Source organism: Momordica charantia (assembly GCF_013281855.1).
Source record: "Momordica charantia cultivar OHB3-1 chromosome 9 unlocalized genomic scaffold, Mcharantia_2.0 BLBB01000009.1, whole genome shotgun sequence".
Classification (NCBI taxonomy): Eukaryota; Viridiplantae; Streptophyta; class Magnoliopsida; order Cucurbitales; family Cucurbitaceae; genus Momordica; species Momordica charantia.
Window position 1 is genome coordinate 21,774,987 of NW_028275167.1, and position 72,089 is coordinate 21,847,075.

The following is a 72,089-nucleotide window of genomic DNA, read 5'->3' on the forward strand; positions in this document are numbered from 1 at the left end:
ATTTGTATAGAATCCAAATGAAAGAGACTTGAGTGGTTGTGGGCAGTGTTGAAAAGGATTATGTATACAGTGGGTTTAGTGAGTGTTTTTCATTCCTGTACCTAAGTATAGTGTGTTATAATACTTAGAAGCTAGAGAGCTTTTGTTGGGACCTCTAGGGGATATTTTTTGGGAGAGTTTTGTATCTAATCCTTAAACAGTTATTAGTGAATTACCCACATTTGAGTGGAAGACTGGACGTAGCCCTTAGTGGTGAACCAGTATAATTTGTTGTGTCGTTATTCTTGTGCTTTTACAGTTTTCTTCCTATTTTCATATATTTTAGTTGTGTTTGGATATTTCTGTGAAAGGGAAATTATTCAGGGTCTTCAATTTTCCAACAAGTGGTATCAGAGCTGTAGGGTTGCAGCATCATGGGTGACAGATATCAAGCACACCATTATTATGAAGGAGTCCTGAAGTTCAATGGGGAGAATTTCAGTTTTTGGAAGATGCAGGTAAATGATCTTCTTACGTGCAAGAAGATACACAAGACTTTAAGGGAGAGACCAGCAGGGATGGTAGACAAGGATTGGAATGAGATGGATGAACAGGCCGTTGCGAACATCCGAATGGCGTTATTAATGAATGTTTGTAGTCTGGTGGCGAAAGAGACTACAACGAAAGATTTGTTGAAGGCCTTGCAAGACAGGTATCAAAAATCTTCTGTCAATACAAAAATACTTCTATGGACGAGGTATTTTAATATCCACATGGAGGAGGGAACCTCGGTGAATTCCCACATTAATGAACTCACCGATATCTTGAACAAGTTAGAAAGGATGGGTGTCAAGATTGACGAGAAAGTGAAAGCTATGAGGTTGTTGACGTCTTTGCCTGACAGTTGGGAGACTATGAAGACCGCAGTGCCAAATTCGCTAGGGGAAAATAGCTTGAAATTTACAGCTATTTGTGATGCCGCCTTATCTGAGGAAGCCCGGAGAAAATTGGGGAAAATGTCTGCATCTACTCCAGGGGCAGAAAATGAGGGTGAATCAGCTTTGGTAGCTCAGAACAAAGGGAAGACAAATATGAGTTACAATGGGAAGCAGCAGTAGAGATATAGCAGGGGTAGTGGGAGTTCCAGTGGAGAAGTAGAGTGTTATTACTGCCACAAGAAGGGACATATTAAACACTTTTGCACGAAGTTTAAAGAAGATCTTGAGAAGGGGAACACTACTACAAATATTGTAATAGAAGAAGAACGGATTGAAGAGTTATGGCTTGTGTTCAGCGGAACATATTTGTAGACCAGTGGGTGGTTGACACTGCAGCATCAGTACACGTTGCTTCAGACAAACGTTGGTTCTCATCTCTTACTGTAGGTGATTATGGCTCAGTGATGATCGGGAATGAGAGTATCTCCAAGGTGAGAGGAATTGGAGATGTTTGTTTGAAGACAGGCGAAGGGGCCGAGTTGGTGCTACAAGGTGTCAGGTATATTCCTAGCTTCAGATTTAATTTGTTATCCGCAGGGAAGCTAAATGACGATGGCTACAGTAGTGAGTTTAGTGGGGGTTGCTGGAAGGTCAAGAGGGAATCCAGGGTGGTGGCAACAAGCCACAAGAGATCTTCTGTTTATGTGTCAGAATTTGGGGTTGCCAAAGGTTCACTGAGACAGACTATGCACATAGTAGCTGCAGATGGTTCAGGGCGAGACCTTAGAGGACCAGTAACATTGATGGCTAAAACAGATCAGAAGAACCTGCCATCAGCTCAAGTAAAACAGTTGAGAAGTACAGAAAAGGGAAACCAAAATTTGATAGGCCATCGAGTTCATACCTCAGTTGTCAGACGTTCAGGCGAGCTGATGAAGTCGCATAGGCAAATTAGTGCATTGAAGGGTACAGGTTATGTTCCTAGTGTGGTGACAGACTTGAGTAGGAGTGCCAAGTCATCAGGGAAATCTTCCTTCAGAGGTCGTTGGGTTCGATCGAGAAAGGAAGCGACGGGGACCAATTAGATCAAGTGGGAGTACGTGGCTATGTCTCTAAGTCTGGAGGACAGGACCACGTAGAGCTGCCCAGTCTCGGGGCAGAGTCAGACGATGCTTGGGTAGGGCCAAACAGTATTGATCAGTTTATTGATGGAGGAGTCAGAACTGTGCCTTGATAGAGGGTGTCAAGATGATGGAACACTGTTGATGCAGTGGGAGGTAGAGACTTGTCGCTTTGTCTCCAAGTGGGAGATTGTTGGGATTATAGAGCCAAAACAGGAAACAGACGTCCTATGAAGAAAAGGATTTTTCAACACTATTATAAATTTCTACCGAGAGTAGGATATTGTTGTCTTATAAGGATTACAATATTGTTTTCCTATAAGAATTAGAATATTTGGCCTCTTATAAATAGAGCGCTTATGTTAAGGTTTCATTTGTACAGAATCCAAATGAAAGAGACTTGAGTGGTTCTGAGCAGTGTTGAAAAGGATTATGTATCCAGTGGATTAGTGAGTGTTTTTAATTCCTGTACCTAAATATAGTGTGTTATAATACTAAGCTAGAGGGCTTTTGTTGGGACCTCTAGGGGATATTTTTTGGGAGAGTTTTGTATTCTAATCCTTAAACAGTTATTAGTGAATTACCCACATCTGAGTGAAAGACTACTTAGTGGTGAACCAGTATAATTTGCTGTGTCGTTATTCTTGTACTTTTACAGTTTTCTTCCTATTTTCTTATATTTTGGTTGTGTTTGGATATTTCTGTGGAAGGGGAAATTATTCAGGGTCTTCAATTTCCCAACATGGTTACCTAATAAAGACTTTCGGCAAGTGAGCACCTTTCTTATTTATTTTTTTTAAGAAATTAAGAATAAATGACCATATAATTAGGTTGGTGACCATTGTTTTAACTGGATCAATGACCAAAAGTTCTACGTATTTAAAAAATGATCCTTAAAAATTCTCAAGGTATTTGATTTTGTAAATACTACATAAATCCCTCAACTAGACCTAAGAAACACGTTGTTTTAAAATTTAAATTCAAAGGTACTACATAAATTGAATCTACTCTCCTGATACATTTAAACTACGCGTTTTTAAACTGAGAATTATATTTAAATTCATATACATAATTTAGGGAATTTACAATATCCAACATTAAAATAAAATTAAAACAAAAGAAACACAAAAAAAAAAAGGAAAAAAAAGAAAAGAAAAGGAAGAACAAGAATTAGAAACAACATCTACCTTTTTCTTTAGCTTTCGTGGTAAGTTTACATTGAAAATTTTGACGAGGGCAATAAAAGAAGGAATTAATACAATTGTTATGGATAGATTAAGTCAAATTTGATGAAGCTACAAAAGAGATCTAAAATAAGCCTAAGATGGGAGAAACCCAAGCTTAAAAGCCCAATCGGAGTGCAAAGACCTGACCCATGGAGGGCAGGCCACCCGAACAATCAAAGCCACCAGAGGTTAGCGCCAACCAGCTCTCGGCCGTTGGCCAAGATCTATGACGACGGTTGTCCGACGCTCTTCAGAAATATGCCCAAACTTATGGTGGCTTGATAAAACTTCGTAACAGGCCAACAACCCTTCTTTGTGATACTCGACCCACAACAAGGTATTGAAGTCCAAAGAGTTAGGTTTCCTAGGAAGGAGTACAGGGATTCAACCACTATAAAGAGGAGGAGAGGCTGAACCCTAAATATATGTACAATAACCTTACTCTTAACTATACAACTTTCAATATCTGATTCTAACCTAAGCATCGAAAAGTGTGTGACTAGCATCACATTGGTGTTCATTGTTCTTTGTTTTGTAGGTCAACATTGAGTCGCTATGGTGCAATATTTGGTCTGCAGGTCAAAAAAAATTTCTACATTAACAATTGACACCATTTGTAAAGAATGACTAAGATCGAAATCCAAAACGATCGACATGAACTCCGGAGAGAGCCATCAATAGGAAGACATTGAAGACTCCAACGATGACTGTCATCCGAGGAGGAAGGTGAACCGATAACTGGTCTTACCAAAAGAAGTTCTGGTGAAACAAGCCAACGAGTTTTAGGACAGGAAGAACACCATGCTGAGAACCAAGGGCAACAAAGAGGCAAATTAGCCGCTTTGGAAAAGAAAGTTGAAGGAATGCATCAAAACTTATTTCTTCTCCTAAACAGACAAGAACAGTAGGATTTGAGACAACTCACACTGGTCCAAGATCCACGAAAAGGTAAAGCCTCGGTGATCGAAGATGTTGTGGAGTCGACGACTAACCCGTCAAATCAAACTAAGTTAAAGATAGGTAGGAATGACAAACCGCAAGATGGATCTTCAGTCGATTAGATCTGAGAAGTATGCACCAACTAAGGTCTGTGGCTCACAACAAAAGCAAAAGCGATAGATATAGCTAATAAGATCTCAGGGAGACCCTTAAAGGCATTAAGTCGAGCATAAAAGTATATGAGTGTAGGAGAACTGCTCCAGTCAGAACAAGATTCTGACAAAAGGTGCAACCAAACGGAGCACAACGAAAAGAGAGAAAAGTCTGGAGAGAAACAATCCGAATCAAGGTGGGGAAAGGCAAACAGTACAGGAGATCATTCAAGACAACGAAATCCCCCAAAGAGGTTTGAAAAATGTACCCTGAGAATTGTGCTGCTTGAGCAAGTCCTAATGGAGATAACAGATAAACAAAACTACTCAAATGTCCTAAGCAGATGAAGACACCCTCTTACAAAAGGAGTAAAGGTAGGTATTCTCTCTTTCACCAAGATCATGGTCATTAAACGTAAGATTGCTATGACCACAAGGAGGAAGTAGAAGATCTCATTTGGAGGGGTCAACTCAAAGAGTTTGTGGATGAATCCAAGGCAACTCCAAGTAGTGATTCAGACGACAAGTCTCTTACTGGCTAGGAAAATAAAAACAATATTTGAAGGACCCGCATAAGGAGAATCCGATAAGAAAGAAAAGCATTTGTAAGGGAAGCTAGGGCTGATCCAAGAGCCTATGAGGTCTACCAAATCCGTCTGGCTGAGCAATAACCTAAGACCGAGTTTGTAAAAGGTGAAGTAACCAACTTGCATCACCCCCATGACGACACTTTGGTCATCACTCTAAAGATACCCAATGTCAAAGTTCATCGAATTCTAGTAGACGGAGGCAGTTCGATAGATCAAGCTGGATAGTAAAGTAGATGACGACAAAAGATAACAAATTTGAAACTACTCATCTCCGGTTAAAACCATTATACAATACATGCACAAAGAAAGACCGAGCCTAGATCATTAGTTATACAAAATGGATCTAGATGAAGGGTACTAGGAAAATAAACAACATTTAATAATTGCTCATACTCATCATCGTTATCATCCATACCATCGGTTGCATTACATTCGACCTTAAAACGTTCGTGGAGGAAAGAATAGTTTACCCTAGGACGTTCATTTGAAAGATGATGGAGCAACCAAGAAACATCGCAGTTCATGGCACCATTATGTAGGTTGACATATTCTACAATTTTCTTGAACTTTTCCACCAAGAATTCATAGTTGGAAAGTTGAGCCTTCGTCTCATCGAGCCTCATTTGCAGATTAGCTATTTTAGCCTGACCTCAAGTTCTAACCATGTAACTTCTAGTAAACCATTTGCTTGGTCTAGGGAGAATAAGGCTTGGCTGGGCTCATCCCTAGGGGCATAGTTCTGACGAAGGTGCTCTATCTCGTCAGCAATCTGATCGGAAGAAACTATTAGGCGAGTAAACACCTTAGAGCAAAAAGGAAGACGGGTCACAACACAAAGAAAGCAAAAACCACGTAATAGAAAGAAAATCGAGCTAACCTAATGGAGGTAAGTAAGGCATGAGTTAACACCCTTACGTGGGTTAGAGTACCTAGAGTCCGATTCTAGAGGCATTTATGCAACTCTTTGCTACAAATTGAATCTCGCTCAAAGGTAGGTAACTTTACCAATGTCAAAAGAATACAGTCTCTGAAAGGAAAAAACAGAGAGATTAGGTGTGGAGTCTAGGTTGGTGTTATAGGTGTGGCAGTAAAACCCCCCATGAAGTTGGGTCGAACGGCGAGGAACGACTGGGGGCGCAGAAAGAGCGGATGCAGTATTGATGAAAATGAGGCTTGTTGTTAGTCAAATCTGTGATATCAATTTCTAAAGCCCGATTTGACCTGGCCCCCGCATTTCTGTTTCATCTATGTTCTTGCTCAAGCTATGACGTTAGACGCCTCGACATCTCTAAGAACAGTAAGGTTAAAAAGAGAAGGTTAAGGATCACCTCAACCAGGAAACCAGCAAAAAGTGTAAACAAAACTAGTAGTAACCTCGATGTTTACCTGAAAATTTTGGGGAAGTTACAAGATGAAAATCACTGAATTTTGCTCCCTCACCAACATCGGTCTCCTCCGTTGAGTTAAATAGCCGCTTTATGGAAGGCCAAAGCGGTAGAGGTAAAGATCAAATGACAATGAACTGCAAAGGAGTAGAAAAGCAAGATCACCAAACGAATAGGGAGGATGACAGTCCAAAAGAGTAAGGAAAGATACTGACCCAAATCCCTAAACTCAGTCCGAACTAGGAAGTGCAACCTGTTCTCATCACAGGGAGCTAGTCACCACCAACAAAAAACCATTGATCTTTCCAATTCTTTATAGAACTTGGACCAATATTCAGAGATTGCCTCCGGGAGCTGACTTCATAGTGAAGATTGTCCTTGAGGCTATGCTTCAGATAATAAAGCGACATGAAAATGGCAACAATCAAATGAGAGTCATCAACAATAATGACCACAAAATATAGAAGCTTATTAAACTGCACATGTTTGGGGGTGAAAATCATTATGCCACGTGGAGGATGGCATACGCCCACATCGACATATTTCAATAAGGTCCACCTCGAATCTGTCTGAGGTGGCGTACTTGGCCAAGTTTTTATCTCAATAATCATTAAACGATACGATCTACTTTAAGGGCCGACATGTCGAGGCAAACATGTCAGCCTGACATCCGACATGAGTAATTGCCAGTCGGATGACCTGTCAGATCCTCGACCTATAAATAAAGGGCGCCATTTGTTGGGTTTTATTCCTTTAGCTCGTGTATTTGTAATTTATAAACAAAATATTCAATAATGAGTTATTTTATTATTTCTTTGCATTACTTGTATTCCAATAAACTAAGTTCCAAGGTTATTTAATATAACTGGAAAAATATATATTTTATATACGATATATATTTAATATACAGTATATATATTTGATATACAGTATATTCGATATATAACTGAATAATGTTTTAGTAATAACTTAAATGGTCTAGAATAGATGAATAAGGTTGGGTACCTTACCCTGGTAACACTATGGATACGACCCGCTTTGTAATAGTTACAAACTACTCTATCTAGGTCGTTCATGCAGAGACATGGGAGTGAGGTATCCTATACAATGAGTTTGTATAAGACCAGACCGCGAAATAATTAATCTTTAGTTTAACACCGTAAACTAACTAAATTAATATTTCATAGGATGACCAGGTAACTCGATCTTAATTCTAACCGAGTTATGGACTCCTGCCTATAAGGGATCGTCTTTTGATTTGTATGGGTGAGAGTTGTCTGGGTTGTCGACTCAATAATCCTACCATTTTGGGGGACGAGAACGAGTTGGGAGCTGGGAACATAACCTCACAAGATGAAATTCACTCCTCCCCAACTTTAGGGGAGTAGATGAGGGCCTTAAAGGAACTTCTGGTTATTGGTCGGACCATAATCGGGTTGTTCATTAGAGGATCAGCGGTACTTAAGATACAAGATGTAACATAGAGGTAAAACGATAATTTAACCTAGTTGTGGTTACGAATACTCGTGAATGATTGACTTGCCATTAATGGTCGATATCCATGGACACAGAAATATTCAATAGTGAGAAAAGTGCAGCTGCGATTTTTTAGTGGAGTAATCCATAGTTAACGTATTTTGATTAAGGTGGTTAATGAGTTTAACCAATTAATCTCGTAACGTTGGAGTTTCTGATCTATAGGCCCATTAGGTCTCCTTGTTAGCTCGTAAAGGGTAATTAAGAACGTTAAATCTTGGAAAGAATTTGAATTGTTCAAATTTAGTTAAAGAGAATTTGAGTTAATTGTGTATTACACAATTAATATAATGTATGATGATGCATTATAAAGCTACATATTATGAGAAAATAATGTGAATTGGATTCATATTAAAACCATAGATTATGAGAGAAATGTATATTTGAAAATGATTTCAATATTAATTGATTTAATTAAATGTGATTTAATTAAATTATGTTTATTTAATTAATTAATTAACTATGATTTAATTAATTAATAATTAAATTAAAATAGTTTTAATTTAACTAATTTATTAAATTAAATTAAATATAATTAAATATATATATATTAAATTAATTAACTAACTAACCAACCCCAGTAGTTTTGTTAGAAAGTGGTGAGGTGGAGAGAGAGGGGAGGTTACTCCAATTTCTCTGTCTTCCCTCCTTCGTTAAAAAAACACAGAAAGGTCTATGAATTTTTTTTCTCACTCTGGCTTCTTGAAAGAAGAGTTATAGAAAGAAAAAGAACTCTTCAAATTCCATGTGTTTCTCTTTCCAAGTAGAAGGATCCCACCATCCGGGTTCTTAGCAACCAGAGGATAGCAAATGAAGACTTGTGGTAGTGTTGGTTAGATTGACAGATAAGAAAAGCTTCAAAGGTAAAAGTTTTCTCCCCTACTTTTTGCTTTACTGTGTCTCAAATTTCAAAAGGAAAATTCATTAACTCGTTCTATCGCTTCCGATCGGGATTAAAATCCCATCACCATTTCCACACCAGTATCGTATTTTCTCCTCGAACTTTATATTAAGTCCGAGTTTGACTTGAGCGTCGGAGAGAGAGATTGCCCCTTTTGTGCAGGTCATCCCTCGGTGTGTCCAGTCAACACCTCCACGAGTAAAATATGAGATCCTGAGTTCCACCACACAAAGGAAATCTAATTCCAAGATGTCTAAAACAAGAGGGAAGCAAGCCTACTTATAGGTTAAGACCAATGACCTTTACAAGGAAATTGTAAAATAAAAATAAAACAAATAAATGAAAAGATATTTCCCGTAAATTGCCAACTTGCTAATCAAGTAAGACAATATTTTCTTTAAACTAATTTTGATAAAAAAATAAACTAAGAAAAATCAAAATAAACATCTTTCCTAAAATTCAAAATACTTGCTAAATTTAAAAAACAAATAAAATAAATCTTACAATTGTTTTGAAACAAATGAGGAATAAAGAGATTCCTAAAATGCCATGGAATAGGCGACAAGTCACTTGTTTTGGCGTCAAGGATGGGACGACCATAGGGGGTGGGGGGTGACGGCATCACATGGTGGGGCGTCAATGAGGGCTGGCGGCATGGCGCGCGCATGACAACAGGTGGGTGCACACACGTTGGGCGTAGGCGGGGCGTGCACGTGCACATGCATTCCTATGCAATGCGCAGGCGTGCGCGCGCTGGTCGTCTTCTTGCTTGTTTGGCGCCTAGCCTTGGTTCTTTCTCGATCTTCCTCTTCTTCTTGACCCTTGATGGTTGCTTTTGGTTCTCCAAGATTGTCAAAATTAGGTGATCGGTGCAACATACCTTCCTCTTTTTAGGGGTGTATCCCTTTGATCCTCCTCCTTATTGATGTAGTTTGATTCTTTGAGTTCTTGGCCAATTATGCACATAATCTCCTCATTTTTGAATAGGATTCATCGTTGAATGAAGCATGTTACCTACATTCAAACACATCAAGTTAGTCAAATAATAAGCCTTACAAAGTGTACTCTTACCTTGTGCGTTCTCTTTGCACTGTTGAAGGCTTATGATCCCTATCCATGAGTATTGCAATTGCAATTGTCTCTCCTTGAGGATTTCTAGGCCACTTTCTTTTCGGTCTCTCGAGTGCCCATAGCTCCTAGGATTCATGGTAGAGCAATCTTGAAGTCTAGTGATATTGATGTTCTCATCGGCCTTCCTTTAAATGTTTCTTTAATGTATCTTCGTTCTTTCCAAAAGTACTTCCAAACCCATTCACTTGGTTTGCTGACATTATGCTCGGTCATGGTATTGTTTAGAGGACTTTTTGAAAAAGTATTTCTCCATGATTCTTGGTCATAACTCTACTTGCTCATGATCACCTACACAAAAGAATCAAGTTAGTATCTTCAAATTTATAATCTTATACTTACCTTGTAGGGTGATCTCAAAATCATGTGAAGATGGTAAGATGAGTCTTTTTGGCTCCATCTTGTAATCCCTCTCTACAGCTTTCAAGACTACTTGGTTCCCACCATGATTTTAGTTAAGAGTTGAAATCTCCTGCAAAATTCTCAAAACAATACAAGCACTAGGATAAAACATAATAGCTTGAAAGTAAGGATCCTTATCCAACAATTCCTCGAGATTTGATTTGTATAGTAAAATAGTGCACCATTCTCTTTTCCTCTTCTTTCCTTCTATAGCTACTTCCTTTCAACTCATCTTTTCCTCCTCTCATACTTTCCAACTCACATTCAACTTGTTGATCTTCATGAATTCGTTGATCAATCTTGGATACTTCATAATTACAAAAATTTTCAGTAGGTAAAGGACCATGTGGCAAAACGTCATGCATTTTATTGTTGGCAATTGGAATAGTAAATTCATTCATGGTTTTACAATTTTCAAGTTCACTACTTTCCTTTTCAACCATAAGCATAGGATCATGTAAGTAGGGATGGCAACGGGGCAGGGTGGGGCTAGGGGGCCATCCCCATCCCCACCCCGTTGGGGATTTTTTCCCCCTCCCCCCCGGGGAACCCGTCCCCGTTATAAATATATATATTTTTTAATTTTTAGTTTTAATTTATTTTTTTAATTAATTTTTGTTATGACTAGTATAAAAAGTGGAAAAAAGTAGCTAAATAGAATATTAGTTTGAGTTTTTTTTTAAAAAAATAAAAAGTATTTATAAAATTAATAATATTATTATATAAAAAAAATAGAAAAGTAATAAAATATTAAATGAGGGGGGGGGGGGGGACGGGCACGGGGCGGGAAATCCTCCCCCGTCCCTGCCGGGGACCCTAATTGGGATCTCCGGTTTGACCCCGTCCCCGGTCAAACCGGGGATTCCCCGACCTGATCGGGTAAGATACCCGCGGGGATCGGGTCCCGCGGGTTTTGTTGCCATCCCTACATGTAAGTCATTGCAATCAAATATAATAGAATCATCATGAATATAATCACAAGACATTTTATTCTCAAGCTCATTAAAACTTATCGTGAGGCTTTCAGTCTTCTCACCTTGGTTGGGGAACTCACATTTTCTTCTTGCAATTTGGTTGCCTCCTTGGTTGCGGCTTCTCTTCTTATTTCCTCAAACTTTCTTGGGTCAATTTGTACTTCGTTTGGAGGTAAGGGAAGTAATGTGGTTTTCTTGTCATTGTTATCAAATGAGTACTTGTTGTGAAAACCATCATACTTTACCTTTTGTCATATTACCACGGTCTTCCAAATAAAAGGTCACAAGTATGCATAGGTATAACATCACAAATAATTTCATCTTTATACCTACCTATTGCAAAAGAAACTCTAACTTGACTTTGGACATTTGTATCACCATTACTAGTTAAACCTTGCAAATTATATGGACATGGATGTGGTGTGGAAGTTCAATCTATCCACTATATAGGTGCTAATTACATTAGTGCAACTACCACTATCGATACGAACACTACAAGGTGTGATATTTATTATGTATCTAGTGTAAAAAAGATTATCTCTATGTTCCTCCAAGGATTCTTCCCTAGATTGTACATTGAGAGATCTCCTAGCATCTAATGAATACTTACAATGTGGACTTACTCCTTCTTGGAAGTTGGTGGTGGCTCCTTGTGAACTCTCCCTTCTTGGTTCCATATCTACACACAAGCAAAGGTTAGTAATAACAAATAAGTTTCTCTCACTCACTACCTCACTTGATCTTTCGACTTACTCTCAATGTTGGTGTGGTGTAGATACCCTTTCCTTGAGATGCTTACTTGGTTGCTTGTGGCAAATAGACACTTGAACAAAGCAAGCAAAGGCCTACGAGTAACTATGCAAAGATTTCTCCTTTTTTTTTTTAAATGGGGTCAATGATATACATGATACCAATGACAACTAAGAAACAAATGATATGAAAGATACCAAATGATATTACAAAGGAAAGAATGAAACAACTGAATGTTAAGGACAAATGAATGATGACAAAAGATACTTAAGAAAACAAGATGCAAAGACCTTGAGCCTAATGCTTTTGGTGACTAAGACTTGACCACAATATGCAAAATTGAAGTCAAAGCACAACAATGAAAAGACTATGCAATAAAAATTTAAGAAAACAAAAATTAACTTAAAAAGATGTACAAAATTCAATTCGTAGTCAAGCACACACAAAAAGTAACTTACCAACAAAAACAGTGGACTTTGCGACAAGAGAAGGTGATTTTGGGTGAGGGGTGCATGTTGTATTCGGCTCAGATGAGATTCAAACTAATGGAAAAGGAAAGTACAATGAGTGTACTTAACGTATGTGGGTTGCCGAATGGGTTTGAAGACGTTTAGAGGGGCTACTCTCTCAAAAAAAATCTGGGGCTGCACTATTTACTTTCTCTGGTGGCCCAGGGGATGTTAGCGGCTGTCCTCATTCTTTAGGGTTGTTCTATGTTGACAAAATAATCCCAAAATAATTTTAATGTAAAGATTTAACAGTAATAGGATTACTTGCAAAAAATAAATTGATTTGGACGAGATTTGATTGCCCAAAGAAATTTTTCGAAATCGTCCAGCTCCAAATATAGAAAGTTTTTGTCTGGACACGTTCTCTTCAATCGCCGATAACTTTTTTTTGCAGACCTTGAATGACTACAATATTTATGTCTATGGAAAGCTCTTTCAAATACCTTTAGTTTGGCATCTAATTTGACTATAATCAATAAAAAGGTCAGTGAGATATAAATCGTCAAAATTGGTACATGGGACTCTTGGCTGCTGCTGGATTTTTCCAGAAACAGTGCTCACTAAAAATTTGATAACTTTCAGACTTATATTCAAAATTATCGATTCCGATCTCTCTGGAAAGTTAACTCAGAGGTCTTTCATATGACACCAATTTTACTTAATTTGGACTTTGAAGCAAAAAGTTATGGTGGTTTAAAGTCGGCTATCAGATTTTTGCTCTCTATAGGTTTCTCTCAAATTCTACGGTTTGAAGAAAATTTGATAACTTTTGGCTTCAGGACTTGGATTAAAGTTAAACTTGATTTGTTGGCATGCTTTTTGAATGCTGAACACAAACAAACAAGATTTATGCACTTTAAAGTAATTTTCGAAATAAAAAATTCTTATGCAAGAATGATAGATCAAAAGTAGCACGAGGAAGAACAAGAACAAGGATGATCTTTTTATGGTTTTCGAATAAGAGGAAAGTAAAGACAAAGACTGAAATTTAAAGACAAGAAAATAACATACATACCAATCTAAAGTCTCAACTCTGATACCAAATGATACGCGATAACTTAAGCATATGAAATACTCGAGTCACAAGCTACTTGAATCCAATTGTATAAGTGGTTTCAACCCGAAAGACTAAGGGTTAGATGGATTACCTTTGCAGTCATTACCTTGAGCAGACAGAATACTCACTATGCTCGAGGTCGGAAACACTCTACAAGTTTGGTGACCAATCAAACAAGCATGTTCCGAGGGGTAAAATATGAGATCCTAAGTTCAACCACACAAGCGAAATCAATATTTGGGGGGGGGGGGGGGGGTTTGCACACAACAATGAAGAGAAAACTCTCACAATTTTATTCAAATGATAATTCCAAGATATCTATACCAAGAGGGAAGCAAGCCCTATTTATAGGCTAAGGCCCATGACCTTTACAAGGTAATTGTAAAATAAAAATAAAAAATAAAACAAATAAATGAAAAGATATTTCCCTTAAATTGCCAACTTGCTAATCAAGTAAGCAATCCTTTCCTTAAACTAATTTTGATAAAAAATAAACTAAGGAAAAAAAAAAGATCTTTCCTAAAATTCAAAATACTTGCTAAATCTAAAAAGCAAATAAAATAAATCCCAGAATTGTTTTGAAACAAATTAGGAATAGGGAGATTCCTAAAATGCCATGGAATGGGCGACAAGTCACTTGTTTTGGGGCCAAGGATGGGGCGCCCATTGGGAGGCGGGGTGAGGTGGCGGCATCGCATGGTGGGGCGCCCCATCCTTGGGGCCAAGCATGCGGAGGTGTGTGGGTGGCATGACATAGGCGTGCAGGCGGCATGGCGCTGGCGTGAGCTGAGGGAGGTGCTGCTGACCTCTTGCGAGTTTAGTGTCGTAGAGGTGCGCGAGCTAACATGGTAGGTAGAGGCGCTGTGAGGTTAGCGCTTGGAGAGGGCATACGTGCGTCTAGCTGGGAGTGCGCTTGGGCGCTTGCGTGCGTGGCTATGCTGTAGTACAGGTGTGCACGCTCTGGTCGCCTTCTTGCTTGTTTGACGCCTAGCCTTAGTTCTTTCTCGATCTTCCTCTTCTTCTTGACCCCTGATGGCTGCTTTTGGTCCTCCAAGATTGTCAAAATTTGGTGATGGGTCCAACGTAGCTTCCTCCTTTTAAGGGGTCTGTGTTGGTACGGTTTAGAATCATTTTTGCAAGTGTACTCAACCGTTGTAGCAAGTGATAATAAGATCGTATCCACAGAGATTAATAACTAAACACTCCAATATTTTACTTAAGAAAAGTAAATAAGCTTAGCAAAAGTATGGTTGAATACAAAGGCTTTGGAATTTAAATGAAATAGTGCATACATGTTTTGCTGATTAAAAACAAGGCAGAAACAAGCAAAATCAAATCGATTAAAGAAAAATGTGCAGACAAGAAGTTAACTACTGATCTTTGAAAGGGTAAGGGGGAAGAGTTTATGTGACTTTTTCTGGTCTACTCTAACGATGTTGCAGCATTAACGATGTTGATATACTGGCCAAACAGATACGAAATCTTTCCAGATTTCCAGATTTTCTGCTATTCATGTTTTTAGACAAACTTGACAGTATATATACACAGTTTATGACTTTGCTAGGTGAACCTTATTCCTAAGTACCCACACTCTAAACTCAAGTAGATCTAGCACGAGTTGAAGCCAAACGTATCCTATTACAATTTTCTAAGAGTTAATAAGAAGATATTCCAATATATTGGTCAAGCACAATTAAAATAGAACGTTAAAAAAAAGCTTCAACTCAGTATATATATCATCATTAAAGCCAAAGCAAAGTTTATAGTCCAAGAATAAGTTCACAACATCCTCCCCCTTACAAATAAACTTAACTACTCAATACCATACAAGAAAAGAGAAGAAGAAAATGCACAACCCGTGCACTAAAGAGTGCAAAAGAAGAAGAAAATGAAGAATAACAGCAGTCTTTCTCTCTTTGTTGTCTTCTTTAACGGTTTCTTGGGAGCTTTCTTCAAGTGAGAGTGAAGTGATGGGATGGGGAATGTTGGAGGCACCCCTCAAATGCAAGCTTTTATACCTCTTTTGATTTTAGGGCAACAAAGCTGCAGCAAAATACTCAAAATTAGATCATTTACACATGGTAGCATTATAAAGGAAGAATCTAATTTCTGTGATCTTTTAAGCACAAACTCAGTGAATACGGGGTGCAGATGAGACTATCTTTAGCTATCTTATATGAAATTTATACACAAATAACTCTCTTTTGGTGAGTTATCAGTCTGTCCCTTTGATCCTCCTCCTTGTTGATGTAGTTTGATTCTTGGAGTTCTTGGCCAATTATGATCACATCACAAGCGAACACAAAATCTAAACATGGCTAAATAAGATACAACTTCTCCCAAAAGAGGCCTATCGATACTTTCACCGGGTTGAGGAACCCTAAGACTGACTGTTTTCAGAATACCATACTTTTTACTAAGTTGATGCAAGTCATCATCGGTTACGACAGAACGATCGAACCAAGCAAGTTGGTGTGTGCCGGACTCAGAGGATGGATCAGAAGAAGCCTCATCATCTGAGGTGGTCCATCCAACATGAAAGTGACTATAATCCCAGTTCATAGAACTAAAGAAAGAGAGTGGAAAAAACACATTTTCTTATGGAAGAAATAAGAATGATGAAGCAAAGAAAAATGACTAAACCAATGTTTGTAAACAAGAAAGATGGAAGATGCCTTATATAGGCCAAGGAAAGCAAAAAAAAAAAAAAAAAAGTTCTCGGACCAAGAAGTTCTCGAACTAGTGGTCCACACCGGCGAACCACTAATTTGAAGCATGGACCAGACTGACAGAATAAGAAAAGATGATATGGTCAGCCATGAATCTCGTAATTATTAACTTCTTCTTTTCTTTAAGAAACATTTTTGGATCTTCTTGCCAATCTACTCGAACTTCTTGCTACAACTTTGAGAAATCTACACTTGAAGCCCATTAGGATAAATATATTCTCAAGGTAGGGAACACATTTCTAATGAAATCCCTACCTAATGAGTGGAGACAATTGTCATGGATAGATAATTAAAGTCAAACATGATGAAGCTAGGTAAGAAATCCAAAATGGGTCCAAGATGAGAGAAGCCCAAACCCAGAACCTTCGCCGGAGTGCATAGACCTGACTCACAGAAGGTGGGCCACCCGAACAATGACCATGGGTTGGCGCCGACTAGTTCTTGGCTACCGGCTAAGATCTATGATGGTGACCGTCTAACGCTCTTAAAAATGGGACCGACCATAGGTGGCTTGATAAAGCTCCACACAACAAGCCAAAGACCCTTCAATGTGATATCCGACCCACAACAAGGTATGGAAGCACAAAGGGATAGGTTTCCTAGGAATACAAGGATTCAACTTCTATAAATAGGAGGAAAAGCTCAATTGTAAGGTTACGCACAGTAACTTTAGTCTTAACTATATTCAACTTTCAACCTCCAATTCTAACTTAAACATCGGAGAGTGTGTGGCTAGCACTACACCAGTGTATAATGTTCTTTGTTTTGCAGGTCAACTTCGAGTCCTTGTGGTGAAATATTTGGTTAATAGGTCAAGCCAAATTTCTACATCAACAACAATATATTTTGTGTGTATTACGAAAGTAGTTTTATGTTCTCATTATGTGTGGTATAACATCAATGTTGTTAGAATGTTGTAGGGGATAATATAAATCAATATTGTTGGATGGAATTATCACATGTCACATATCGACATCAGAGATCCTCGATCACCATGATGATTAGAAGAGTCAAATGAATCCTTTCTTTTACACAAGTCCAAGCAACTCAATGGTGGAAGTCGAGCTGAGCCACATTCCACTATCTAGTAGACCTTTACCAGGTACGAGCCGACCATGAAGAGCACCTATAGATGCAAGGATAACGTGAACATGTTCTCCAACAAAGCGCCGCATTTCCCTGAGGTCAGAGAGCCGTTGGAGCGCTATCGGAAGCCCTCTTAGAAGCTAACTAATAACTCTCTAAAAGAGAGTGTTTTGTGGTATAATTTGGGCAATTTTGGTGTGTAAATATGAAAGTCCTAATCAAAAGACCATGCAATTTTGGTGTGTAAATATGAGAGTCCTAATCAAAAGACCATGAAAAAAAAAGAAATCATTCAGTTAAGTCCCCAAGCTGTTAGAATTCTCAATTCCCTCATTTTGAATGAATTATGCTTAATTATGGTTGTTTTGTATAAGAATTAGAGAATTTGTTGAGGGCAAGCCAAGTGCTTCCAAGGCTGTGAAATTGTTGCTGGAGCATGGCAGAAAGATGCACTTATGTTGGAGCCGGAAGCTGCTCAGGATGCTCTAGAGCGTGTGACTGTGCAGTAATTTATTTGCACCAGTTTTACCGTGTCCGTACAGCCTCCTGGTGGTGCCCTAATTTTTAAGAATGCGATATAAATAGAAGAACAGTGCCCAGCCGCCACAGGGAGCCCTAGAACAGAAAATCCATTTGGACAACGAAATTAGACAACATTCCTCACCCATTTCGAGGAGAAGCCAACGAAGAAGAAGTCGAACCTTGCGTCTCACTGAGCTGGAGGAATCTTCAGTACTGCTGCTGAAGCTTCCTTACTTAATGGGCTACATTGCTTCTCTACCCACTCTTCTCTTTTCTTTTGTTATGAACTAAACCCCACCTTCGGGGGGGGGGGGGGGGGGGGTGAACTCGCTGTAGCTCTCGTTTATTTATGTTTTAGTAACCCATGTATATTTATGCTGATTTAATAGAGGTGTTTTTATTCTTTCATCGTACTGATTTTGTTTTGCCAACATTATTGGTTTGCTATGCTCACTTGAGGCTTGAGAAAGTCCTTGTGTTGCGTGTTTGCCTCTATTTGCGTAAGATTTCTCTATTTGAAGTAGAATGGTGAGTACTCAGGATGAAACTCACCCTTTCGTGCCTATAAACTGTTCGTATTGCTTGTTTAGTCTACAACGGGAGTTGGGGTTAAACATGTTTGGGTATCTTGGGAGAGAGCCATGTCGGTTTGGGCATTCAGTATCTTGAGTTTACTAGAGCATAGCTAGACGTGAGTGAGAGCATTTGAGTGATTCTCCCTCGATTTACCTTCATAACATATCTTTTTCGCTTTTTCTGTTGTTTTCCGTTTTCGGATGCTCTAAAGCAAAATCGTAAAATATTTCTATTCTTGCTCATTTTACTGTTACAGCATCCATACCACTCTAAACAAATTATTTTTTATTTTACTTTTTGGTATTCTTATTTACTATTTCAAGTAAAATTGTAATCCCTATGGAGACGACCTTGTTTTTATACTACAACGGATTGTTTTGGTGTATACTTGCACCAATTTTCGCCTAGTTGTGAGGAAGCAAACACTAACCTCTATAAATAGAGATCCTCGTTTCTCACGCCAGGTACATAAAACTATTTTCTCTCTCGAGTATAGATCAGTGTACTGACTTGAGTGTCGAAGTGCTAACTCTATTTTGCAGGTCCTTCATACATTGGTATCTGAAGTTCGAGCTTTGTGATCGAGACGCGGTCAGAAGATTCGGAGGGTGAGCAACCACAGGAGAAACAACCACCAACGTTTGGTGCAACAGCTGCATTCCACTTATGGCCATTGAAAGCATTCCGATTATTCATAAGATTCGTTCAAAAGAGCATTTTCCTAATCTTCTAATGCCATGACCTGAGTCCTAATCTCCTAATGCTCGTACTCCAACAGCTAAATGGCACCGCTCGGCTCCCGAACCGTACGTGAGCTACCTCGTACGGCTCTTCCTAAGAACTTAAAGCCCCCTCTTTCTAATTACGAGCTCTTTTGAATTTGCATTGATTTCTTCCCCGAGCTTGGACCATGTCTCTTGAACAATCTCAGTACATATGGCGCTCGGTCTTTCATTTTGATGTTCCTACTTGTGCCTAGAGAGAGAATGGGCACGACTCGCCCTCTCCCCGTTCTACCATCCAAAGCATGCCGGCCATTCGAAACTCTGGGGTTGGGTCGGATAACTAACGAGGTCTCGGTTGATTTCCCTTCCTTTAGCTACTCAGATGTTTCATTTCGTTGAGTTTGAAAAGTCCCTTGATCATTTTCGTGATCAAACAAACATTTGTTCATAAATAAGATCAAATGAATTACTTCATTTAAAATACTACCCCGTACACATAAATTTGATGGTGTATGTATTGGAAGAACATGATATGAATAGCGCAAGACTTCAAATTATGATACAATTTTATTTAAAAATATTTTCTATGCAGTTTTGGCATTTAGGTTTAGTCAGAGGTTATCTAAAATTCTTGTCATTAAGTTGTTCGGTAGATTATTAGTTTTTTTTTAATTAATTTAGCTTTTGAACTTTTCCACCGTTCAAGTTAATCAAGAGAACTTCTTGAGCCTTTGTAATTTCACGTCTTTTTAGTTGCATGAACATCCAAGTAAGTTTGATTATTCTATCTTGTAGAGTGTTTGACTCTTGAGCTATCGAGCAATCCATATTAAAATTAAAGTGGTAAATTATTAGATGTCATCTTAAAATAGGTATATAACCCCATATATGCTGTATTTGAAACTCTTTCTACAGATTGAATTAACAAATGTACTCATTTAAATCTAGCTCAACTAATGAAAATATATCATCGACAAGAAGATTAGAGGTAGTTCGAATCTCCACCTACATGTTGAATTCGAAAAAAGAATACAAATATTACGTTAACCCTACAGTATGTACTCGAAGTATATGCGATCTACTAAGAATCAAACGTTTCTTGGAAACATATACCACACGAATTTCTCTAAAATAATAATAAGCAAAAGAAAGTATATATTTTAGCTCTCTTTATGTATTAAGTTTTGTATGATTTAATTAATAATTTACATATTACTTTTTTTTTTATTTTTAAATGTGATGATGATATATATTGCTAATCAAAAGTTTCCCATTTTGTTGTGACTACCACTGATTCAGAATTCCTTAGTGCTTCTTCCTTCAATATTCTCACACCCTTCTGCCTCTGCTTCTGCTTTGGCTCCAAACTCTGCTTTCCCTTTTTGGTGGAAATAACACCATTTGAGTTTCCTTCAATGTATTGCAGCTTCATCATATCAAGAGTTTCAATTTTCTTTTGAACTTCCCTCACCTTTCTCAATTAAAACAAAAGAAAAAAAAAGAAAAGAAAAGAAGATAAAATTATCAAAATTTGTGATTATAAATGTATGAGAAGTGTGTTTGTTTCTGTGTGTGTGTTTTTTTTCCAGAAGATTATTAAAATTGTCAACCAATTCCATAGACAAATTTTGGTATCTTATTTCTTTTTCTTTTAATAGTTCAAATAACTAATTCGTTTAATTTTGGTTCACAATTGTAGGTAAGAAATGAAATCGAAAGGTTAAAGGTTAAAATACTATTTTGTTCTATGTACTTTTAATTTTGGTTCATTTTGGTCTCTATAGTTTTAACTTTAGTTCATTTTAGTTCATATATTTTCGAAATGTTCATTTTAGCATCTATACTCTTGGAAAGTGTCTATTTTCGTCCATATTTTCAAAATTTCAACATAAATTCTATACATATCGAAAACTCTTTAATATAAAGTCATGGTTATTATATTTCAAGAAATATATTGAGTTTGGTGTTGTGTTGAAATTGTGATAGAAAAAATAAAATTGAAAACTAAAATGAATGGATAAAAATGATCGCTTTCTAAAAGTTACAGAGTATAAAACAAATCTTTTAAAAGTATAGAGGCAAAAATAAAATTTTGAAACTATAGTACCCAAACTAATATTTCAACCGATTTTAAAAGAACATTCAATTATCTATATTTCTTTTTTTTAATAAAATTGATTTTTAAGTAAGGTTTTTATTTCTTTACAAAAATTAGAAAGTGAAAGAATTTCTACCAAACATATGTATATTCTATTAGTTTTAGTAAAGAGGAGACAGAATAAGAAATGACTAGACAGATTTTTGTCTTACTTGTAAGAATAAGAAACAAAACAAATTTAAAAAAAAAATCCATTTGATTATGATTTTATTTTGGGATTTATTTCTTTTTTGTTTTTTGTTTTTTTGTTTTTGTGTTTGTGTGTTTTTTTATTATTTTTTTATTTATTTGTATTCTTAAAAAGTATACTTGTAGTTAATTTTCTTTATTTTGTAATTTAGTCTTAAAAATTCTTTAAAAATCTTAGTCAAAATTTAAGCTTTTTTATTTTTTATTATGGAAAAAATATATTCAAATATCTGTTTTTGGTTCCGAAATTTGCCAAGATTTTAAAAAGTAATTAAAAAAGTGAAAACTAATTGTTATTATATTTTTTAAAAAACAAAACATAAAAATAGGTTTAAATATTATTTTCATCCCTGTGTTTCACATTTTTTTTTGTTCATTTTGACACCTATACTTTGGAAATATACTTTATTTTTTGTCTCTATATTTTTAATTTTTGTTCATTTTAATTTATATACTTTCAAAACATTTATTTTGATCATTGTACTTTAAAAACGTGATCATTTTAGTAATTTATTTTTATTTTTATCTCATTTATTTCGATCATAATGTTAACATGTTACTGAATTATTTGAAATGTAACCATAAACTTGTATTAATGAATTTTCATTGTGTATATAATATTTATCAAAAATTTGTAAATAGGGGTCAAATTGGTCACTTTTTCAAAATTACCGTTAGTTTTGTATATTAGCTTATGAAATGCCTAGAAAATGAACATGAAATGGAGTCAATGTTTCATTACCTGTTCTCTTCTCTGCAATCTCAGGTCTCCCACAGCATCAATTTCATCCAATTCAATCAGTTTTCTCATAAGCATTTCAGTCAAATTCTCCACTTCCTTTTCTGAAACTCTCCCTTCGTTACAAGCTCTCACTTCAAGACATCCCACCTATCCAAAATTATTGAAAAAAAAAAAACCCCCTTTTGAAAACCCATGAAAAAATTTCAACCCTCCAAAGAAATGGAAAATAGTAAAAGGAAAAAAAGGTTTAAATCCTGTACTCTTGTATTTTTAACTTTAGTTTATTTTGGTCCTGTACTTTCAAAAAGTTGGTTTGATCTTTGTATTTTGTTCATGTTGATCCACATGCTTTTAAAAAGTGATAATTTTGGTCTTATTTACAAAATTTTAACACAAATTTTAATACAATTTAGTGACCAAAATGTTTCAAAAATTTAGTGAGAGAAAGTGTTATATTAAAGTTGTAATTGAAAGAAATGAGATAGAAATGAAAATGAAATGACCAAAATGATCCATATTAAAAGGAAAAGAATAAAAGCAAATGTTTTGAAAGTAAATAATGAAAATGAAAATAATAAAAGTTGAAAGTATAAGAATAAAAATAGACCTTAGCTATAAAGACCAAAATAAACTAAAATTGAAAGTACACGAATCAAAATAGTACTTGAACCGGAGAAAACTTGCATATTACCTCTTGAAAGAGCTTATTGACTTCAAAGTTCACTTGTTTTAGCAACTTAGAAGACTTTTCAAAATTAGCATTCTTTAGCATTTGAATGCATCTTCTTTCCCTGCTTAAAGTGTCTTCAACCAACACAATTTTGGAGCCATCTTTGACTCTTGCCACATCTAGATAGGCCTTTGAATCCCTCTCTTTCTTTTTGTATATTAGCTTTTGCTCTTCTGGGTGGAACCCAGTTGGTTCTGCCAACAACTTCTTCAATTCACCTGTCAAAAATTATGCATATTTTGATTTATTTCACAGCACCCTTTAATCCCTATTCTCCATCCTATTTGTACCAAAATTGCCCAACAACATCAAATTCATCCAACTATTACTACAATATGTAGTACGATACGTGGACATAAACCCGAATGATTTTGCTTTTCAGACCACTCAAAAGACAATTTCTTCATCTAATTGCAACAACAACAAGCTGTCTTTCTAGATTTTTACAATAATATGATATTGTCCACTTTAAACATGTGTACTCGGATGATTTTACTTTTTGGATTCTACCGAAAAGTCAATTTATTTTACCCCATAACGCTAATGACTCTTTCTATATCTTTACAACGGCATGATAACATCTACTTGGACTTATATACACTTCTGGATTCTACACTCAAAAGACAATATTTCTCTATCCAACGAGTTTCTCTATAGTTTTTACAATAGTATGATGTTGTCTACCGTTTGAATCCAAACACGAATGATTTTCCTTTCAAAATCAATCAAAACACAAATGCCAGAAATTTTTTCCCAACTTTTCAAGATGCATGTACAATATAGAACCCAAATCCACCTCCAAAACTCTATCATATGTATCAAAGATTTTGCCCATTCAATCCCAAGCATTTGAGAGATTGAATAGAACTATAAGAAGAAAGGTGTGGTTTACCAAAGCTTGAATGAGAGCTGATTTGAATATGATGGTAAGAAGAGCCATATTTGACCTTGACTTTAATGGTGGGAATTGAGAGACTTTGATCAAAATCCCTCATTTGAACCAGCATTCCTCCTGGCCTAATTTCCAACTCTGAAACTCTCTCTCTCTGCTGCATTTTCTCACTTGAAACCATTTTGCTAACCTCTGCCTTTGTTGCTGCTGCCTTCATTTTTCCCTTTTTTTTTCTCTCTATTTTATTGAGAAACACAAGGGAAAGAGGAAACCCAGAAGGGGAAGGAAGAATCTTTTGAGTTTGCCAAAAGCTCAATCATGGAATCACAAAAAGAGACTCAGTTGTTTTTTTTTTTTTCTTTTGATTCATTGCTTTGGAAAGTTTATAGAGAGAGAGAATAAGGGAATTTAAGACAAAAGGGAAAGTGAGAGTAATGGCCAGCGAACAAGTTTGAGTGGAAGGAGAGAAGAATCTAATCTGTGTAAAAGGGAAATGAAGAGAGACAAGAAAAAGGCAGTAATTGGAAATTAGTGAATAATAACTAGAGATTTGAATGGAAAGTAAATTTTTTTTAAACGGCTTTTTGATGTACTAAAGAGAGAGAAATGTCAATTGATTTGAAAAGAGAAGAAAAGAAAAATGCAAAAGCAATTATCAGAAGTTGGAAATTGGGAGGAGAACATGTTAAGGCCAGCTCTGCAGCTAAAAAAATCTGCAGACAGTTGGCATCTGTCTGGTTTCCAAAGACTCATCCGTCAAGGGTATTTTTGTCAATTCACAACAAAACATAAGTATATTTAAAAAAAATGTTTGAATTTTGATAACTTTTCCCCACTGTTTGTTATTGTAATTCTAAAACTTTCTTTTTGGTCTCTTTGCTGGGAAGTTTTGTTCATTTTGAAATATTTATTTTGGTTTTCGTACTCTTGAAGGAAGACTATTTTATACCTTTCTTTTCATTTTCAGCGTAACATTGCACTTATTAAATTTCTTGAAATGTAGCTATAAATTTGTGTTCAAGGATTTCAATTGTGTATAAAATTTGTGTTAAAATTTGACAAATATATTGAGACCAAGTTGGTCACTTTTTTAAAGTAAGAATACCAAAATGAATGTTTTAAAAGTATAAAGACTAAAACAAACACAATTTTTCGATAAAATCTTTCTTGGGATCTACTACCAATATGTCGTTAACATACAACAACAAGACAATGAAGTCTTTTTCACCAAATATCTTGAAATATGCACAAGGTTATGAATTAAGTCAGTTGTATTCAGGCTAATGACGAAGGAATTAAATCTCTTATGTCAATACCTCAATGCCTGTTTAAGATCGTAAGGAGATTTGTTAAACCTCCAAACCAAAGTTTTCTTTTCCTTTTACTTCAAAACCTTTTAGTTGAAGCATATAAATTTTTTCTTGAAGATCTGCATGGAGAAAAGCGGTTTTTTAACATCTAACTGCTCTAGTTGTAAGTCAAATGTAACACACATTGCCAAGACTATTCTAAAAGTAGTAAATAGAGCTACTGGCTAGTTCACCACCTTTTTGAGCATATCTTTTTACCACCAATCTTGCACGATACCACTCCAATTGATCATCGTTATTACGCTTGATCTTATACACGTACTTGTCACTAATTAGCATTCTCCCTTCGTGGTAGCGTTACAAGTTTCCATGTCTTATTCTTATCAAGAGCTTCTATTTCTTTTTGTGTTGTTGTCATCCATTGAGTAACATTTGGACTAGTCATTTCGTTTCAGAGAGCTAATAATGTGAACATAAAAGACAACTTGCCTAATTAATGACATTTAAATTTGTACAAAATAAGCATGTTATCAACATATATGTAAATATTATAATCACACTATCAACTCCAAATAACTTTAAGCGAAACATACTAAAGTACTTTAAGAGCTTGTTTGATGCTATAAAAAGAATTTTAAAGCTTGCATACCTTATTCTCTTGATTAGTATTAACAAAGCTTTTTAGGTCATCATAAAAATATCCTCCTCTAAATCGACATTAAGAGATGTTATTTTTTACATCAATTTGATGTATAAATAGGCTATGAATAGCTACAAACGTGATTAGATATCTAACAGTAGCTCTTTTAATTACAAGAGAATATGTATCAAGGCCATGTTTTGTGTGTATCTGACAACCACTATAAATTCTTATTGAACCAATTGGTCTAATTCTTTAAAAATTTATTTACATGTATCAAGGAATGTATATAATGTATATGATGATACATTACATATATAGTGTATTTTTTAATAAAGATTCAATAATTAAACTATATGTTATGAGAGAAATATTTGAATAGGATTCAAATAATTAATATGAATTCATATTAAAACTAAAGGTTATACAAGAGAGATGATTCAAATATATAGTTTTAATTAAATATGTGATATTTAATAAAAAAATAATTAATTGTTACTTATTTATTTAATATTAAGATTTAAATTAATTAATTGAATTTAATTAATTTATTTATTATTAATTAAATAAAAAGAAGAAGATATGTTGATGTTCTTGGGATTTCCCCTAAATTCAAGAGAAGATATCATATATCCAAAAGGATAATATATCCTAATGATCATAGATTTTCTCTCTCTATAAATATAACAGTAGGTTGAACTCTATAAAGGAAAAAAGATAAAAAAATCTCATAACTCTCTTACTCTCTCGATCCGTTGCAATTGGATCCAACAATCCGAATTCTCGACTGAGAGACATAGCGAGGAAGATCAATTGGTGTTGCATCGGGATTACATGAAAAAGAGTCTTCAAAGCTAAAATCCAACATTTCTTCCCTGTTTTAAATTTTTATGTGTTTTAAATTTCAAAAGAAATTCAAGAATGCGTTCTACTGCTTCCGCTCTAGGATTTACATCCCCTTCATTTGCATCTTAAAAAAACAACTTTCTTGCTAAGAAACTGTTACTTTTATGCCAATTGTGCATTTCCGTCATAATATTTTAATATCAGGTACTCTCTAAGCAAAATCGAGGAAATAAAACTTACATAGGTCGTTTATGCTTCAGGATCTACCAACCATTATTTGGATGATGCCTCATCTCCTTAAACATTTATATGGGGCCGATCTCGACGCTCTGGTGTTCTTTCTACATTTGACATTAATTAAATAAGTCATTTAAAATAGTTAGTCGTGATACGTGTAAGTACGAACGACATATAAATACTAGTTTGGGTTGCCTGATGGTTGTAGGGGAGCTCCGCCCTGCTCTTCTTTGACTTCTCTAACTTGCTCTGATAAAATTTTGCAATGGGCGATTAGCAATGAATCTAAAGAAGTTGTAAGAAGGAAAAAATATTTCTGTACCCATTTGATACTAGTCATCCAGCTTCTCAAGTCATACATGAGACTTCTCACAAGCTACCTCAAGAGGTCCACTTTTTTTAATGGACATGTAAATCTGCCTTGGTACTCCTTAAACATTGATTGTAGCTCATTATAAACATACTTTCTTATTGCTTCGTGTGATACGTTCAATTTGAACCAATTCTACAAAAACAAAGTGTATGGAGTAAATTTATGTTATATCATTTTAACATATGAAAATAAATAACTTACCAGTACGAAATCTCTAGCTTTTATCCTATCGACCTTTGGTGCCTGCTTCCAATAGGTGTACTTCAATGGGTCAAAATTCTCTCGGACTATGGACCCAATAGAATTTGACATATGTGTAGTATTCTTGCATATTGGCTTCCTTAGGGCCTCATCTATTATAATGTCGATTTTCCCATCTCCGCCATTTCCCTGTCCAATTCCAGAGTTACATCTCTTCCCTTAGTAGGAGTAGTGGTACCTGAAAAAGTAATATAGTTAAGTATGGATGATAAATAGGAACCAAAACAAAATGTTGAAGTATACTAACTGGAAGGGATGTCTTGGGATTCGTCTCCCAACTTTTCCGGTCGTTGCCCCTCCTTGAATATATTGTCTGCCAAGCTTTTAGTAGTTGGAATCATACCTATGAAAACATATTACAAACATTATCAAAACATAAAAACATTGCAAAAGTAAATACTTATTCACGCTATGTATTTAATCACTTTCAAAGTCATTCGCTTCTAAAGTTTCTGAACTATTAGCATTAGAATCTTTAATATCTTCCTCTTCGTAGTTTATAAAATCATCATCCTTGGTTGATAGTCTACTTGTATTTAGTTGTTCTTAAATGACTTGTCGATCAACAATAGTGGGACTCGTGTCATCTCTACAATAAGACCTATTTGTGATAGTTTCATCGACTGCAATACCACATTTACCTCTAACAACTCTACTTCATCATTTTCAAGGTTTTCTACTTCTGGGACGTCCCACAAGTGTTTAATATTTCCATCATGATGTTTACTCTTACCCCAACTGTGCATTTTTGGAATATAATGGCAATGTCTCATGAAGGATATTCGGCAAACCACCAACAAAGTGTCGATTTGGAAATCCGTTAAAAGTAATACGTTACTCCAGACGGTTTCTATTATTCGTCGGGAAAACTCCAGACTATCAATGTTTAGTCGGGCAATATTATTTTGTCCGATGATTTAAAAGGTATTGGTAAAGCACAAAATTATTGTAGTGATAAGTGGCTCTTTAGTCGATGAACCATACATCAGCCAATCTGACAATCTTCAATGCAAGATCATACATCATACATCAGTATTGATAGTTCCAATACTGATAATCTTTAAGGCAAGATCATTACAACTAAACACATATTCTCGAAAGATAGGTTCATAATGATGGAATCATTCTCATCGAGAGGTCATGTGATAAGTGGCTCTTTAGTTGATGAACCATACATCAGTCAATCTCTTTTTCCTTTAACAGTTGTCGCTCCTTCACAAGAATGTTGGCTTTTTTAACCTTAATATAGGTTGATTAATTAATGTTTGATGATAACAAACACACTTAGGGGATGTTTGTCACAATGATATATTAAGTTTGGAGTTATTTAATCTAAAATTGTTTAATATGGGGAGTAAATATGAGAAGTTAATTAGTTTGGAGTTATTTAGTCTATGTTCGAGTTGAAGAGTTATTAAACTTGGAGTTTTGAAGTCTGTGTTTGGGGTAAGGAGTAATTAAGCGCTCGTTTGGTAACGTTTCTGTTTCCTGTTTCTTGTTCCTATTTCTCATTTTATGAGAAACATACATGTTGCAGATATATATAAACAAGCTCATTGTCATATCATTCAAAATCTAAAAGAAATTATATTATAATTGGACATAAAAAACTAGAAGTAGATATTCAAGTTTTAAATCTAAAAGACATTGTATTATAATTTGAACGGAAAAATTTAAAAGACATTGTATTACATACAGATTTTCATTCTATTTGAGAAATAATATTTAAGTCATCTTTCTTAGTGATTGTCATATCTCTGGGGTGGTATCTTGGCCTTTTGCTTTTGTAAAGACAAGACTTTTGATGTTAGTTTAATATGTCTTTTTGAACATGTAAGGTCCACATCAACCTTGTCTACATAATTTTAGCTTTTCTTTTCTTATTTACATCATTGTTGCAACCTAAAAAAAAAAAAAAAGAAGTTAGTAGATATATTAGTAAATAAATAGAATATTAGTGGTAAATTGATAGTAAATAATAGCATTATTTCATAAGGTATATCAATAGTAAACCAATGTTAAATAAATAGTAAATAATTGGTAAATCAATAAGATAGATTAAGACACTTACATATTGCAAGTATATCAAAAGTATATGAGAGTTAGATAATCATATTAAAAGTATATATCACACATATATTGGTGTTATATCAGCACATAAATATCATAGTTATATCAATATGATAGATTAAAAGTCTATCAATAAGGTAGATCAACACATACATATAGCAGATATATCAGAAGTATATATCAGACATATGTCAGTGATATATGAGCACACAAATATTATAGTTCATCAATATGATAGATTAAAGGTAAATAAGCACATACATATTGCAGATATATCAAGTTTTGGATAGATCCATTGACATTTTATTATTTGGGTCTCTACTTGTTTTAAACGTTTGCCATATTAGTAAAATTTAAATGTTGATGCTAAATGTGTTTTTTTTTGTCATAATTGCAAGTGCCCCTTTTTTTCCTATTTAATTAATTGAATTGAATCAAATGTTGAAATGTAATTATTTTTTATAAAAAAAAATTAATTTATTTAAGTTTAACATTCTCAAAATTTATTTTATATCAATACATAACTATATATACATAAAATTGAATCATAATTCATATAAATATATATTTTTCAATAAAAGGAAATTATAAATATTCATAATTATGATGGAAAACAATTATATATATTTATAAATTATAAAAATAAAAATCTTTAGATTATTACTTAGAAAACTTCAAGATTTATAATTGGGAGTGTGGAGAGAAAGGTGAAACCGAAGCAATTAATAATAAAAGTTAAATAATAAAAAATATGAATAAGAAATAGAAAAGTAATGAACGGTAGTAAAAAAGAAATGAGTTGTGGCACCCGAGTAGAGAGGAGGGGTACATGAATGAATCGATACCATATCCGAATAAGAAGGTTCTTGAAAATAATGGAAGCGTGATTAAGAAAGACTTAAAAGAATTGATAGTTACTACCTATACTAACAAGGTGTACCTTCTTTTTCAGTAGCTCAATCATAACTCCAAAGTTAAACATGTTGGGCTTGGAGCAATCTTGGGATAGTGGTGCAGCCTGGTCATAGGGGATGTAAGGGAATGCTAGAATTAGGTGCCGAATCCGAATTCCAAATCTTGGTATAAATCATGAGCCTTAGGCGTTATATGAGTAAAGAGAAGTGAAATGTGTCGCAACGTCATCGCGACGCGGAGTGGCCGACGTCAACCCCTGAAGGATCTCTTACGAGATAAGGGTTTAGAGTCGCCACCAACTATCCACAAGGTGTGGTTGGTCACCTAAAACTAAAAACAATCTGCGAAAAACAAATTTTTTGTTCGGGAGTCGATTAAGCGTAGGGAAGATGTTAGCACCCTACAAAACCCGTTTTAAAAACGGTTACCAAATTTTGTCTTAAATTATTCTGTTATATTATTTGGTCTAACACAACAATATTTTTGTGTTTTTATTTTAAATATCTTAAATTTATTAATTCATATTTTACGATAAAATATTAATTAACAATTATGAGTGGTATAAAAGTCATTATAAAAAAAGATATCACCTCGAGAGTATTGAATAATTCCAACCTTCGTCATTGGAGCTAAAAAAAAGAATGATAAATAAAAAATATAAAAAAAAAACTTCATGGCACATGAAGGCTCGAATTTGGATTGCAGTTGTCAACACCTACAGCTCTTACCACACCCTAAGGTAAACTTAATTTTCTCTTTTAAAGTAATAAATCTTATTTCTTTTCTAAAAAAGACTTTATTTTAAAGAATTTATTATTAAACAATTTTCTTTATTTAAAGAAACTCAATTTATTTTAAAACAAAACTTATTCACTCAATCTTTTACTCTTTTTTCCAAAATAATTCATTTAATGAAATCTTATTTTAGAACAAGTTTGGCTTTAACACAGGCGTTGACCTCAACTTGGATCAGATTCGATTTAACCGAAAGAGAAAATTCAATAGGTATGACTTTAACACAAGCTTCGACCTCAACTTGGATTAGGTTCGATTTAAACGAAAGAGAAAATGCAACAGACCTGGCTTTAACACAAGCTTCGACCTCGACTTAGATCAGGTTCGATTTAACTAAAGATAAATGTTTGATCACAAAAATGACCAAACTTGTGAACTCGGCTTAGACGAAATGATGACATTGAGGATGAGTTAAAACGTGCTGAGCAGGAGACCTGCAAGAGAAAACATTCTGATGGCCAAGTCAGGAAAAATCTAAGTTGTATTTGAGACAAAATACAGTGTTCGCGTATTTGGGATAGAAGCAAATGATTTCTATATATAGACAAGGTCTCCGACACCCGACAGGGCCTCAGCGACTCTTTAAGGTAAGCGTGAATCACGTCGTGCTGTCGTGGAGTTTTTCGGAATATGTGGCTGAGCAAGACACATCTAGGTCGGTTCAAACAAATAATAGGAACCAAACCAAATAACGGGCGTCGACTCGGTAGACAGTCGAACGTGTTTTTCTCTTCCAATTAGGATGTGTCACGTGTGAGGTAGAAAACGAGCTTCAACATATTAAAATGCAATTTTCCATCTTATAAGGATTAGAAATCCTCCTAAACTTCCCTAAATGTATGAGATTTACACTTGACGCATGACGATAAGACTAACAAAAATCACTTGTTCATGCAAGTGCGAACTTCCAATGGTAGTATGCAGTACTTATCGCAAATGATGTTTACAAGAATGACGAGTGCATCTACAAATGTGCATTGCCCCAATGTCACTAATGAGAAATGATGTTCCCTTTTATTTATTTTTATTACTTGAAAATGTGTGACAACATATGATCTGTTTTTTATTTTTCGTAACCAACGAAACCTTCATTACATGATGCAATAATGTATATGTCTACTGAAAGCTAGATAGATGCAATATGTAAGCATGATACTCATTTTTGTTTTAGCTCAAATAATGGAATGTGACTATGAATGCACAATGCATATTTATTTATGCATGATATCCATATTTACTTTGGCACAACTAATGAATGTAACTCCGAATGCATAGCGCTATATGAATGCATGATATATGTATTTTCAATATTTAACAGTGATATGGAAACAATTTATTTCTTGAAGAATATATATGCAAGTGATGTGAATGCATGATTTGTGAAAATATGGTTGAAAGAACAAGAAGTTTTTCTATATTTGGTAAATATATTGTCCTAAGTCTACTCTTATCCTTCTTATTTACAAATATTTAGCAAATAAAAACAGTAATGTTGACATCAAAGGAATCCTGTCAACTATTTTTCTTTTTCCTTTTTTTTTGCTTTTACTTTTTTTTTTATTATTTTTTATGAATGCCTTCACTTAATAAGAGATCAAGGTAATTTCTCAACCATATTAGGTTGGTGGGGGTTCTTTTTTAGATGTATCTCATGGGCTAGATCAAAAAACTATCAAAAGTAATTCATAACATTATACATCTTGCTTGATTAAACTGCTTCATAAACTCAGTCTTGTAACTGGCAAGAAGGTTAGATTCAAGAAAAGAAATTTAACATTAGGAGCAATGGAGGGTGGAAATCATGATTTTGCAATAAAGCTTGACGATGATTAAAAGTCAGCAGGCTTCATTTTTAAAGAAAAAAAACCAAGAGTTCATGGATATTTGGTCAAATCTCAGGAATAATAAGGATTGATATATATTTTTTTTATATATTGAAGATTTGGGTAAGAGATTACAATCAAATATATAGAAGAGTAGTAGTCATCCAATTTCTTTCGACAAATAACTTTGAGAATTGGTTGCGTAACTCCCCATTCTCATCTACCTCGCCCATTCTTTGAGATTAGCTTAAAATCTTTGATAAAAATTTTCTTTCTTGCCTTTAACTTCAAAATAGTTCCTAACGATCATGTTTCTGCAACCCACTTTTTTAATATAAGGCTCCCTTTTTAATTTTGGCTTCCAATTGTAGTTCTTTATGAGAATATTGTTACAGTTCCCTTTTTTAATGTAAATGACCTCTCTTTCAATTCTTCAATTTCAAAGTGTAGTTTTCTATGAAAATATTGTCTGACACGTGTAGCAGAAATTGTTTACCGCAAGTGTACGGGTCAAGTTTTAATAAAGGTGGTAAGTAATTACCAAGATCGTCCACTGGATTGGGTTTCTAGTCACTCAAGTACTACCAATATTAATGTCCAATTTTATCTAGAGAAACAATCAGGAATTTCTTTTGACACACAAAAGATAAAATAACAAAGTGAATAAAAAGACTCTAAGAAAATTCTTATGGAGAACGGGTCCTAGGGAAATGATTTCACCAATTGAATCTACAAGCGGACAAATTAAACCTGCCGAGATTGAGTATGCAATTAATCTATAAGTCAAGAAATAAAGAATCATAAAAGTCTCTCCCGAGCACAATTAATTCTTCCACTTATTAAGAAACCAATATCCCTATCTAGTTTCATTAACAAGCAGGGCCTTAAGTCTTAATCTTTTAACAACCTCTAAGATAATTCTAAATCTCCCGATCTTAGAACTACCTCAGTCATGCATTCAGGTTCCAAACTAAACCACCTATCCCGAGCATAAGATTCAGATTTAGCAACAATTAATCCATGATCAAGAGATTAAAAGCATTAAGCAAATAAATGCATAAATAGATTAAAAACAAATCAATTAAGATAAATGTTAATAAATCCAACGGCTATGTCAATCCCTAGAACAAGAAGATTCGCTACTCATGTTCACGAAAATACAATAAAATCCCACAAAGAATTTCATAATAAATCTAAAAAAGATAAGGGAAATGAGAGAAACTAAAGTCGTAGTGTCGATTGACCGTCCCCGACTCAATCTCCTCGATCACGAGCCCTCGAAAATCTTCTCCTCAGCCTTCTTGCCTCAAACCTCGAGCCCATCCTCTACAAAATCCATTACCCCCATGTGAGAATCCCCCAAAAGTGCTTAAAACGACACACTCATCTTTCTCTTAAGTTAGGGCATCGCTACAGCGCCATGGCGCCGTCCCAGATTTGTGATGGACATGCAAGTTCGTAGCGCCATGGTGCTACAATACAGTGCTGCGGCGCTATCATCGAGGAAAAGAGCCCAAGTTTCGTCTGCAGGGCGCCATGGCGCTGTGTACTAGCGCTGCTTCTTCGGGATTTTGCTACCAATTCTAACCTGCAGGCGTGCCATGGCACTAAATGATGGCGCTGCGGTGCCGATGTGGTTTCATCAAGCTCCTCTTTTTCGTTCTAGTTTCCCTCAATTGATCGCTTATGCTTCAATTCTTTCTAATAGCTTGATCCTATAAAAACATCAGTTATGCACGTAAATAAGCCACAAATGACCGAAAATTGTTAAATAATTTCTACCTGAATATCATGTGAAATGTGGTGTATAAAGTATACTATCAAAATACCCCCAAACTTAGCTTTTTTGCTTGTCCTCGAGCAAACAAAACTAGTTAATGACCATTAAAGCCAAGCAGACAACTGACACCTAAAGCACGCTCATCCCTGAACATCTCGCAACTCAATATGTTGACTCCCTTTTCTAAACCCTTTCAACCTTTTAAGCTAAAAAAAAAAATCGGTAAGTCAATCATACATCCTACGAGATCATTCCATATGACAATCAAGAGGTTAAGTAGTGAACGAAATATTTTGAAAAAAATAAAACTCAAGCATCTCATCAACTTCTTGAAATCAACAGCAAAGACTCAACACTTTCATAGGATTTCACTCAAATCTCTCAACATATTTTCAAGGTATTTTAACTCTCAGAATCAGAACAAAGCATATTATTACCATAAACTTAAGACACCAATTCAAACAAGTGGTCACAAAATGCATTCACCAGCAAGTTCTAGAATTAATATGCCAAGTTCGATCACACACAAGAATGAAAATTGAGCAAGATGTAATGGATTGCTCTAAGGCTCAAAAGCTCGCTGTGTATGTAAATAGTGTCAAGTCAATGGCAATTTTCATTCAATAATCCGACGAGAAACCATCATAAAATTTTCAAGAAGGAAAACAACAACATTCACACTTAACTCTTTCATGCATAAGGAAACCACTCAAAAAATGCATTCATAACCCACCAAAATTTCAAGGATATTAATCAGAATTCAAGGTTTCAAAAAGGAGATCAGCATATATGAATCAGAGTAAACCTATCATCCAAAAATAATTATTACAGACCAGATTCCACTACCCCCAAACTTAAATGTTACATTGTCCCAATGTAAAGAAAAAAAACAATGCAATCAAATTAAAAATAACAGTCCGAACAAAATATGAGGGAGTAGAAGGAAACTGCCCTGAATGACGACGTAGAGTCACTGGTCCTCGGAAGAGGTTGCGATGATTGTTGAGCCTGAAAGCATTGAACAAGATAGTCAAATTGCAGCCTCTGGTTCACCTGAAAACGATAGAACTTGCGTGAAAGATGGTGAACTTCCTCCTCAAGTGGTCGGGGAGCGCGCTGCTGTGGAGGTGGGTCGGCATGGACTTTTGGTTGTTCTTCCGCAGGGCCTTCAATCTCCATAAGGGGCTCCCACCCACGGATAGACAAAATGTAATATTTGTCCATCACACTTTTGGGACCCAGCAATGTCTCCGTGGGGTCGCAAACAACACCAACCTTCTTACAGAGGCCGGTTATCAACATGGGATGGGGAAGGCCGTCGGTTGTGGTACCGCGTCTTGCATGCTTAATGCTCTGTTTGATAATCCGCCCAACATCAATAGACTTACCTGTAACAATGGCGTATAGCAATATGGCTCGTTCTTTAGTGACGTCGCTCATGTGGGTCACTGGGAGTAGCTTTGAACAAATAAAATTGTGCCAAACTTTATTGTGAACACTCAGATCTGCAGATTTGAAGGTAATGGCTTCACCGTGCCGCATTTTCCATTCTGCATTCAGGCGGCATAAACTACGAAGGATCTGATCCATATCAAGCTCCTCACTAGCATACCGATTATAGTCGTCCCGATCAAAATTGGGAAGCTCAAAAAATTCATTGATAGAGATACTGTCGAAAGCCACGCTCCTTCCCCGAACAAAAGAAATATTGGACCTCTTCTGGATATTAGCATAAAATTCACGAACAAGGGGGACCATGGCGACATTGGGTTGCTGAACAAAATTGACCCACCTTCTAGAAACAATATTCTCATACATGCTCTGTTGGTGGACCTCATCATGCAATAGGTCACGTTCCTGAATAAGACTTTTATGGGCCGCTACAGTAGAGAACCAAGTGGATGCCTCCTCATTAATAAATTATTTTCTATCATATGAACTAGAAGAGGAGGCACCACGTGCTCGTTTTGGAGCCATAACAGTACAAACACAACAATACGACAACACGCTCTAGAAAAGTACTAACGCTTCAAAATGTTTCAACCTAAGTGGATAATCTCAATAAATACAACAACAGCCAAATATCACTGTGTATATCGGCCCAAAACAACAGAATCTTACTTGGTTGGGAAGAACGTGTGGATTTGACAAAAACCCACAACTTGAACGCCCAAAATCGCTCAAAAAGAACACGCAATCCTAAAATAGAGGGTAGAAACCGTGAATTGAGGATGAAATCAGCCTAAGATGGAGGAAAATCGAAGAAAAATCGAGCAAAAATAGAAGGAGAGAGGCGGAAGAGCGCTGTGGCACTTAGGGTTTTCGAAAACGGTTGGAAACGTTGGGCCGAAATCTGGGTTTAAAAACCCAGAAATCGCTACAGCGCCATGGCGCTCTACTCTCGGGAAATTCTGTTGGGCCAGGCGCTGCAGAGCGCTATAGCGCCCTTGAATGCGCCATGGCGCTTCCACGCGTCCGCGAATATTTTTTTTTCCTACACAAAAAAAAAGTTTCATAAGCGTATTCTCTCTTCTTCGTTGAGTAATGTAGAGAAAACATTTGGAGAATTATCTTCCAAGGAGCAATAATTCTTGTGTTTCTTTAGGAGTGTTAGTGTTCAATGATGTATTGTATTCATTGTTCATTGGCTTCAGCACGTCATGTAGTTAGCATGCAACCTAATATCTCCTTTGTCTTGACTTTGAGCCTCTTAAATTCCTTTTATCTCACCTTTACCTAAGCCCCATTACAACCTTTATCAAAGTCCCTTTGATTTTGTGCATTCAATTCATATTTGAGAGGGGAGATTTGATTCACTTGCAAGCTTATGGTAATAATATGCTTTGTTCTGATTCTGAGAGTTAAAACACCTTGAAAATATGTTGAGAGATTTGAGTGAAATCCTATGAGAGTGTTGAGTCTTTGCTTTTGATTTCAAGAAGTTGATGAGATGCTTGAGTTTTATTTTTTTCAAAATATTTCATTCACTACTTAACCTCTTGATTGTCATCTGGAATGATCTCGTAGGATGTATGATTGACTTACCAATTTTTTTGGAGCTTAAAAGGTTGAAAGGATTTAGAAAGGGAGTCAGCATATTGAGTTGCGAGATGTTCAGGGATGAGCGTGCTTTAGGTGTCAGTTGTCTGCTTGGCTTTAGTGGTCATTAACTAGTTTTGTTTGCTTGAGGACAAGTAAAAAAGCTAAGTTTGGGGGTATTTTGATAGTATACTTTATACACCACATTTCACATGATATTCAGGTAGAAATTATTTAACAATTTTCGGTCATTTGTGGCTTATTTACGTGCATAACTGATGTTTTTATAGGATCAAGCTATTAGAAAGAATTGAAGCATAAGCGATCAATTGAGGGAAACTAGAACGAAAAAGAGGAGCTTGATGAAACCACATCGGCGCCGCAACGCCATCATTTAGTGCCATGGCGTGCCTGCAGGTCAGAATTGGTAGCAAAATCCCGAAGAAGCAGCGCCACAGCGCTAGTACTTGGAGTTTTGAAAGCTGTTCTGTAAGCCCATAGTGCATCTTCCAACTTCAAAGCCCAATCCTTTCGGTTTGTTTTGACTGTTTTCTCCAAAATCTGCTTGATTTCCGTGTTAGAAGTTTCAGCTTGACCATGAGTTTGAGGATGATAAGCTAAAGAAATTTTATGTTTAACTCCATATCTTGTGAGTATCGAATTAAACAATTTATTACAGAAATGCCAGCCTTCATCACTAATAAACGCGTGTGGAGTGCCAAATCTAGTAAAATAATTCTTGTGCAAAAATAGTAACAGTACACGTGCATCATTCTTTTTCGTGGCCACAACTTCAACCCATTTAGAAACATAGTCAACAGCCAATAAAATATAAATATACCCATGCAAAGAAGGGAAAGGACCCATGAAATCAATACCCCAAACATCAAATAATTCTACCTCTAAAATAGCAGTTAAGGGCATTTCATGACGTCGAGAAATATTACCTGTTCTTTGGCACCTGTCACAAGTCTTTGCAAAAGTATAACAATCTTTAAAGATGGTAGGCCAATAAAAACCTGATTGCAATACCTTAGCAGCAGTACGAGTAGGTCCAAAGTGACCACCATAAGGTGAGAAGTGACATTCATACAAAATATTATTGATTTCCTCAGTTGGTACGCACCTTCGAATGATTTGGTCAGAACAAATTTTGAAAAGTAGAAATTCGTCCCACAGGTAATGTTTTACATCATGCAAGAATTTTTTCTTTGATGAGAGTTGAGATCTGGTGGTAACTCTTCCTGCAAGAAAATTAACAAAGTCAGCAAACCAAGGAATACTAGACTCTACCTGATACAATTTCTCATCAGGAAAATCTTCTGTGATGGGGAATGTTTTGGGGTTGTCCTGTTCAATCCTCGACAGGTGATCAGCTACCACATTTTCACAACCTCTCATATCCTTAATCTCAAAATCAAACTCCTACAAAAGAAGAATCCATCGAATCAGGCGAGGTTTTGCATCTTTCTTATTAAATAAATATCGAAGAGCTGAATGGTCAATATGCACAGTCACTTGAGTGCCTAACAAATATGGCGTAAATTTATCAAAAGCAAAAACTACAGCAAGCATCTCATTTTCTGTGGTAGTGTAATTTTGTTGTGCACTGTCAAAAGTCCTGCTTGCATAATAAATTGCTCTGAAAAATTTATCTCGTCTCTGGCCCAAAACTGCTCCTACTGCAAAGTCACTAGCATCACACATAATCTCAAAAGGTTGACTCCAATCAGGAACTACAATAACAGGTGCAGAAGTCAGTTTCTCTTTTAACATATTAAATGCTAACAAACAATCATCAGTAAAAAGAAAAGGAGCATCTTTTTCAAGAAGATTACATAGAGGTTTTACAACTTTTGAAAGATCTTTAATAAAGCGCCTATAAAATCCTGCATGTTCTAAAAAACTCCTAACTCCTTTTACATTCATTAGGAGATGAAGTTGTTCAATCGCTGAAATTTTAGCCCTATCAACTTCCAATCCCTTCTCAGAAACCTTATGCCCCAAAACTATCCCTTCTATGACCATAAAATGACACTTTTCCCAATTCAGAACAAGGTTAGTTTCTTGACAACGCTGCAAAACACAAGAAAGATTATGGAGGCAAGTGTCAAATGAAGAACCAAAAACAGAAAAATCATCCATAAAAACCTCCATGATGTCCTAAACCATATCAGAAAAAATAGCATCGTTGAAATGTAGCAGGGGCATTACACAACCCAAATGGCATTCGCCTAATGGCAAAGGTACCATAAGGACATGTGAATGTCGTCTTCTCTTGGTCCTCAGGAGCAATCGCGATCTGATTATAACCTGAATAACCATCAAGAAAACAATAGTAAGGATAACCTGCTAATCTATCAAGCATCTGATCGATAAAAGGGAGAGGGAAGTGATCTTTTCTGGTGGCCTTATTTAATTTTCTGTAATCAATGCACACGCGCCACTCAGTCACTGTCCTAGTAGGGATGAATTCGTTTTTGTCATTTTTTATTACCGTCATCCCTCCTTTCCTTGGCACAACCTGCACAGGACTCACCCAAGAACTATCAGATATAGCATAAATAACCCCTGCCTTAAGAAGTTTTAAAACTTCGGCTTTTATTTTACCACATCCTTCACAGCTGGGTTTAGTCTCCTTTGATGCTCAACTGATGGTCGAAAAGTATCTTCCATTAAAATTTTATGCATAACTATCGAAGGACTAATACCTTTTATATCAGTAATAGACCATCATAAAGCAGATTTATGAGTGCGCAAAATTCTCAACAATTTTTCCTCTTCTACTTGGCTCAAAGAAGCAGATATAATAACAGGAAAAGTAGAAGGCTTACTAAGAAAAGCATATCGAAGATGAGCAGGTAATTGTTTCAATTCAAGCGCAGGAGCTTTCACAGGTTCATCAATGTTTTCATTAAGCTCCATCACATCAACTTTAACATTTTTATCATGAATAATTGGTAATCTATTAAGAGCATCATGATAAAAAGAAACCTCGTGATCTAATTCCCCTATTTCCTCAATATCATAACCGAGCATGCATTTTTCAAGGGCATCAACAAATGAAACAAAAGATCTTATTTCAGCTAGAGTGGCATCAACAACATCTATCCTATGGCATGTACTTACCTCCTTGGGATATTTCATGGCACGAGATATGTTCAACACAACGGCCTCCTCATTAACTCTCAAAGTCAACTTACCCAATTGCACGTCTATCAGAGCACGTCCAGTTGCTAGGAAAGGTTGTCCCAAAATTATAGGAATCTCTAAATCTTCTTCCATGTTCAAGACCACAAAATCCGCAGGGAAAATGAATTTGTCAACTTTGACGAGAACATCTTCAATGACACCTCTGGGATAAGTGATAGGTCGATCAACTAGCTGTAAGGATATTGTAGTTGGTTGCACCTCTCCAAGACCAAGTTTCCTGAAAATAGACAAAGGCATCAAATTAATAATGGCACCAAGATCACATAAAGCCTTATTAAATGATGAACTACCAATAGTACAAGGAATAGTAAAACTCTCTAGATCTTTCAATTTCCATGGTAGTTTTCGCTGAAGGATTGCACTGCACTCCTCAGTGAGATTCACCGTTACATAAGCCTCTAATTTTCTTTTCCTAGTCATAATGTCCTTCATAAACCTCACATAATTTGACATTTGTTTCAGCGCATCTGCAAAAGGAATATTAATGTGAAGTTTCTTAAAAATTTCTAAAAATTTAGCAAATTGAGCATTAATCTTTTTCTTTTGGAAACGCTGAGGATAAGGTAAAGAGTTATGAAGACTAGAAGCAATAGAACTAGTAGGCTTGTCAGCCTGTAGAGTAGGAGTGGCCTTCTTTACAACTTCCTCCTTATTTTCCCGTTCCTCAGTTGTGATGACTGGTTCTTCCATTTTTTTTTCTTTTCAGTCTCCTGGAGCTCCTTTCCGCTTCTCAAAGTGACGGCTTTGCAATATTCTCATGGGTTAACTTCAATGTCACTTGGAAACTTCCCTTTCTGCATAGTGTTCAATGTGGATGCCATTTGTCCTATCTGCACCTCCATGTTCTTGATGGCAGTTGTGTTTCCTTCCAATCTAACTTCCATCCCTTCTACCTGATTTTCAATCTGACTAGCTCGACTCCTAGATTCATTGATGAAAGCACCAAGTAGATCCTCAAAGGAGGATTTCTTTTCAGCTGGCTGAGATGTAAAACCTGGTGGAGGTTGCAAAACATTCCTGTTGTTAGCATAAGAAAAATTTTCATGAGTCCTCAACCCTGGATGATAGTGTGTTGGTAGTGAGCTTTGTTGCTGATTTCCCTTGTAGCCAAAATTTCTATTATTGACATACTGAGCTTGCTCGATGGTTGGCTCATAGTAAGAATATGTATCTGCTGCTGCCACAAACTCTTTTGAATAAGAAGTTCCTGGTCCTGAAAGTTTAGAGACAACATTAGTCAGAGCTTGAACTTGAGCTTTTAGGGAACTTACCTCATCGATTTCATACATTCCAGCAACTCTCTTGGCATTCGATCTCTCACTAGGCCATTGGAAACTAGTGCCTGTCATGTCCTCCAATAATATGTAAGCATACTCGGGTGTTTTGGATAATAAAGTGCCTCACGCTGCAGCATCCAATATAGTCATTTTTTGTCCATTCAGTCCATTGTAAAACATCTGAATCTGCAGCCACTCTAGATAACCATGTTGTGGGCATTTCCTTAGAAGCTCCTTATATCTCTCCCAGGCCTCAAACAATTGCTCATAATCATATTGTCTGAATGATCCGATCTTTGTTCTAAGTTGAGCTGTCTTGGCAGGTGGGAAAAATTTTGTGAGAAACACATGAACCATCTCCTGCCAATAATTAACACTGCCTGGTTGCAAAGATTTCAACCAATCCCTTACCTTATCCTGCAATGAAAAAGGAAAAAGGCGTAAGCGAATAGCATCATCAGTTACTCCATTCATCTTCACAGTACCACAAAGATCTAAAAACATTGTCAAATGATTGTTTGGATCCTCTATGGCACCACCCCTAAATGTATTTTCTCGAACCATCTGGATGAGGCCAGGTTTCAACTCAAAATTGTTGGCATTAATAGGCAAATTGGTTATGCCAACATGATCCGGGAAGTTCGGCTGACAATAATCTCTAATGGTCCTTTGGTTATTTTGTTCCAATTGAGGTGGTTCTACAGGTTGAACAATCGGTACAGGTGGTGGATCCATCTCTGCAGTTGTCTTTTTTTTCTCTTTTCGATTTTTTCAGGTTTTCTCAATTTCAGGATCAAAAGGGACTAAAACTGCGTCTTTGTCCTTGCGCATACAAATCAACTCCCTAAAAAAAAACAAGTAAAGACACAAAAATTAAAAACAACTCTAAAGTAAGATCAAACAAATTCTCCACAGCATCAAGTGAAACTAAATAATTGCCAATCCCTGGCAACGGCGCCAAAAACTTGTAGCAAAAATTGCTTACCGCAAGTGTACGGGTCAAGTTTTAATAAAGGTGGTAAGTAATTACCGAGATCGTCCACTGGATTGGGTTTATAGTGACTCAAGTACTACGAATATTAATGTCCATTTTATCTAGAGAAACAATCAGGAATTTCTTTTGACACACAAAAGATAAAATAACAAAGTGAATAAAAAGACTCTAAAAAAATTCTTAGGGAGAACGGGTCCTAGGGAAATGATTTCACCAATTCAACTTACAAGCGGACAAATTAAACCTGCCGAGATTGAGTATGCAATTAATCTATAAGTCAAGAAATCAAGAATCATAAAAGTCTCTCCCAAGCACAATTAATTCTCCCACTTATTAAGAAACCAATATCCCTATCTAGTTTCATTAACAAGCAGGGCCTTAAGTCTTAATCTTTTAATAACCTCTAAGATAATTCTAAATCTCCCGATCTTAGAACTACCTCAGTCATGCATTCAGGTTCCAACCTAAACCACCTCTCCCAAGCATAAGATTCAGATTTAGCAACAATTAATTCGTGATCAAGAGATTAAAAGCATTAAGCAAATAAATGCATAAATAGATTAAAAACAAATCAATCAAGACAAATGTTAATAAATCCAACTCATAAATCCAACGGCTACGTCAATCCCTAGAACAAGAAGATTAGCTACTCATATTCACGAATACAATAAAATCCTACAAAGAATTTCATAATAAATCTAAAAAGGATCAGGGAAAGGAGAGAAACTAAAGTCGTAGTGTCGATTGACCGTCCCCGACTCAATCTCCACGATCACGAGCCCTCGAAAATCGTCTCCTCAACCTTGTTGCCTCAAACCTCGAGCCCATCCTCTCCAAAATCCATTACCCCCATGTGAGAATCCCCCAAAAGTGCTTAAAACAGCGCACTCATCTTTCTCTTAAGTTAGGGCATCGCTACAGCGCCATGGCACCATTAGTGAGCGCCATGGCGCCGTCCCAGATTTGTGACAAACGTGCAAGTTCGTAGCGCCATGGTGCTACAATACAGCGCTACGACGCTGTCATTGCGGAAAAGAGCCCAAGTTTCGTCTACAGGGCGCCACGACGCTGTGTACTATCGCTGTGGCGCTGCTTCTTCGGGATTTTGCTACCAATTCTGACCTGCAGGCACGCCATGGCGCTAAATGATGGTGCTGCTGCGACGACGTGGTTTCATCAAGCTCCTCTTTTTCGCTCTAGTTTCCTTCAATTGATCGCTTATGCTTCAATTCTTTCTAATAGCTTGATCCTATAAAAACATCAGTTATGCACGTAAATAAGCCACAAATGACCGAAAATTGTTAAATAATTTCTACTTGAATATCATGTGAAATGTGGTGTATAAAGTATACTATCAACACGCCACTTTGTGAAATGAAGAACCTTCTGAAATCAAAAGATTTCCTATGAGAGAAATGAGACATTCTCAGTCTGAAGATAATCTTTGTTTCGAAGTTTTGTAAAATACAATTACAATTTTGCCCCGATGTAGCATTACTACTTGACTTTTCCCCAGTTTGAAAATTTATAAAAAAGACCTTGAAGCCTTTGAAATTGATGTCATTGATCTATATTAATTGCCTTAGTCATTGAACTAAAGAATTGTAATTGCTTTAGATGTTTCATTTTTTTTTCTTTTTTTTTAATCCATTTCTTTCTTTTTCTATTTTTTTTTTTTTGCCAGACATGCTCTTTTTTACAAACAATTAATATGGTGCAATCACATATAAAAAGTCAACCACAAGTCACCTTTTGCAACCCTGGCCATTATTTCTTTGCTGATGATACTCCAGTATCATGATGAAATTGATCCTAAGCAAAATTCATCAAATGAGACTGATATCTTGAGACTATTTGTTAGGTCGCTAACTTCCTAATTCTCAAAATCATTATCCTCGGTCTTGGAATCACTTTTTACTCAAAAGAAAAGAACAGACGAAGGATTAAGATTGAAGAACAAGAAGGTATAGAGTTGGGAAGAAAATTTTAGATATGAATGAAAGGTAGTCACAATAGGGAGATGTTTGTGCAACTACAAGTACCAATTCATAAAGCAATAAATCACAAGAGCACAATGTGATTTTATTACCTTCAAAGTTCTCAGGGTAACACTAGGTGGATAATTTTGGACATTTACCACGCAATTAGATGTGGCAAGGTTAGTAAAAGACTTTTACGGTAAGTAGGCAAATAGGATATTCATCACAAAAATTGTATGTGACGGACTAAGCAAAGGATTTTTTTGCAGTAAATAGACTGTTGACCATATTTACCAAATATTGGTAGGCTAGGCTTAAGGTAGGTTAGACTCAAAGCGGGCTAGACTCAGGGTTTTATAGCAAGTGAGTAATTTTGGATTCTCACATCAAAAATGTATTCTTGCCCCAGCATGGAAATTTAGTGGTTTACCGGTTTGCACATGAGAAGAAATAATGAGGCCAACATAAAGTTGCTTTGAGTTAGGGATTTAGCCCCACAACAAAGCTTGGAGTTTTGAAAAAGATTATATCTCATTGAGGACCTTGAAGGTATTCACAATTTTTTCATTTTTTCAAATTTTTATTTATTTTTTTCACAATTTTTTATTTTTTATTTATTTTTTTTGTTTCCTCCAAATGATTTACTATGGTTGGTTTATGATTCTTGCTAAGGTCACAACTAACAAGAATGATAAGAGTAGATCATATAAAAATTATCATTGAAAATTTCCAAAACATGTAATTTCCTTTTTATCGAGAACGTTTCAAAGAAAACATTTTTTGTTTTTGTTTTTTTTTTAAGAAAATAACTCAATTTACACATACTCACATTTTTTTTTACAAGTACTTAGCTAAATCATGGGTGAATAAAACTTCACTGTCGTTTTAACATTAGCAAGCTATGAGTCGTTCGCTATCTTAGCATTCTTAAAGATGGCTTCAAAGAAGAAATAGATTTTATTGATACTTGGAAAATATTAGATCCACATTGATTTCCATAGTCTCGTGAACTCATGATTCTAGTGCTTCATGTGTGGTCCATCTTCTTCCTTAGAAAACCTAAGCTATCCTGCCTTCATTAGAACCTACACCTTATGCTTGAGCGAAGTACAGTTCTTGGTTGAATGACCTACAACTCTTGCATGGTAATCACAATAAACATGCAGGTCGTACCATTTTGGATAAAGTGGTTGTAATGGTTCTACTGGTACTGGAGCTAATAGATTACCTTGAAATAATTGGGATAATAACTCGGTATAGGATATTGGGATCGGATGAAAGCTCTCTCGCTTTAGTTGCATTTGACTATTATGATTGTCAGGTAATGTTGGCGATTTTAGTTATGGGCTGTTCTGTAGAGGCAACAAGTTTATGGGTACTGTAGAAGGATTGTATACCAAAAATCCTTGTTGGTGCCTCCATTTTCGCTTCGAGATTACTGCCTGGGTTTTACTTTTCGTTTTAATAAAGTTTCTATTCTTTTCAGGATGTGACTCTTTATCAATTGAAGGTACTGACAGTTGTTCGATTGCTTCTCTCAATCTTTGAGCACATTCTTTCCCTGCACTTTCGTTTTCCATTCCCTGTTGAGTGTGGGTTAATACCCATGTCATGATTGGATCGATTTAGAACAAAAATTTCCTCAGTTTCTTTAACATTTCCATTGGTAACATTCTCTTTTGTTTTTTTTTTTTACCTTTTTAAATTATCTAAGTAATTAGCTTTCGATGTTTGTCCATATTGAAAAATTCAACTTGACAGATTGTTGGAGCTTGTTGGCCTTTCTTGAAAAGCTAAGCAGCATGTGACGAATTATATTGGGGGAAGCCCTCTATTAGTTGACAAAGAAGTTCAACTAAATTATTAGGTTGAGAAATGCCCCCAACAATATTCTTTAAGACATTGAAAATTTTCGTGACTTTCCCCTGAGTCTTATCATGTCTTGTCTCATCTTCTTTAGCTCTACATTCTGCACCTCCATGACCTATTATTGAATCTCGTTTCTTATTTTCTTTAGCTCGACATTCAATTCTTCCCTGACCTGTTAGTGGATTTCGTCTCTAATTTTCTTTAGCTTAGCACTCAGTTCTTCAATGTTTTGCGGCTCTATGTACCTTGTATAATAAGAATGGAAAATATGTGGTTGTTGAGCTATATTGATTTTAAAAGAAAGATATGAGAGTTATTTTTTATGATGTAATGGAGAATGCACAAAAATTTTGATATTATTTTTTTATATATATAGAAATTGCTATGCACGAGAAGATGTTATGCAAACATTGGATATAAATTAGGGGAAAATTTTTGAAATGATTATGAACATGTGAAATGACGCATACGTAGACCTTATATATATATAGATGAAATGATGCATGAGAACGATAGATGTTTTTTTTATTTAATTTATGCCATGGACATGCGGAATGATGCATATTAGTTTATGATAGAGTTTTTTTTTTTAGTTTAATTTTTCTTATGAGAAGAAAAAAAAATCTTATTTAAATATGCTACAAAGTGCCCTAATGACATGATGCATATTTCATGCAATTATTAGTGCATGTAAATGCAATGCTAGACTCTAACTCATCCCAAGAGAGAAACATGAATATGCATGACATTTAATTCTTGGGTTAAAATTTTACTCCAAAGTTTTGGATCAAAAAATGAATGAATTTGAAAGTCTTTGGTGGACCAACATAAGGACGCTTAAAATCCTTTTGAAATGCAACATTTCTAAATTTACTTAGAAGTGTGACTCAAAAAGTAAAATAGATGTGACGTAGATGCATGTTGAAAACAAATGAATAATGAAACAAATGGGAGTAAATAAAAGGTCAACGATTTTTTCATTTTTCGAAATTAAAAAATCGATACAAATAAAATAATAAAATAAATTTTAATTTGAGACATGTAAGGACTGGAACTCGGGTCATAATTATTAATACCCAAGTCCCTTGCCTGTGGCAACAACCTAGAATAAGATACAATTTTATTTTAAAACACAAATCTTTTAATTTATTTTCTAAAACTTAAAAAAAAAAACCTTTACTTTTAAACTCTCTTTAAAAGACTTTTTCCGTTTAATAAAATTGAAAATCTAAAATCTCGTTCGAATCCGAAATCCAATTTTCCGTTTAAACTTCCTTTGAAAAGGATAAATCTTTTTCCCTTTTTATTCATTTAGGAAAACGAAATTTGAACTAAGATGTTTTATTTAAAAATCCAATATTTTATTTATTTTGCATTTAAAAACTTAAAACAACATTCTTTTTTTAAAAAAAAAAAAAAAAACTTGTGTTGATTTATCAAATAAAAATTTTTGTTTTAAAACAAATTTTATTTATCAAAACTTTTATTTTCTTTTAAAAACCTTATTTAAAACTTATTTTGAGAAAAATAATTCTTTCACAAAATGTTTTCTTTTCTTTAGAAAACATCTCTTCTTCAAAAAAACTTTTTCTTATTTAAAACAAAACTTTCTTTTTAAAAATAAATTTTATTTATGTATTATATATTAAAAAGTACAAATGTGGAAGAAACATTTATTAGACGATTTTAACTTTGATGATTTATATAATATCTAATTTATCCTTAGTTTCATTTACGTTCACCCACCAATCTAAGTTTTCTCTCGCATGAACCCTCTCTCTCCTTTCCCACAAAACTCTCTCACTCACCTCATTAAAATTTCATCTCTCCTTATTAATTTTCCTTGTCATTATCTCTATCTCTCACATCTCTCTATCCATCTAAATTCTTCCTTTTTTAGTCTCTCCTAATTCTCTCTCTCCATGGCTAACCTTTTCATATTCTACTTTTGGTTCAAACCTTTCAATTATCCCTCTTAGTTATTGGGATGTCTCTCTCTTAATTAATTAGTTTATTAATATTAGCACTAAAAATTTCCAACCTTACAAAATCCTTCAAATTGCTAAAACCTCTTCTAATTTTCTATTTCAATTGATCGGTTCGATAAAAAGTTAGGCTTTAAAAATTCTTGACCTCCATGTGACAAATAGTTAATAATATAGTAAAATAAAAAATTACTTCATATATTAATATTAAAAAATTAATTACAAAACTACTCCCAATTATCTATCTCTCTTAATTAATTTGGTCATAAATATAATTATAATTAATTTTAAAAATTCTCGCACCCTCATAACCTAACAATAATGGTAATACATATTCTAACCATTTTTATAGGGTTAAAAGAAAATGATCTTATCATATTTTAAAATTAAGTATAAAACTATCTTATCCTATTTTTAAATTAAGTATTATATATTTGATAAAAATATACTTTGTTTGAGTATTCGATTAAGAAAGACACATCACATGAAATAAATAAGAGAGCATTAAGAAAGACTTAAAAAAATGAGGAATTTATATGAGTAGATAGAGATGAGAGAGGGAGGTAATGAGAAGAAAATTAACGAGAGAGAAATCTTGACGAGGTGGGGAAGAAAGTTTTGAGGGAGAGGAGAGAGAAAGTTCATGTGAGAGAAAAAAAATAGAATTTAGACCGGGTGGGAGAACATAAATGAAATTCAAATAAATACATGAATTCTCATTTTTCTCATTTTCAACTAACATTATTACTTTATATAGACATAGCTTAACGATAATTGACATATATCTCACAACCTAGGTTGTGAGTTCAATCTCTCCACCCACATGTTTGACTAAAAGAAATAAAATAATAACATTCTTCATTTTTTTATGTTCTATATATTCAAATTTCATTTTTATTTTTTTTAGACGTATGTTTTAAAATATCTATCAAATATTATAGTATTTTGTTACTATAATATTTGATAAATATTCAACATTTTTTAAAGTAAAATTAACATTAATGTATGCTAAAATAAAATTGAGATAGAGCATGCAAGACAAGTGTTAGAATACTGGTTAAAATAAAAGTTCCTTTCCCATGACAAAACTTTCCTTATAAAAAATAAATAAATAAAATCTTTTCCAAAAATATTTTTTAATACGTACTGCAGCCAGGGAATTCAAGGAGTCTTGAAAAAAAAAATATAGATCTGCTTGCCGGAGTCTATTGGCTCGTCGGGTTCGCCGGAAACTGATGGTCATTGCTCGCAGATGTGCGGATGAATCGTCGTGGAGGTTGGGTGTTGCCGAAATCCGCTACCGGATCTGTTGTCAGAGTTGATGCGCCATCGCCGCCAGAAGTTGCTATTGGGATGGATCATGCCACTGAAGATGTGCGTCGTTTGTGGAGGTTATGTCACTGGAAGAGATGTGAGTATGGTTGGTGAGTTTGGGAGAGAGGCTTGAGAGTGAGAAATAGGTAAGAAGAAAATATTAGGGAGGAAAAAGGGTGGGGGTTTAGAGAGAGAAAGAAGAAAAGGTGAGGGATTTATGGTGGGTGTTTAATAGGGGGTGGTTTTCCTTTTTCTAACTTTAATGAGTCCTCCACACTTTCTTTTTACTCTTTGCATTATGTATTCTCTGCCCTATATGTTGTGTTCTCTCTCTTGAATACTAAAAAAAATGCAACTGTAATATTGTACAAGTCAAAAGGCTTAGAGAAAAGAGGGGACAAGAACGTGGAGAAGAAAGCCACATAACACGACTTTGACGAGAAAAATAACAGACTTAAAAATCAAATATTAGTTTAAGTAAAAAAAAAAATTCTTTCTTAAATTAAAACAAATCTTTTTATTCGAAACAAAATTCTTAAAATCAAAATTTTTTTTTATTATAAATCAAATTCTTTTAAAACAAAATCTATTTTTAAATTTAATTAAATTTTTACCTTAAAACCAATGAAGATAAACTTTAGTTTTTATTTATTTTAAACTAAAATAGTCAAAATAAAATTAATTAAAGTAAAGTAAGGTACAAAATAAATAAAATTAAGTTGGACCAAATACGGTATCTACAATCATCTCTCAAATGTTTGTTCGGAAGGACTCTACGCTATCCCACCTTATCGAAGACATTAAGAAGAATATTCATTTAACAAACGGAGAAAAAATTACATCCATATCATTGGTCAAGAATGATAGTCACAAGTGTCCTATTATTAGATTAGTTGAAGATAGGGATGTCATATGGTTTTTAACAAGTCTCTTAAAAAGGTCAAATGATGACTCATAGTAACATTTTGGCTGTTTTTCTGGAATAGTTGTGTTGCTTGTCCCTTTCATTACATTAATATATATGCCTCTATTCTTCAATTGGATGATACTTTCTGTCTTCTCCATTTTTTCATTTATGTCTCCAACTTTCTTCAGTGCATTCATATTTGATTTCAGTTAAAATTATATACAATATATTAGCTAGCTACCATAGTCAAGAGAAGCATAAAAATATACCATTAATGAGTATAATAGTCAATGCTGAAATACCTCGGTAAGTTGCCTCCTAACTTGACTACTTCGCTGTATTGGATCTTGTATTCTAATACTCTTAGCCTTGAAATTATAATCAAATAAACATTAGGAAACATTTTTATTTAGAATTCTTGAATAGTGAGGAACAACGTTAGGAACCACAAATGACTACTTACTCATTTTATATCAAGCATTGCAAGTTCAATACCACTTTTAGAAGACTTGTTGGTATTCAGAGGTTCATCCTGTTTTAAAAAGAATCAATAATCATTCTTATAAAATGTGTATAAATATATATACACATCAAGTAACATTACCTTTACAATTTTCTTTCCTTTTTGGCCCCATTTTATTTTTTCAATGATTTCAACTCATGGATTGGCCAAGTAACTTCAGTGATAATGTCATCATTCTCATCACAAACCTACATTGTATTTCATACAAGGAGATTTAGATTTAGTAGTGTATCTAAGTACAAAACCAACCCTATAATTTGAAGTATACAATATTACCTATTTCGTCTCTTGGTTGACTACCCTCTCAACCATTTCACCACCTTCTATTGTTGATTTAGTAACCCGGCTCCTACTACTGGTGTGACTCTAGGTGGTTGGTTTCCACTGGCAGGGTCTTCATCATCATCCTCCCTTGTTGTTTTTTCTGGCTCTTTTCATGGTTATCATCATCTAATGTCGAGCCACATTTCTCTCGTTGCTGTGTTTCCAAGTTTTCAAATTCCTTCTTAAAAGAAGTGCCTCCAACAAAATTTCAAAACTTAAAATATCTAATGCTAGCAAAACAAAATTACAATTATCAAGTAATTATATAGTGTAAATACTTAGCCAATCAACGTTATCTTTACCAAGTGCCACCACATTCTCCTTACTATAAACCTCGCTTTTATCTCCTCTTCATTGGCAAATTTATTTGTTCATAATATCGGCCATTAAATTGATTGTTCTAACGATGTCGTCTAATTTATTTACAATTTCACATTGTTTATTTACAATTTCATCATGTTTTTTTCTCAATTTTCTCTAATCACTCCTTCATTGCTACTTTTCTAACAAACAAGCCTCCTACGTTTCCTGTTCCACTATGTTGCCCTTCATTATGCGATGTTAATTCATAACGTATAAATTGGTGCGAAATATGACATCAACAACCCATCCTCAGGTGGATTCATTTGGACTACTTCCAACTGCACCATTTAACACTGTATGTATTAGTATACACGCTGAAACAATGAAATATGTATGGATAAAATGGAATAAAAATAATTGATTACCGTCAACAAATCAAATATTTTGGAAGCTAAACTTTCCATTCAGGCTGCAATACTGCAGCTCAATTGATAATCTTAGAAATGTAATTTCCAATACACCTTACAAAAGCATTTGGGAGTGTACTCAAAGCAGGAATTACTTCATATGTTCAAATCAATAGTGCATGAATGAAGTTGCCTATTCCAATACATATCTTTCCTCGACTCCCAATTTCCTTTTTCATAGAGTTTATCAGTAGATCAAATGCTGCCCTACCCAAGGATAGCTATTAAAAAGGATACGATCCATTTTAACATGAATAGAATCTTGATATGGTAGAATAAAGCTTTCTAAACAATACAATAGCACTATCTTTACCATATCGTCGTTTGTTCCATTCTTACTCACTTTAAATGCCAAATCTATGTATTTCCTTGTAACAAACCGTTCACCATCAAAATACATATTCATTATATGCCTTCACCTTTCATCGCGTCTATGTCTAATTGTGTTACAGGTCCACAATTTAGGCCAGTAACTACTGCAAAATCCTCAATCCCAAATGTTACTACCTAATCTTGTCTGAATGGTCTCCATGACAGAACTTTTAGAGCAAAGATTAATCTTAAGTGGTTTTGTTCTCTTTGACTTTTTCATCAGGTAAATATCATCTTTAAGGATGATCAAAAGGAAAAAAAATATGTTATACTTATCAATATATACAACGTATTATACTAAAGCAAATTAAAAATACCTCATCATCATCTTCTGAATTAGAAATGACATGTTTGTCCTTTTGTTTCATTGTTCTAACATTGGCATTCTTTATAGAATTAGCTAAGTGAATTTAATTTGTAGAATTACTATTCAACACAAAAATCACTTGAGTTCTTACCTTCTTTGTATGTTCCTTACGTGATCCCAAATTTCTTTTAGGGTCAACTTTAGTCTGTTTTGTCTTACCTCCAACTAAGTCTACCCCACCCCTCTTTTTGTTGGTTTCTTTCAATTGTTTACTTTTTTTTCCTGGAAATCATCACATTCTCCAGTATTCATTGTAGCCTCTCCCTGGGTGCTTGATGATTCAATCTGTATATATAGAGATAAGACATATATGTGAGAATTTTTTAAAAAACAAACAAGTAATATATAAACTATTGCATATATTATTCGCTGTCTAAGGTGATTGTGCACGATTCATTTGAACGTTCTGTTATTCGAGCCGCCTTTAATTGTTCATGTGTCGTCGAGATGTTCCTTCTCTTTTACCATATCTACAAATTCTATTTAGTTTTTAATTTATTTAAATATAATAAGTTTGTTGGAGTTAAGTAGATATACTCCTCATATTTGGTTATTAACAACACACTCATGTGGTCCGTCCCACATTTATATATTTTTTTAAATACACCTAAAATTCATGAAGATAAAATATATTTTTATAAAGTAAGTTTTCCAGTTGGAAGACGGTAACTAGGCAGTCGATCAAAAATAGATTAGAGTGGAGGGCAACGACGGTCGGTTTTGGTTTATGGCGGGAGGGCTGGATCTGGTTCAAACAATGTAGTGCAGTGGCGAGATGACCGGATCTTGGATTGGACGGGACGCCGAGTGGCGGCGGGGAGGACCGGATCTATGTCCTGATGGAACAGCGCGGTTGCTGGATAGCCCGATCTAGGTTGGGACGAGATGGTGTGGTAGCAGGAGGGACATATTTGGTTTGGACTCGAGGATGTAGCGGTGATATGGGTAGATCTTGGTTAGGAGAACGACGACGGTGGGACGGTTAGGTAGATTGGGCGACACGACACTGGGACGATGTGTGGCGAGAGAACGACGACAAGCGGCATTGTACGATTGCAGGAGAATAACGATTCATGAGAGGGACGATTGCGAGAGAACAAAATCGGCGAAGTGCGGCTGCATGTGGAGTTCATCGTTGGCAAGAGGGCGATGGAGACGGTGTTCTGCTAGGTTGAAGATGAAGGCTTGGGAAGTAGCAGTGTGTAGTGATCACTATAGATGGATGGAGTGGTAGGGCGCATGAAGTTAACGAGATTGAGGAGAAGGTGGGATCCTAAACCCTAATTTTTTTTAATTCAAGTAGAGGTAAGAGCTAAATTTTCTTTTTATCTAGTAATAATTATATCTACCTGTCTATTTTATATGGGTAAATTTCAAAATCTACTTCAACATATTCTTATCAATTTTTTCTTAAATCTACTTTCAAATTTTCATTAGCGATTTTAAATTAGATTTAAGATAATTATTTTAATTTCATTTATTTTTTTTAGATATAGTTGATTCCCTAACATTAAGTCCATTTTTTTTTTTTTTGCTTTTCACTAAAAATCCTAAATCTCTAAAATTATGCATATATACTTAATTGGTTGTAAGGGTATACTTGTCTAAACATTTTATCAGTATTTAAAAAAAAATCACTTATTGTAATATCTCATAGATTTGACCATTTTTTTGAACGTGTTATTAATTTTGGTCATTTTTGTGGTTGCCCCTTTTTGTTTTAAACCAAATTCTATTAAGTGTTGTCTTTGGCCGACTTTCATTTCCTTCACCCTTTATTAGCCAACACCTATTTTCAACCCTTGATAAATGGAATATGTTAGGGTTTTAAGTTACACCATGTTTTTTGAAATCACATATGAGAGGAAAATCTGCAACCATTTAAGATCCAAGAGAGAGGGTTTGTTAACCAAAAGTTTTTGGTTTTGTGAAGGCGCTGTTGCTAGATTCGTATCGCCACCGCTAATAGAACCGGAAACAGCATTGTCATCGGAGTGTGCTGGGCAATCGTGAGGTTCTTTTAGCGATCCTGTTCTGATTCGGGCTATAGTTTGGTGTAGATCGAGGCGTTGAGGTTGTATTTTTCTATCTCTTTAGATTATTGTTTTTGGACATATTTGTATTAAGTTCAAGTTTGCTCTTCGAATTCTTTCTAGAATCAGAATTGAAGCATTCTTAAAACAATTTAGTGGCTCATGGATTTCAGTCTTTCGTTTATATTTTCTATGCCTATTGTAGTGTATGTATAGATATCTATAAACACTACAATATTTACAATAAAATAAATGAACTCTAATGTTATTCATAAGAATATTTACAACATGGATGTACACGCTTCCATCTTTTACAATAATATCATTATTATTAATGTTCTCCTTCTTTTGAATAATTCACAATAGTATATTAAATATATAACCGCATGGTAAAACAATAATAATGCAACAATTTTTTGGTCTATACCTACGTATATTATCCCTATTGAATATATATCATATATCATCAATATTTTAAACCAAGTTGTAAAGATCTTTTTCTTTCTTCATTAAATACATACATTTATTACAACGATGAAATATCTAATTATACCACCTAATCAAATTCTACCACACATGAAGCATGATATAGCTCTCAAATGATCCAATAATTAATGAACGTCCAACTATCAATATATGTTATAAACAACGAATATAAAACATCACATATGAATCGTATATACAACAAAATATGTCTAACTCAAATAAATTAACTTGTGTTCATTATTAACCTAACGTACTTTTTTTTCGCCTGTCAACCTCATCTAAAAATTTATTGCAAACAAGTTCATCTTCCAATAAAACTAAATTTCTTTATTTTATCTCTCAATTCCTTACAAAATGATAAATATATAAAATAAATATTCACATGTTTATCTAATACAAACTATTTTCTTAGATACTCGCATTATTATGCAACAATGTATGTCGATCAACTGTTTTTCCTCTAAATTTCCCTATAATATTCTCCCCTACACTATTATCCATTTGACACATCCTCGTTATGATTATCTTTTTCATCATTTCCAACATCTCTTTGACTACCATCATTACCACCATACAACTATCACTACCACCACTATTGCCTCCATTACCTTCACTTTCATCTCTTACGTTAACATTTATATTCTCATTCACCAATTTTTTAATACTATCTACCTCTAAGAATAGTATATCTATTTTACAATCTGTGATTTCAAGATTTACCATCTCTTTCAATTCTTAAAAAAAAAGTAGATATATTATTGTTTTCTATTGTATAAGAACTAGATTACTTATTGTTCGAAGGTCCCACTTTCTCAAAAACTGGTCTTTTTCCCTCATTTTGCACACCATTTCAAACATATTATTAAAATTAAACTACATAAATTGAACAAAAAAATATCGTTAATATATATGAAGAAATCAATTTACAAACAGAAAAAGAAAATCAACCAAAAGTTTACACATTTTCATTCTCGAAAACTTTCTGTCGCTATATCTCTCCATTTCGATTGTATGTCGGTCTCTCAATTTATCATTAGAGGTATCCCAGAAGATACATGTTTTGCATATGTGGTTTGGTCTGAAGAAAGCAATGGTATGCACTATACGCTCAAATAATCAATACTAATGGCATTCCAGATAATGATAATCCAACAATCGACGCATTATAATTTTTAATTATTTTTTTATTGACTGACGGTTGTGTTAAAGCAAACATATCCCTCATTATCATCAAGAAGCTTAATATATTATATTTCTATTCCTACCCCTCTTTGTTTACCTAACAAGAAAATTAGTCAACATAAAGAGTTAGAGTCATCTTAACCCTATCCTTCTTCTCCACTCCGTCAATTCTATTAAATATACTTATAATTTTTTTACCTTTTCTCAGGAGTTTTTGAGTTGTCAAAATATTTCTCCAAAATTCTCCCACGGAATTTTTTCAAGTCTAGAGAAGGTAGTTCTCCACAATTTTATCCAGTAATAGTCTCAAATTCTTTTATTCCAAAGTACGGCCTTCCCCTCAAAGTTAAAATTTATTTCATCTCTCGACGAAGGACTACATTGTCTCCTAAAGAAATAGCTACGTAGTTGGTTGGGATATTTTTTAATCTTTACATCTAAGAATTTACCAAACATGTATTTCTGATGTCATTATATGCCTATAATATATTTTTAACTAAAATAAAGTATATATAATACATACCTACTTTAGCTCGGTTTTGTCCAAATAATTTCCTTCCATCATATTTTCCTTTTTCCCTCCATCTCGACGTCCACATTTGCTAACTGCCTCCAGTTCAATCTCTATAATCACCTTTTCTTTCATAATATTCTCTTCTGACTTCTTTTGCTACCGTTTTGACGCCTTTTTTTTTTTACTTTTTTGTTAGCACGTACATCATTTCTTAATTTATTTAATCTTTCTATTGTTGGAATATCGTCCTCCTATGCAATGGTAAATTTAAATTAAACTATTATTAAAAATAAAACTTAACTAGTAATATTTTATTACTTCTGATTCTTCTCTCGATTTCCTTTTTCTTCGTGCACCATTTGCATTATTATGTATTACTTCTTTTACTGTTATTTTCTTGATATGAGGAATATCGTTACGCACCTAATTAATTATCTTATATTTGATCATTATTCATCATGTATGTGTTTATAGGAAAAAAAATATTCAATATATATCTGTAATGCCAAATAAGTCACTACTTGAATTCCAATGACTTCATTGTCCTATGGGGATTCCACTATTGATTTGCAGTTAATAACTTGAGCCACAATTTGAGTTCCAATTACTTCATCTCTGGTAAATCCACTATCGATTTGTTCCTCTTATATGGTGGCATATCTCGAAACAATTTTTGGTAAAAGAACGACCTTAATGGAATACCACTACCTCTATTTTTATTTCCAACTTTTTTAACAGTTATTTCTTCCTCACTGCTACTGCATTGTAGGTATTATCCTACCCATTTCAATTAAATTCTATAAATAATAATAATAATATGAAAAAAATAATACATAAGCTAAGATTAAAATATACAAGTTCCTTACTAGACTGACCAGATACTTTATTAAGTATTATATTAATTCTTGTAATTCTTTTTGTTTAGGCAGACCTTTGAACTTTACCCATGTTAACGGATGCAATGGATTACTGTAATATATACCTAAAAACACATAAATATATCATAATTAACATTCGGTTAGTTATATAGACTCCCATTATGCTCATAATGATATCATGTATTGAGTATTGGTTTTGTTTTTTAATATATACGCTTATATAAAACTAAATTCATAAACAAACACCCCACAATGCTCTAACTGTGAATGATAAAGTGTATTGACAAAGGATAAAATAAATATCTTTTATAGTTTTGGAAAAAAAACGTTTTATTCCTTTTTAATTATTTGAACGTTACAGAATTAATTAATTAATGTTTTAATTAATTAATTAATTTTGTTTTGTAACGTTTTAATTAATAAAGCTAAAACGTTTTTACTTTTCTCTTTTTAAAATCAAATCAAGTTTGCTTATGGACGAGAGAAAAGGTGATGAGTTTTTGACGAAATTGGCGTGTTCTTTGATTCCATCCGGCTCCGGCGAGTGCATGCCTGAGTTCGGAGTTGTGTTAACCTTGGGGAGCAACTGACGTACATACGATTTAGCACCATCGTGCCGAAATTGCTTTCAAGGCAGTGGTTCAACCACGGCACAACAATCGTTTTTCATCTAATTTCTTGATCAGTTCCTACAATTTGAAAGCAAATTGACAATTAGATGCAAAAAAAATCCTAGCAATTAATGGTTGTGGGTCACAGCCACCATTGCATCAGAACAATTTCAGATCTATTCATGTTCGTGACAGTGAATGTTGTTGTTCGTGGGTAGAGCTTTATAGATTTGGACAGAACACCGTGGATCTGGACGAAACATGCTTCTGTCATATCTAAAGATGAGAAAATAGTGGTGTTACCGATGTTCATTCTAATGTTCATAAATCGAAACGCCAAATCAAGTCGCGGGTGGTTCACGCTTCTCTTCGCCGCCCTTCGTGGGTCTAGAACGTCGATCTACTCGTGATCGCGATAGCCACCGTTCGCGAATCCGCAGCTGCCGTTCGTGATCAGATCTAGTCGGATCTGTGTCATGCCGCCGTTCATCGGATCTGGGTGTCGTGCCGCAACTGTTCGAGACGTCAGAGGAAGCCATTGTGCGGCAACGGTTCGTGTTGCCGGAGGCTCGTGGATCTAGCCGGTCGTCGAGGTTGGTGGATCGTAGAACTCGCTGGGAGTCGCCGATTGGGCGTCGCCGGTCATTGGTGCTACCAGATTCGTGGTGCTTGTTCGTGGGTCGGGGTTGCCCGAGAATTGTGGATTGGCCGGAGGTTCCCGTCGCATTAATGTTAAAGAATTATTCTCGACAAATATCATGATTGTGGGGAGGAATCGAAAATAATTTGAAAGATGAAGAAAAGAAGAAGGGAAACTGAACAGGTCAATTTCGTATTCTATATTATTGAGACTTATGAGACTTATGCACGATAATATAATTCTCATGCATAAACATGGTTTGACATAAATATGTTCATTGGTTATGTCAAAATTAATTAAGTTAAAAATAGTTGTATTGTTGTTCATTACATAATTAAATTTTTATATAGGGCGATTTTTCCTATGAGCTTATAGACTTTTAAATATTTTAAGTAGCTTAGGAGGATTTAACAATTTTTGATTAATAGTGAGAATGAAATTAATTGAAAATTATTGTATATATGTATTTTTATGCATGAGCTAAAATGAGATATTTTTGTTTTCTGTTATCTTATTTGTGATAATAAACTGAACAGTAAAAGTTGTTTTAAGTTGATTAACTTGAAATTGTGAAAAATAAAAATAGGTAATAGAGTATCTCATTGGAGTAATTTAAGTTTGATTCTTAAATAATTATGGTTTATGAGTTTGTTAATTGGCCATGAATTTTCATTAGAATGAAAATTATTTTGTTGAGGTTGATTTGAAATATAATTTCCTTACTCTTGTTGGAAATATGAAATGTGGTGTAAACTTGTTACTCATAAAAACAATGATGAGTATTAAAGGTCTTCCTATTAGTGATTTAAGATCTTAATGGACTATAGTTGAATATATAGTCGTATTGAAAACATAAAATTATTAGTTACAAATAATTTATTATCAGCATGTCTATGAAAATAAATAAATTGTATTATTAAATAGTAACTAATTAATAACTAATGATTGCAAAATTTATTTTCTTTTGAAGTTATTTGCTATTGTATGAGATTCATAATCTTGAGTATGATTAAATGTGGAATACATGGACTTATGATTGACTAATTATTCATGTGTATATGGTATTATTTAACGATGTGATATTGCTATTATTTAGCAAAATATGAAAAATATATCTTCTTGATGAAGTTTATTGACATGATTTTGAGAAATTAAATTAATTATTAGTTGAATAATTAATTTGAGATGTCATGAAGATGAATGTGTGAGATTAAATTCTCTTAATCACTTTTAGTTCAAAATTCAAATAAGATAGATGTTCAATCTATAGGCATATATCTCATAGATAAGGTAAACTTAATAAAGTTACCTAAAGGAAGTGAACCTATTCGGTGTCGTTGAATTTTTAAAGAACTATACCAGTTGGTTCAATAAAAATTCATAGAAGTTGTGGGATACACAAAAAATATGTTACTGATAGATGTTCTCCTGTAGCTAAAACAGCTGTTAATAGATCTCTGATCACATTAACAGCTATTTATGGCATCTTTATACATCATTTAGATGTAAAATAATGACATTTTTTATGGTGATTTAGAGGAGATTTTTATCACAACTTCAAAGTTCTGTGGCTACTGGTAAAGAGAATAAGGTATGCAAGCTTTAAAATTCTCTTTGTAGCCTTTAACAAACTCTTAACCTGTTTGTGTAATGACATGCTTGTTTTTGCACAAATTTACATGTGATTAATGATACCAAGTTGCTTTTATCTTTCCATTTTGAAATAAAAGATTTGCAAAAGCTGATATAAAACTTGGTGTTAGGATAAGTAAACATGATAATGAGTTCTTCCTATATTTATATTGAGAAGATGTTAAATAAGTTTTATTGTTTTGATGATCTACTGTAAGGATATCTTACGATGCTAGCATGAGTCTTAAGAGAATACGGATGATAGTGTATCTCAATCTGAATATGCAAAAATTATAGATAGTATTGTGTCTGTGATGAATTGTACTAAACTTGACATTGCATATGATGGGAGTAGATTGAGTTGATATATTCTCTATCTTGGTAAAGACCATTGGACTACTTTTCATCGTTTGGATTAATATTTGAACTTTAAGTTTCATTATGTGTTAGAAGATTACTGAGATACAATCAGTGTTATTGATAACGATGAGGTGTCCATTAGCGAATATGTGTTTTCTTTAAGTGGAGAAACAATATTTCATGAAAATTAGAAAACTACTATAATGATTATTTACGTGTAGTAGTGTATGAATAATTTTTATTGTATGAAATATGTTATGATTGTGGGGGGAATATGTACTAATATCCCTACATTGTGATTCACAAGCTGTCATACAGATTGCCAAAAATAGTATGTACAATGGTAAAAGACAGCATATACGCTTGAGAAATGAAGTTGTGAAGCAGTTGCTGAAAGGTGAAGTTATCTACTTGAGTATGTGAGGTCCAAGAGGAATCTGACAAATCCTCTCACCAAAGGCCTAACAAGAAGAGTAATTCTTAGTCCTCAGCTTGTATGGCACTAAAATCCTGATGAGATCTGAAAATTCATAGCCCTTCTTTTTGGGTGGTCGATGTGTAGACTTGATGAATTATTGATGCTGTTTTGTAAATCCATAACCATTCTTTTTGGTGGTCTATGCGTAGACTTGATGGATGATATTGTGATGAACTGTGAGAATACATAACCCTTTATTTAGGTAGTCTGTATGGACTTGATGGATAATTTTTCAAAAGTCTTCATAGCTCAGTTTTTGAGTGGTTTATCTCTGATAGACTTGATGAAGCAATAATGTGATTGTGAAGGTGGGTCGCCTTCTATGAAAGAGTTAAATGGTCTCTTTCTAGAGCTTTAATAGCACACAAGTCCATACAGACCCGAGGTTTTACGTGCATGGCCATTAATAGCACACAGTTTATATTGCGGAATCGAAAAACAAAGGATTAAAACGTGTTGTGGGGGTCTCAACCATAAGTACTGAAAGTTCAAGAGGTAACTCACTTTCACTACTTAGGTTGTTGCCCTACTTCACTATGCATTAATTCAAACCGAAAGATATTAATGCTTAAGTTTATTTCCTTTATTGCTCAGAATACCTTTTATCTTTACCATTTGTCATTCGCGGGGGATTGTTGGGAATGACAAAGTGTATTGACAAAAGGTAAAATAAATATCTTTTATAGTTTTGGAAAAAATGTTTTATTTCTTTTTAATTATTTGAACGTTACAGAATTAATTAATTAACGTTTTAATTAATTAATTAATTTTGTTTTGTAACGTTTTAATTAATAAAGCTAAAACGTTTTTACTTTTCTCTTTTTAAAATCAAATCAAGTTTGCTTATGGACGAGAGAAAAGGTGATGAGTTTTTGACGAAATTGGGTGTGTTCTTCAATTCCATCCGGCTCCGGCGAGTGCACGCCTGAGTCCAGAGTTGTGTTAACCTTGGGGAGTAATCGGCGTACACACGATTTAGCACCATGGTCGTGGCGAAATTGCTTTCAAGGAAGTGGTTCAACCACGACACAACAATCGTTTTTCATCTAATTTATCGATCAGTGAACACTAACTAAATCCAATTTACAATAAAATGGTATATGTATCATACACTTATATTCATAAACACAAATAAACATCAACCCTCTCTCTATGCAATTCAAATACTATTAAACCATGAAATCGACATAATGATCTATAATTGTTTGTATTTAAAAGTTTATATACAAAGTAAATCATGGGGAGCGTCTAAAAACTACTATTAAGGTATATATTACATAGACTTACATCACAATATAATCCCGTGACCCCTCCATCTTTGATGCCAATTTTAGTATTTCGACTAAGCCTAATATATTTATTGTGGGTGGATGTAGATGAGAACATATTACATTCTTAAATACATTTGTAATATAAGTTGTGGGATTTTATATCAAATGCTCACACAAGGAACCTCCACAACTAGCTTAGGATTAATATGGATAAATTTAATAACAAAAGAAGTTACTAACAAAAGGAACCAATTAAATAAAAATCACAAAAATGGTAGCCAAATAATTCATTTGAGAGAAAATATCCATAAAAGTTTTATATCAATATGCCTAACTAGAGAGTGGCCTTCGAAGCAAACGAAGATAGTGGCCTTCGAATCAGATGAAAAGAATGGTCTTCTCTTCCATCGGTTCCCGAAAATTGCAAGAAAACCAAACTACAAATGAAGAAGAGATGAATAGAATGTAAACATTTAGACTGGACCGAGTCTAAAATCACTCAAGTCCAAGTTCAGGAGGATGGGTCCAAAAAAATTCCTCAAACCTACACCTTCTGATATTAAATTGGGCCCCTAACGCAAATAGTGTGTTTATGCAAGGATATGCACAACAGTGTGTTCCAGATTGCAGCTCGAACTCGGCCTCCGGACCGACCTGAACACTTGGGCGGACCTGCACAAAAAGGTGAGCACTCCGACGATCAAGTCAGTATAGGTCGGATTCCCAGTTTAGTTTGAGGCCAGAAATCATCGTACCTGATCGTGGAGTGAGGTCTTCTACTTATGGGTGGTAGTCCCGCTAATCTCGCGACGGTTACATTCGGTAATCTCGGGACCGACGGTTACGCCCGATAATCACGCCGCTGACAGTTGCTCACATCGGCCCCTACCGAGCTCCCCGGTAGGTCAGACCTGGGCCGGGTTCACCTCGGCCCTCATACTTAGCATTTGTCGACGTTAGTGGCGGCCATCTTGGCTATCCGAGCTGGGCATGACTCATGAGCCATCTTGGAGCACCAGTAGGGGTCCTCCACGTGTCCAGGGTATTCCCTTCCCCAAACATAGTGTCTTGGTTCATAGGTTGGGTACAAAATAACCCAAGTTCCAATCTTGGGAAATTGGGTTTCTAACCCCATTATATAACTCATTTGGATTTTTGACCCCTTTTTAAAAAACCCTAATTTGGGACCTCTACTGTTCTAATCTGTGACCCCTTTCCACTTTTTGTCTTTGAAAATTACCAAAATATCCTTATTTATTTTAAGTAAAATTATCCACCAATCTCTTCTCTCAACCCTTACCATTTTTTTTTTAATTTTGAATCTAATATGAATTAATTTATTACTTAACAAACGAATCCATACAAAAAAATCTGTAGATTAATTCCTCCAATAAGTAAATTAGGGTGAAAAAGAGATTTGCATGATCCAAGAATAAATGCATAAGATTTGTCCGGATTTAATTAAAAAAATTAAGATTTCATAAATGTCGTGCCAAGATTGCATTAAATGCCCGAGATTTAATTGACAATAAGGGCTAAGAGAGGGAGATAATGCAAAAAAACAAAAAAATTGAAATTGGAAGATCCCGGACAAGGATTGGAGGATCCCGATCTGGGATTGCAGAATCCTGGACTGAATAGTAACCCAGTCCGGATCCTTCTATCCCGGATCGGGATCCTTCAATCCCGATCCAGGATCCTCCAATTTTAGCTTTTTTTTTGCATTCTCTCTCCTCTTAGCCGTATTGTTATCAATTAAATCTCGAGCATTTAATGCAATATTGGCTCGAGATTTCTGTAATCTTGACTTTTTTGTAATTAAATTCTTACAAATCTTATGTAATTATGTACGTTTTTATTTTTTCCATATTATACTGAGTCAATTTGTACTCAATATTGCATAAATAGCTATTATTTTAATTATTTATAAAACTAGATTTCCATATTTGAAATAGAAAATTTTCTCTCCAAATTATCCCTTATTAATATCTATTAATTTAATATCATGAATTTTGTATTTAAATATTTCTATTTAATGCAAATCAAATCTTACCATATTTTGTGTAATTTATTTTAAATATACTTTTCAAGATTTTGTCATAATAACTTACAAGATTTTCCTACAATCTCTCCACATTCGAGATTTTATATTTTCTTCTTTCCATTTCCACGACTTTCTTCTTCGACTATTCACCCGAAAAAGCTTCTCCCTTTCCACGGCCATATTACAATTTAGGAGTTTCAAATCTCGGCGGTTGTGATTTTTTTTCTTTCGAGATGAACTTCATGGGTATGATTTTGTACTATTTTTGTTTTAATGTTTTCCCTTATTATACTCGTCCTTCTCATTTTTAAACAACACTGTAATTTTAATGTTTATGTATCTCATGTTTTATATATGTATGACAATCAAGATGAATAGTCAACTTATTTAAATGCATGATATTATACGTATACCCTAGTGGAAAAATTAAAGAAATCCTAACTCATAATTATTCTAGAATAAAAGCCATAAAATTGCAAAACAATCAAGACCATGGATCTAAGCACGTAAGAAAACCAAAATCTATAAAGAGATTAGAATTACCGAGAATCATTAGATAGATTGACCATGAATTGCAAGAAGTTGTGGAATGTGGTCTTCCTCAATTATGCAACCCGAACCAAATATGGGCAATTCTCTCTGTTTGATAGGGAACAGTAGGCTCAAGAAGCATAGTATATTGGGACCATAACCATAATATTTATAGGTTAATCCTAGGGTTTCTCATAATCCCCTAAGATGAATGGACTGGTTTCTACTGAACCAGTCACACCGCTAAATGAGAAGTCATGGACCCATACTTAATATCATTTATATGCCCATTAAATAGCCCAAATTCAATTGGGCTTTAATTTGTTACCCACATATGAATTAATTATTAAATCAATTCCAACAATCTCCCACTTGAATAACAATTTTCTTTATTAGCAATTATATCAATTTTTTCTTTAGTTCATAACTCAATGCTATTAAAATAAACTTCTCTTTAATCACAATCTGGTCCATCTCGCATATCGATGAGGAACCAAAGCGGCTTTTGTCACATGTATAGTTACGACTCAGCCTTCAATGATCACAACACCAAATATACTCAACGACATGGATCAAGTGTGGAAGAGCTGCATGAGAATTACATGTAATGTGATCTAAACATGTCTGTTCCCAACTAGTCTAACTTTATTCTTTAAAGAGATCAAAATTTATGCTTTCTAGGTTTATGTTAAACTACAATTAGAAAGAAAATCATTCAGAGTAATCAAATAATCCATCTTCTTTATTCTACAAAAAAAAAAAAAAACCACGTGTCTAATTTTAGTAAACACAAACTCCTACTCAACTGACATACCATAATTTCACATCTATATGAGCAATATGCTTGAAAAAAATATTTTGTGAAGTCCTTAAAGAACGGATCCACAATGATGGAGTTGCATTTCTTTAGACACAAAAATACTCTGAATTTTCTTTATCAACTAAAGTTTAAATATTCATACAAAAACTTTTATTCCTGTAATATGGAAAAAAACAAATCTTTGTCAAAATAACCTAATAACAAAATTTGTCAACCATATTCTTAAGTTTGTTGTCACATACAAAATGCTATGAACATAAACTTTAGTGGTGAAAGGGACTAAAGTGACTTTCTACCACGAGATAGTAATATCCTTTAATCTATTAGTGAATATACCTAGCCTCAAAGGTGGATCTAGATGGCAACTCAAATGATCAAAATCAAATGACCTTATGATCTCTAATTAATATGATTTTGATGAGTGATCATGTAACCTTTTTTGTTAAGCACCTTATAACTCTTTAGATCCAATTAAGAGTTATAAATATTATCTTTCATTCTTGATATGAATATTACAGCGGAAGCATATATACTTTAAGCATGAATTTTTTATTTTACTTTATTATTCAAGGGATCTATATTGAAGTTAAGCTTGTCTCCACTAGTGATTTCAATATCCCCTCGTGCATAAATCTTTATGCTACAAAACTTGTAATACATATCAACATAGCTCTTTTGTGAGTTCTCAATATTACTTGAGATTGATCTTACAATATAATTTCAGAATATAAAAGAGACATGTTCATGCAAGTTTTCATCGTCTAACAAAGCCTTTATTATGTCGCAAACATATTACACTAAGTAAATAAATTTACTCCCACTAAATCTATATTTCATAATTATTACTATTTTTACCTTCCGATAATACTTAAAATAATATCAATATGTAATGAAAATTATGAAATTATAGATAAAAATTCTTCATTAAGACCACAGATGAAAATAAACTTTTTGAAACTTTGTGTTACTAGAACAAAAGTTTCCAAAATATACAAACTTATTGATTTCATAAATTATACAATTGAGAAATCAATCTTTATATTCATCTGACACAACTTAAAAAAGTTATAGGTATTGTCATTTATTTAAAAGAACTTTTCGAGAAGTCACACAAAAGATCTCTAAAAATTAATGACATCGTAAGAATTGAAACCATACCAACGAGACGAGCCTTTTATTTGTTAACATTGCCCTTTAAAAGCAATATAACAAAATATAAAATATCTTCATTGTTCGTCATTTCAACACATTCTTTATGACATTCATTTTTCCTTTTAAGAGATAAGACTTTGTTTGACTATAAAGAATATACTCTTTTTGATCAAACTTAAATCTTTATAATTATATTTCTCCTATCTTTTATAACTTACTTTAATGACATTTTTAATGATGTTAAGTTTGTTTTACTAAAATTGGGAGAATCTTTATTCTTTACTAATGTTGTTATAAAGATAAAATAACTATACTTTATTAATGTTGTTATAAAGAGAAAATAACTAAATTTCTCTTAAAGTGCAACATTCTTTACTTTATCTCCCTCAAACTCAACATCTTTAAGAAACTTTAAGATTTCATCCATGAAAATAACTAAATTTCTCTTAAAATACAACATTCTTTACTTTATCTTCCCTCAAACTCAACTTCCTTAAGAAACTTAAAGATTTCATCCACATCAACTTTAAGTGGGAACTAACTTTAGAAATTATATATATATTGAAAAGACTAATATATCTTAGTAGAGTCACAACTAAAAAGCTTAAGTCTCTAAGTCTCGCAAAACCTTGAATTGCAAGTGATTTTAGTTGTTTCTTTATTTGGTACACCACTTGCACTTTTTTATAACAATTTTGAGTGTTTTCTCCAGATAGGTTGAGGGTAAGAAAAAATATTTGTCATATTTCTTGCCACACCTTTTTGAGCTTTGAATCATTTTATAAGCAACATACATCTCAGGTTTGCCTGAAAATATATATTATTTATTAGTTTTATAAATACTTAAAGGAGTTAGCAAATGTCCTAAATCTTATCTTCCCAATCCATCATATTTCATAGCGATTTCATTCACTACGAATTGATATATTATGACTTTTAAAATGAATAAAGATCTCTCATATATCAAATATCAGTGCCCTTAACGAGAGTAAATTTCTTATAAATTTATGCAATGTTGCTAAACATTTAAAGAAGCCATATTGAATAGGCTATAAATTAATGTTCTAAAATACTAAAGCTCTCAATAGCAAATAATTTCCAGTTATGTCCTCTTGATCATTCCTAATACAGACTTGAATGTCTATTTAATCTTGAGAATTAACCAACAAACAATGAATAGAAATACCAAAGTCTATTCAATACATAAGATAAGTTTTCATATGCAAGTCTAGCTTGTTAAATACCCTAAGTGAGAAGCCAAATTTTCGTTATACCTCATGTGGCAATGTATTTGGAACATATTTTTTCTATATGTTCTAATTTCCCAAAAATATCAAGGGAATTCCTAAGCTTGATTCTTTTGTGATTTAGACGAACATATGTTCCAAATAAACCTTAGTACCAACTTTAATTTCTTCTTTAAGGAAATAATTAATTAACGAGTACATTTTGTACTTCTTACTTAACTAATTTTTCTTAAAACATGTAGTCAGAAATTAGGTTATTAAGAGTACAATGTCTACTCGTATAACTATCATAACCCACTACATATTAACTATATAATGTCTCAAACAAGTAAATTCTTGAATATTTTAAATTTAGTGCATCTGATCATTTAGTGTACTCTCTAGTATTCCTCTATTCTTTATTAAGATATAATAAACAGGAAAAATTGAATGTCTATTCCTTGTGTAATTTTCAAAACAATCCTTAAGGAACTTTCCTAATTGTTTCTTCATTAAACATAATCGCATTGAATGTTGCAAAACACAGTCATAATACTTATGTAATTAAGGTTACTCCTACTTTTCAAGATTCCAATTAAACCTTAGAGGGATATTAATTTACACAAATAGAAGTGTTTCCTTTCTTTATCACAAGTTAAAAGTTCATGCAAACTTGAATAAAAAATTATTCTTAAATTCATAAAAGACAATAAAATAATATTTAACAATAACTTAATCAATAATAAAACATGCTCGAAATTAACTTTAAGTATTTATAAAAATACATTATATTTAAACTCAATGAGGACAACAAGATACAGCACAATATTGATAGCCTTTCTTTGGGCTAACAATATCAACTTGCAAGTGGTACTCTCAATATGATGATCAAACATTGATAACCAATCCTGTCGAGTGAAAGTCTTCCTTTGGGCTGACAATCATTCACATGACATAACTTTATATTATCCATATTTATCACCATCTAACTATAAGTGACCCTGTTATTTGGCCAAACTAAAGTATTCCTTTGGGTCGACTACACAATGCATAAATACACAGGCCCGCAAACATCTGATAATTTTGAAAGATATCAATATAAAAAATCAGAGGCTACTTTGGCAGCATGATTCATCAAATTAACACCAACCAAAAGGATGAGACAATTATACAACATATGTAACTTTAATTATTATTAATTTATCTTTATGAAAATAAAATGTAACTTCTGACTAAAATGAACCGATACCACATCCGAATGAGAGTAATCCTCAGATCATAGAAGTATGGTTAAGAAAGCTTAAAAGAAATGATAGTTACTACCTATACTAATAAGGTGTACTTTCATTTTCTGTAATTCAATCGTAAGAACTCCAAAGTTAAGTATGCTTGACCTGGAGCGATTTTCAGCTGGGTGACCTCTTAGTTGCTTTACTAGGAAGCATGTGGTAAGGACAAAGCATACTGAAAGGACTCGTTTTGGTTTGTAGGGATAGTCTACGCTCTTCTAAGTAGCTTAGAACTAGACGGTGCTCCGTCGGGTTGTAGGGGGATGCCTCCTGGGCTCGGGGCATTACATAAAACTACCAAAATTATTTTCAAAATTAATAATAGTATATTTATATGCATAATTTAATAATGGAAAAAGTCCTCTACAAAATTTATTAAATCCAGAAAGAAAAATAAAAATTGGATTTTCCTAAAAAAAAATATTATTCAGATTTTAACTTATCAACCATTCAATATATGCTACGGAGTACTAATTGTAACGAACAATTATCTAATATTAATAATTAATTCCATAATTGTAAGTGTATTTGTTATTTGGCCAAATTATGACCTTCCTATGGGCCGATCACAATTCACATAAACAATAATACTCAATTCTCACAAAATTATTACTTAATTATTGTTAATTGTTTCCATATGAAATAAAATACCTTTAAGTTATTTTTAACAATTGACAATAATATTTTCAAAATCAAAACATTCCTAGAAAATTTATTGTGCCAATATATTGGTAAAAATTGTTAGATTATCACCATAAAAATCAAAACTTAGCAAGCACAATATCAATAAATTAAACATGCCTTCGGTACCCACAAATATTTATAACCAATTATAAATATATGAATTAATAGTAAATTCATAATATATATATAACTTTAAGTTGCATATGGACCTTATTAATTTCACCACAATGGTGTTAGGGCACACCTTTCTTTGAATGCAGCCGTTCTGCACGCGGCAAACCTTTTGTTTTGTTTTTTCCTTTCTTTTAAGCCAAAGACTTCTAAACCTGAATATCTGAT

General features: G+C 34.2%; 2 protein-coding genes, 1 non-coding gene and 1 pseudogene across 3 annotated transcripts; 1 reads left to right on the forward strand and 3 right to left on the reverse strand.

Moving 5' to 3' along the window:
• Nucleotides 1-20,282: 20,282 nt before the first annotated feature.
• LOC111018296 (BAG family molecular chaperone regulator 1) lies at nucleotides 20,283-24,519 on the reverse strand. The gene is made up of 4 exons (XM_088116831.1): nucleotides 23,937-24,519; nucleotides 23,006-23,262; nucleotides 22,315-22,461; nucleotides 20,283-20,696 (listed from the first exon to the last, which is right to left on the reverse strand). The coding sequence occupies exons 1-4, from the start codon at nucleotides 24,151-24,153 to the stop codon at nucleotides 20,481-20,483; spliced, it is 837 nt and encodes a 278-aa protein (XP_087972957.1). The 5' UTR covers nucleotides 24,154-24,519; the 3' UTR covers nucleotides 20,283-20,480.
• A 16,239-nt stretch (nucleotides 24,520-40,758) lies between these two features.
• LOC148209200 (uncharacterized) lies at nucleotides 40,759-41,691 on the reverse strand. The gene has a single exon (XM_088117446.1). The coding sequence runs from the start codon at nucleotides 41,689-41,691 to the stop codon at nucleotides 40,759-40,761; it is 933 nt and encodes a 310-aa protein (XP_087973572.1).
• A 302-nt stretch (nucleotides 41,692-41,993) lies between these two features.
• On the reverse strand, nucleotides 41,994-43,346 carry LOC148209201 (uncharacterized; annotated as a pseudogene).
• On the forward strand, nucleotides 42,718-42,824 carry LOC148209202 (small nucleolar RNA R71). Its single transcript, XR_015787471.1, has one exon. It is a non-coding gene; the product is annotated as a small nucleolar RNA R71 (small nucleolar RNA).
• Nucleotides 43,347-72,089: the final 28,743 nt, after the last annotated feature.

Excerpts from the sequence above, each read along its gene's own strand:
- LOC111018296 (XM_088116831.1), bottom strand. The coding sequence starts at position 24,153 with ATGAAGGCAGCAGCAACAAAGGCAGAGGTTAGCAAAATGGTTTCAAGT. Across the intron at positions 23,263-23,936 it reads CAGCTCTCATTCAAGCTTTG|GTGAATTGAAGAAGTTGTTG; the intron begins GTAAACCACACC and ends AATTTTTGACAG. Across the intron at positions 20,697-22,314 it reads GATTGCAGAGAAGAGAACAG|GTGAGGGAAGTTCAAAAGAA; the intron begins GTAATGAAACAT and ends TAATTGAGAAAG.
- LOC148209200 (XM_088117446.1), bottom strand. The coding sequence starts at position 41,691 with ATGTCAAATTATGTGAGGTTTATGAAGGACATTATGACTAGGAAAAGA.